A 61,994-nucleotide genomic window follows, 5' to 3' on the forward strand; every position below is an offset into this window, starting at 1 on the left:
AGCTGATGCAAGTAAGAGGAAGGCTGAGTCCACAGAATGCATTATTAACAGCGTATTGGTACACACACTGGCTGAGATGCATAGGTAGTTGTGCGCACAGTAAATAATTCTCTGGGTGTCAAAATAGTAGTGCGCAAGATAATTGAACACATTGCAGGCAAAATGGCATGACCCATTTTGTTTTCTTTTAAAAATATGATTCATTCATGAATCAGTGGATAGCTGTTCTTAGATTTTAACAATCTATTAAAGCAGTTGGGCAGAATCCTTCTGACTGGAGGATTACTCATGACCTCTGTTCCTGTTGTCCTCATCTAAGTCAGTGTATGTGTGTGTATATATACATACGAAGCCTTTACTCTATCCTTTTAGATTTCCTTTCAGAAATTTCAAAGTGTGGTTGCTTTGCCCCATCAACTTTGATTTTGTTCTCATGCTTCTCAACAAAAATAACTTCTTTTCTAGCCTATCTTTGACTCTGTAAGAACTTCCTATTGAGCAGCCAAATAGAAATCTGCTTCAAATTGAAATTCTTGAATTCAGGTATGATCATGTGAACAACCAGGGAGAATTTATTTAACCTTCAGCCAGCTGCTTAACCGAGTGGAAATTATTGATAGTCCATCAGCAATGATCAAGATAGAGACTAAACGAAGAAGTGCCTTTCCTTTTTCTTCTCCAGTCCTGCCCGCCCCCCTCCCTTTTTTTTTTTTTTTTTTTTAAATAAGAGAACCATTGAGCTGATAACAAGACTTGAAATGCCGTATCAGCTCAGCTAGCATGGTCAAGGAGCTCAGCTGTAGAAGGGAAATAAAACTGCTAAGTTATGGCTGCCCTCCAATCAGTCACGGGGGTAATGATGTTTGGCTTTAGTCAGGTTATATGTCAGTAAATATACATCTCTCAGACAGCCTTTAAGACAGCCTTAAGATCATGCTTATTGTTTTATATAGATAGGGGTCGGATGCTGATATATGGTGGTCATAGGCCACTGAAATAAATTTCACAACATTCAGCAGGTAAAGTTAATCTCAATAGAACAGAATGTGACTGTAGTTTTGATAGAATATGCATTCCGTCGACAGTGATGGGGCATTTTTTCTCTGTTAGGTTTTGTGCAAATCACTCAAATGCAGATGATTATTTTTTTCCCCCTGCCTTGATTCTAAATTTATCACTACCTGAAGTGATCAATTACATTCAGTTTTTAGTGTAGGGCCTGGGCAAGTTCACAATTCAGAATTCCAGCTTACAATAAACACCACTGTGAGCTATATTCTGTTCACCTGCCCTGTTCAAAAGAACATATGAATCAAATTTGAAGGCAAGAAGAGCTCAGAATTCCAAGTTCTGCCAAGTACCAGAAAATCCAAATGTCATTTCTTTCATGTGTGAGTGACAGTGTGAACTCTGTCTCAGGAGCAAAGGACTGAGATAAGACCACACCCAAACTGACATTCTAGGCTTACAGCAATATTAATTAAAATCTTACTGTAGAATTAGGCAAATATTTTTACTATATTTTTTCTGATAATAATATTTAAGTTTCTACTTAAGCTTACTACTAAAGAATTTGGTATCTATTTGCAAATACTGGATCTTGCCTTCCATTACTGTAGATTGACATTAGTCATTAAATTCTACTAAGTCTCTCAATAGCATTTGAGAGTTAAGATGCATCACTGAACCTTTTAATAACCTACGTGGAGTTGTTATAAAAAGCAGAAGGTCCCATTATGCCAGCCTCTGCCCTTACTAGTATCCAGTATTACCATTCTGTAGAGTAAGAAAATGTAGAAATACAGCCTACATGCATTCCATGTACCACCAATACAATCAGACTAGCATTTGATAAACCCATATGTGCTATTTATTCCATAAGTAAAACATGCTTTGGGTCTTAGTGTATAATGTAGTGTTCATTCTTAATTGAGCAGAAATGTGGCTGTAAGTCCAGGGTTAAACTAAAGCACCCAGCTGCCCTATGGCATAGCAACTTTTAATCAAGATCTAGAATAACAAAACTGTTTTAGTTTAATTTAGTAGGATTTATCAGAGCAATGGATTAATCCTGAAGTTATATTTTGTGGTTTAATTGTCAAATATCCATCAAATTCATGGAGAATTTGTCTGGATAAAGACCAAGAGTGGAAAAACATCAGGTAACGTCCAGGACTTCAGGCAGAAATTGTTTATAAGTTGATTGTATATTAGGCTTCTAATGTTAAGGTTTGTTGACGTTGTTTTGCTGGGGTTTTTTAGGGTTATGGTAGTCAATGAAGAGTCCTTCGACAATGAAAAAACCCAGACCCTTCTAGAGATCCAGGTAAGCCCGTGTTCATTACCAGTGATGGCACAAGCATTGTTTACATGTTTAAGACTGATGGAAATTTAGGAAGGGGGTGTGAATACAATTTGTATGTGATGCTGAATTTAGTCTTCGTAACATTTGTGAATGTCTAATTACAAGCATACATATACTGGTCACAATGTTTAATTAAGTAAGTGTTAAAATGTTTGGCTTTCTATGACTTACATTCTGGATTAATTCCCTGAGAGCCCCAGCTTGGGATCTATGGTCCAGCTGATTTCACTGAAAGATTTACTACCTAAAGGGTACATAATTTGCCTAGTGTTATTATCTTCCAAAAGAATGATTTTTTTATAAGATTGAGACAAAGCCATAGTTTTCACAGTGCTCTTTTTCTTATACGTTCTATCTCATGCATTTTAACACTGAAAGCTTTCTGCTTTAAGCCCCTAAGCAGATGGCGTAGAAGACGTTGCACTCTGAGTTCTATCATGTCCTTACACAAGCACTTCCAGTGGGGTCCACTGAAATGTGGCCTAAAACTCCATTAAGGAAGAAGTTCAGGTTCTGTGTGCCCAAAAGTATCTTGGATTATTTGCCTTCAAAGCAGAATGCAGAATTCTTTGAAACTGCATCAAACAGCTCTGCTAATAACCTATCCACATTTCCTACCACCAAGAACTCGGATCTTTCAGATGTCCTGCAACTGAAAAAGGATGACAAGATGATGACACCACCAGTGAAGAAGAGAGTGGTTCTGGCCTGATAGAAAGATGTACATGGCTAAGTGTGTCTTCAAGCATAACTATAACACCAGTGGAAACAGTAATGTAAAATGAAAGCAGGCTGCAGGATTTCATGAAGAGTAGTTAACTGGCTTTTCTTTGTTGTCTTCCTTTTATGTCATACAGGTTAAGTGTTTTATTCCAGTAGCTTCAGACTGCCTTAAATGGACTAACACAGCCAGCTCTGTGATAGATCAGGTGAAATGATATGAGGAACATCAAACTAAAGTTAAAACAGATGTTATTACCCACTCCCCAATGTTTGCTATTTTCTCATAATTTCCATTAAATTAAAATATCCTGGTCTTCGATTATAAAATATGCAGTAGCAGAAGTATTACTGTGTGTTGGGAAGACCTATGTTCACTTGATTTCCACTGAGAAAATACAGTGAATAAAAAATTTAAGGAAATTATAACTGTGGTTTTGTAACAGACACTAACCTATTCATGTATTTATGAACATCTGCAGCTTGTGATTTTTTGGTGTATTTGCTGCTCCTTAAACTACTTCTTACTACCTTTGAACATCTTTGAAAATAGCCATTAAAACAAAAGCTATCGTGGTTATCCAGTTGTATTTAAAATTTACATGGTCAAGTATGTTGGTTTTCTAAAGGCAGGTTTCCCTCCATGTCTAGTGTTAAGTTTCAAATACCAAATAATACAATTTATAAAAAATTCTGGATCATAGTAAAATTTTTTAATTAATTTTTGAAGGCAATACATATACATCTTACGCAAAAATTCAGCTTTCCAACTGTCCATGAAACATACTAGTATTTTATCACATGCAGCGCTGCTGAAAGATGAAGAAAGGTTGTTCATTGCCTCAATCTTTAAGAAGGAAGTTTCCCATTTTATATAGTCATGCTTGAAAGGTAATATTCTTTATTGGATGGATGAAGATAAATTTTTATTTGTGATCTAATTTGTAGATACAGTAAATGGATATTAAGCTATGATGCATGCTACGTCATGGTTCTCAACTGGTAAAGGAGAGATGCCATTTTTTCCAAAACATTCATATTAGTAGCACAAAGCAGTTTTGCAATTTTTCCCCCATTTGAAATCCTGACCTTTATGGAAGAGGGCCAGAAATTCATTCAGAAGAGTATGAAAAGACGTATTTCTTCCCTAATGAGTTTTTTATTACAAATGTATTTCAAGTTGGTGCATGATGTTTTGCTATTGTGTCCTCCATTTTATTTACAAATTGGGTTTTTTGATAACTGGCAATATGGCTGTAAAACAGGTATTCCTGTTGTGTTGTATTGGCATACAAATTGAACAGATTAAATAACTTGACTTCAGTCTGACTCCAGCTACATCCTGAAACATATACTATAGTTCCTGGATCTTGTATCCTATGTTTAAAAACAGTCACACTAAAAGTGGTCTTGATACCTGTGTCTCTCCACTCCTTCCTAACTTCAAATCTTACTAAGGACAAAATTTGGAAGTGCCTACATCCACTGCTCAGTTTTATTTCTGCTTCCTCATTCTAAATCTGCAGAATTTATCACCTAACCTTGGTCTGGGGGTGGAAGGGCAGTTATTAATAGATTACAGGAATCATTGGTTCCTTGGCACCGTTGCTGCCAGCGGGGGGGACACACTGTAGCCTGCTTTTTTCTCAGAAGGAGTCCAGTAGGGACAGTGGTTAGGAAAGAAAATGTTCTTTTGATTTTATATCCTATGATGGCTGGAGCTGAATTTGTTGGTTTTGAATGGTGAATCTGTTACCGGGCTGACTGCTGGTGGGAGAAAGAAGAAGCAGTGATCCGTGCTGCTGCTGCTGAGTTTCCATTCCTGGCACCACCCTGGGATTGTGGTGTGGTTTGGCTTCTTGTTTTGTGGGGGTTTTTTTAATCTGCTTTCATCATCCCTTATCTTAACCAGACAAAACAGGGAGTAGAGGAGATGCCACTTGCCACTTACAGGCTGCTCTCTCTTTCAGCACAGCCCCTTAAAATAGCAAGATTGTACCTTGGAGTGTGGAAGACTTCAATTCCTGTAGAAATGTCTTCAGGAATCCTGGATTTCTTCAGGAACTGAGTACAATTAATATTTTCATATTTGCTGAAAGGCACTCACACAATAATTTCCTACAGGAGACTCACACTACACAATCAATGAATCTGGCTTTTGCTACAGCACCAGAATTTCTTGCAGGAAGGTTTACTCAGAGTTACCTAATAAACCTAACGATACCTAGAGCACTTGATATGACCCTCTGGGTCTATGCAGACAGTCTTAACCTAAATCATACTAAAACCATAGCCTCCAGCACCAGATGCAGAACATCAAACACCTACCTTCCTCAGTAGCTTGGATTCTTGCAAACATCCCAATCCGAATGGAAGCTTCATGCCAGTCTTGACCTGTGGGTCAGAAGAGAGACTATTACGTGGCTGCAGATGATATTACTGATCCACTGCTCCTGGCTGGTGTCCTTCTTTTAAACCTCCATTGAGAACAAACTGAACGGTTGGACAGTATATTTAAATGTGCTTCATACTTTCAAATTTTGTGGACTCACTGCTCATGAACAGTCATCTGGTACCCTTGCTCCCTGGTCGCACCTCAGCATCTGCGTCTGGACCACTGGCATTTGAAATAGCCTGTTGGAGGATCTGGGGTTTGCAGTTGCGCTCTGAGAGCCCGAGCTGGCCTGCATGTGACGCTGTGGTTTCACTAAGCTGACGTCTCGTAACAGTATAATGCCCCTTCTAAAAACTTTTCAAACTCCATACTAGTGCCCAGCCTGGCACCTTTCTCTCCCTTGAGCCAGTTATAGACTTCAATAGGAGAGAAGTCAGGCCACCACTGAACAGTTTTGGAAACCCCAAACTAATTGTATAATTATGGGCTCTGATATTTTTATTAAAGGAAATTTCTTTATTTGCTTGGGGGTTTATTTACCAGTGATTAAAATAATTTCTGTAACAGTGGGTTTGATTCTATAAATGGATGACCAGCTTTTTCCCCAGAAATTTCTTGATGGATTTTATTTACGGTGTTATTGTACTCTGTAGTGTTACCAGATCAGCATGGGGAACAAATGTTTTCTCATAGATACCAGGATATCAAAAGAAAACTCTCACTGGTCTGATAAATTTGACTTTAGGTAGCATTTCTACAAGTAGGTGTTTAACAAGCATGCCTTATTCACAAGTTTATTAATCGGACAGTTTTAAAAAGTTTTTAGAAATATTCTATGCTCATCTATCTATCTGCTGTTTTTTCTCTCCCTGCCCCATAATGTTATTAAGAGGCTATTCAAAGATAGGCAACTGTAGTCTGCAGATGATACCAATTTGTAAAACCAAGACTGCTGGATTTGCTTCATGTTTCAGGGCACAGGAAACGTGACAAAACCAACTCACCTGGTCCACAGCCAATTTTTTTTTTTTATAAAATATGCTACAGATCATTTAATCTAGATTCTTATAGCATTTTCATTTTTCAGGTTTAGAGTTAAACTCAGAGACTGTAATATTCATAGTACAGCTGTTATATTTGCTAAATGCTGATCCACGTCCTAAGAGAAAATTATTGTATCATCAATATAAGCGCAACAGATTCTACCTTTTATATCTGCCAGGAGAATTTTTATGAGACTCTGAAATGTTGAAGAAGGTTTTTTGTTTTGGTTTTTTTTTTAGATGGTACTAAATAGTCTATATTCTCTAGAAAAGAATTTTAATTTTTTTTTCTCAATAGCTAATTTTCATTCCAAGAAGATGCTCTAATATTCTGGGCTCGTATAGCACTTTTTAAACAGGTTTTCTAAGACGTCACAGAAAGTGAATGATGTCTCATAAGCTTTTTGATGGAGACTTCATCAGCTGAAAAATTCCAACTATTACCAGGAACCCCACAGTTACATGAAATCCTTTACATGTGAAAACTGAGTAAGAAATGAGAGTTCATGTTTGTCTGGACTATAAATAGGCATGAAATTATTCGGATACTTCCCATATGATCATGATATGTTAACTTTCACCTAGTAAGGCCTGTTTCAGGGAAGTGCTTAGACAGGTATTTTAAGCTATCGACTTCTGTAAGCATATGATTAAGAGCTTTCCTGAAGAGCGACCCTAATTATCATTCTTATGACTTAAATAAGGTTGGCTATGTCTGCACACCTACTTAACTTGGGGAACAAAGATTCAGCTTTTTGAATTAACATACTAAAGGTTCCTATTTTCCTCATTTAATATATTAAGTTCCTTCATTCAAAGAAGGAGAAACATTTTTAACTATTTTTTAACAGTTTGTGAGGGACTGCTCTTTTTTAACTCTTCTTCCCCTCCTGGTCAGGTTGAAAAAAGCATTAAGTTATAGGTCTCTGAATTTTCTATTACAGATTTTACTGACAGCCAATACTGACTGTTCTTCTGTTTAATATTTGATCAGTGTCTGGAAAGGCTTTCGTCTGAAGGGAACATATGATCAGTAATGACTTTGATATTTTTTGTCTTGCTGAAACTTGCCTACCTTTTAGCAATGCTTTTAAGGCTGTGAATTTGCTTCTGTGTTTTGCAGTGGGGTACCTTGTATTGAGTTTCAAAAGCTTTAAGTCCATACATGGCATCCCTAATGTCAATGTTTCCTTATCTTTTCGTTTTTACCTTTTCCTAACTACACGTATGCTAGCATCCAGCATTATAAGCAGTTCTAAAAGCTCACTTTTGAGACTTAATTTGTTTTTTCCTATTTTTTTCTTCTGATTTGAAGAACATGCTCTAAAAAAATTCTGATGTAAAAAGCAGGTCTTATTTAGGGCATGTCTCTAGCTTAAAAAAAAAATAAAACAGCTCCTGCTGCTTTATAATCATTTAACGAAAAGTAAAAAAAGTTCCTTTAGTGTGGACAGGGATCAGTAGGAAATCTTTCACACCAATATAGCTAATTCCATGAAAAAAACACAAGTCTTTTAAAGTCTTTAAAAGCACCTTCTAAAGCTGTGTACCTTTGTGCATGCCAAAATTTTTGCTGGCATGACGACACCAGAAAAAGCCCAAGTCACACCCTTTTCTGTAACTATGCTGGTGTGACTGTTCAGTATTGACTATTACTTTCATGCTGTTACATATTCTTCATTGCAACATGATGATCTGTGGAACACCATGGAAATAAATATTTGCTTTGTTTCTTATATATTATTTTTAAGAAAAAAAAAAAAACTTTTCTAGCTGTTTTTCTTAAAGTATAACCTGTTCTAATGCAAAGATGTATTCAAGAGCTACTAATATAGCTAATTGTTCAACATTTCATAATAGGCTACCCAAGAACTACATTGATGTCCAGCAAATAGAAGGCAAATAGTTAAGTAGTGAATTTCTAAGTTTACATAACTTATCTGGTAGCATAGGTTCAAATCTATGCAAAAATTATTAATTCAGGATTTTACTGGGGCTGATAAATGAGACCTTAGCAATATCTGTGTATGGGGTTTTGGATTAAGATTTTTCTACTTATAATTTCACTGAACAGATTTTCAACCCTTGTAGCTAAAGTATGTTCTTGTCATTTTTCTTGCCAGTGCTTAACAACCTACAACTTATTCTTACACCAGGAAAAAATATGAAAATATAAGGAAAAAAAATTGGGGAAAGTACTTCATTAATGCATATCCAGAATTCAGACACAGTGTAAAATGTTGATGTGGTTTTTTGTGTTTGTGCAACAAAGGCAGGTTTTGTGCCAAGTTGGGAAGGTACTCTGCGAGAAACGGAACTTAATAACTCTTCATGGTATGTACTTCTAAATACTTAGCAGAAAGCAATTTATTAGCTACTTAACATAGAAGAAATCACAGCTAGTTAGAGCCAAGACAGATACACCATTTTTTTGCCTACCTGTTCATTTCAAATGCAGCTAAGTGATGTACAAATTTATCTGGTAACTATGAAGATGGTAAGCTTCAGCATTAAAAGGAGATATTTTCATGGGTTACTGTACAAGTTCAATGTGAGTGGTTTTAATGTAAAGTATTCACTGCAGTGAATACTTCTGCCCAGTTTCTGCTGAAGAATATACTATGAGGATTTGTTGATGATTCTTCTCAGTCAGCACTTCCTAGGCTATCTTTGCAAGAAGAGTAAAGTGTGCTACAAAACGCAATTTCTGATTTGTCTAGTGGTCCTGTGGTGATTGGCAGAGATCTGGCTTTGAAAAAACACCGTTTAAAAATTTCAAATTAAAAAGATCTCATGGAGCATTGAAAAACACGCCTAATGATAAACTGCAGTCTTTAATCACATGCGCATCACAGTGCACACAAGCGATCTTTCGGAATTTAGTGGAATACTCTCATGAATAAAGGTTTCCTGAACTGACCTCTATTTTTCTTGCACTTAGTTGCTGAAACACAGAGGTATTTTTGTTAATTAAGATGAATTATTCTGATATTTTCCATAAGCAAAGTTTCTGAAGGCAACTATAACATTACTTTCAGAGATATTTGTCTTGCCTTACAGAAGGTGTTTCATCACTGTCAGAAAAGCTCCCTGTGTAGTTCCTAGTAAAGGCTCACAAACATTTAAATCCCCTACTGGAGGGGAAGTTGATTTAATTGGGAGTCAATATACTTTTTAAACCTCACTGAAAAAAAGAAATCCACATTTTTTTTTTCTTTTAAATCAACTCTGGACCTAAGTATGATTAACAGGAAAATCCCTCTACAGCACTACAAGGAATAATTAAGCTGTAAATTTTGTCTATGTTTGCCAAATAGGAAACAGTATTTTTTACTCAGGCCCCCCCCCCCCCCAACTTTATCCATCTAGATAAACATAATTAAGCAATGGATGACGGTTTGTTAGCATTTTATTACACGTGTTTGCAAGGGCATTAAGAATAATCATAAAATGCACAACAAATATTATAGGTATTGAGGTTTTCAGCAGTGGAAAACGTGACTTTTTAAAATCTGGGCTGGAAACATGTATTCCTACAAATTAACTATTCCTCTATGCAGAACAGCAATTGAGATGCTGCTGTCTCAGTTGATTTACATATACTAATTGCTAGTTCCTATTAGCACTGAGTGGTTACCTGCTCAATAATAGTCATAAATTAATATTTTCAGATAGCAGTTATTCACAAATAGTAGGAAACCCTAAATTCACTTTAGATTTTAGCAATGAAATGGGATTATCCTTTTGTTCAGGAACCTGTTTGCTGCTTTGCTATTCAAACAAAATGATCTAGGAAAGCTGTCAAAATTTGCTATATTTTGTATGTGTATATTATGTAAACGTATGTGTATGTATATATTTATATAACAGTAACAGTTTCAGGCAGACAGGGATGGAAATGTTTAATTTTTTTCTGCACTTTGACTAAGTCACATGATCAAAACATCACTAAAGTAACACATTTATCTGTCTGGGAACTGATTATGTTCACGTTTTGCTGCCGAACCTTTAAAACAGATCAAATTCTCCATATACAGGACCTACAGGAATAATCCATATTTATGGCTAATGCAGTTCCAAGGAAAATCGGAGCTGGCATTTGTAAAATTACTCACAGCTGAACCTCCCCAAAACTGCATTTAAGAGCTTAGTTCACTAGCACAGGGCTCATCTGTATCTTAATCAGTGCACAGCTGACAAATCAGAAGACACTATAGGTGCAATATGCCTTGCCAGCATACTGCCCTGTGTCCCATAGACTTCATGGGAAAGGAAGACTGGCCCTGCTCAGCCACAGCGCCACTGGTGTGTAACTTGCACGCGCTCCACAGCATCGCCTGTACGTTCCTGCCCTGCGCTGGCTCTGATCCAGCAAGGTACTTGCAGCCAGGGAGGGTAAAGCACAGCAACAGCCCTTTTTCTGACTGGGTTGCTCAAACGTTACACTGAGTTGGGGCCTTTATACAGAACTACTTTGGGTCCTGTTTACCAAACAGATGGCTAAAATTCTTAGTAGGCAACAGTGGTTAATAAACCCCAATTTTACAACATGCTAACTGATGGACATTCTGACTCACCTGGCTCTTCTACTTTCTCCTAGGTTTGGTAAAAACACTTCAAGTCCGGGACAGACAGCCCTGGAGGTTTGAGTACAACTTTGGTACATGCTGGAAAAACATACCGGAATTCCATATTCTGCTTCGGTGACAGTGTGGAGGGATTATTTTAGCAACACCTTCCTCAGTTTTAGGGACTCAGTGCTGTATCTGACTTCTGAAGACCTTTTTTTGGTCATTATAGTGATATTTGTCATTTAAGAATTATCTGATTTTTCACAACAAAAAAACCCCAACCCCCACAATGCCTTTTCTTTCTTTTAAGGAATTATTGATTCTGAACGTATGAAGTTTTATTTTCTAGAAAATGAAAAAACCTAACAAGAGAAATAGATGTTTTTACCTCTGTTCAGTTCTCTGTGTTTTGAGGAGTATGTTCACGGATAAGAGGGTCTCTACACTCTTGCTGAAGGTATGAACATGTAAAATACAACAGAAAGGAGCCACACAAGGGTGACAAATGGAGACCTTAGCAAACGCTTTAAAGATAAGCACAATTTCTGTTATGCCAAGACACTTGCTCAATGGAAGAGGCACAAAAGCACACTACTGGAATTTCAAGTGAAACCTCAATTTACTCCTAGAAGTTAGTGATTTCCAGAGTCTCATCTGTGGCCAAATGGCCTGAACTCTGCTCCTGCTGTGGTTCTACTGACTACACTGAGAACGGACTGGAGTCCAAGAAGCCATAATTAAGGAAGTGTAAATGACCCTACAGGACACCTCTGAATTTAGGATGTTATTGTGGAGTATTTCTGCACAGTTTTGATGTTAAACATGGTCCTGCGTGAAGCCAAACAGTAATAACTCAATCTGATGGATATTATTAGTTCTATTTTTACCTGGGGTGTGTGTATGTGTGTTTGTAACAAACACTGTTACTTGTTTATTTCTGTGATATTTCTAATGCTAATTATTATTATTAGCTTGAACAGTACTTCATCCCAAAAAGGTGTGTAAAAGTGTGCACCAATCTTAAGCCTTAAAGCATTGATGCAAAGATTCTTAGTTTCCTCCTTCTTTCATAGAAAGATAAAATTTCAAAGATTTTAAATGACTTTAATAGGATAAAGACAGCAATTCATGACATCGCTCAGTTCTGGGCTGTCCTTTCGTAATTCAACATCACTTAGCGCTTTTTTTTTAAATATATTTTATCTCCTTAAATTGATATTACCTTTACTGTTGCATGAAATGTTTACAACAATGCAAATCTTACAGAGAACCTCCAAATTAAAGCCATTGAAGCCAAGTTCATGGTTCTTGCTAAAAAGAGGTTTGATTCTGGTAAGGTTTCATTTTGCATTTTTTTAAACCCAGCTCTCCAAGCAAAAATTATAGTGGCGCAATTTATAAAGGGCAAAACCTAGAAGAAATATTTCTTAGGATTAGTTGTATTTATTTTAAATATGTCTTTATATGTCTTCATAATGATAGTGTCTAAACTCCCAACAATTACAGCAGTTGATTTTCAAGATCTTTAATGAGAGATAGTTATGGCTGCTGTGTTTTGAGCCCTCAGTTCTGAAAATACTTTGAGGTGGATATCTGGGGCTACTGAAGATAAGCACTAGCTTTCAGTGTAGTTTACATAACATTATACATATATATATATATATAAATAATTTAGGCTTTTATCTAATTTGTGGACTGATAAAATCAGAAGCCCCTCTAAAAAAAAGCCACAAAACCCATAACTGTACATGTGTCACCAAAGGTACAAATGGGTTAGCATCAGAAACTAACAATAAGAATCAAAGTGCTTGTCTTTGATTTCCATAGACATTCCAATGATGAATTCAATTTTTGTCCTTTTGAAATGCTCATGTGGTAGTATAAGGACTATAACTTATTATGATGAGAAAAAATATAATTTCTACCGTTAGAAGGCAAGTTAACAGTATTACAACTTTGCTGATATTTGAATGCATTCCACATTCAATTTTTTTTAATAAGAACTGTAAATAGCAGGCCATTTTGGAGTATAATAAGTGATCCCTTCCAAAGTTTAATGATAGCTTACTTTAGTTATAGCCATTCTTTTATAGTGACAGACAGCTTTAAAAAATCATTCTTGCAGCATACACATAATTTTAAAGAGCTGGAATAAAGTTTTGGAGCAAGTCCATTCATTTAATTTATACAAGTATGACAAGTACTAGGAATATCTTTTGATTATCTAAATCTCATCTTACACAGGAAGCTGCCTTATCTTTTAGGGTTTCAGTTTGCACATAGTATTCTGTTCATAGATATTTCATAGAGATTTCCTTTCTACCCAGAGTATTGCTTATCCTCATTGATCAAACCTCATCAATCAGATGCTAAAGATTTATAAAGTAGGTTTAAAAAGAATATGATTTTTTTAAATGAATGAAGTCTATATTAAAATTTTTTCTATGAATTTGAAGTCTCTGAAGAATCATATTTTCCACCTTTTTATTGGAACCCTAAAGACTAATTTTTTTATTATTATTATTATTAAGTAAATCGCCAGCTTCTACTTAATCACACAGCTTTGAAAGTTGCAAATTTTAAAATACAGCAAGATTTACAATATATCTGAGAAGTCAAAATATATGCAGCCGTATTATTAGCACTAATTGCTGCGTTACAGTGTTCTTTACCTATATTCTAAGCAAGCAAACTAAGCTTCAACTGTTCTGAAAAAAAACTGAGAAGAAGAAAAATCAAGTCCCTTTCAGAGAATTACATGCATCTTTCTGCCTCTAGTAAGGCTGTCATTTTGTGTTCAGACCAAGACATAGAAAGTAGAAGGATAAAAAAATACCACACAAATTAATGCTGTTCATCATGAAAAGAAACGGTAAGATGAACTTCAGGTTGAAATGACAAATATCTGGCTTGGAAGAAGAAAACAAATGCGCTTTTGTAATGTTTTGCCTGCTTGTTGGTCCTGCTTTTACTGTAGTTATAATAGTGTCCAATCACTACAATACGTGAGCATGTTATATAGAGACTACAGCCACACAAAAATTCTCCAGCTAAGAGTCATGTCCAAGAAAAAAAAAAATTACTCTAAGTGGGCATCTTTTCCCTTCAGATTTAACTACGTGGTCAGATGTATCCTTGAAGACAAAGGTATTATATTCTTGCTTTCCAGTTTCGTGTTACAGGTTAACTGTCAACTGGCAAAGCCTATATTGTCCTTTTTGCACCACTATATTTTTTTATAAAGTTTACCTTTTCATGATAGTTGAAAAGATGAAAAGCTATTTATGGATTAAACAGCCACAAAAGCTAGCCAACTCTGCATAGCATAATGGGATTTTAATGTATTCTTCTTGTCGGCATAGTGTATTTCTGTGATAATTTTATGTGACAGCGTAATTAAACTGGAAAACAATTCCCATTTCCTATGTATTTTATCTATTTATCATAATTTATTTCTTTACTTTCTTGCTATGCTATAAATATTACTGTAAGGAGAGTTAAATAAGTTAAACCAATGCAATTACTTTTACAGATTGAAATTAACTTCATATATCAATTTATACTGGTTTGTATACAGCACCTACTATTTGCCCTGTACAAATAAATGCATTTGTTGTGGTATATTTATAGTGTCACTATGGTTTCCATGTTTGCACTCCTTTTGACTAATGTTCTATATGTTAAAACTTGACATTTTAACAGTATTTTCAAACAATTTCATTCATTATCAAATAACCATTTATTACATTGTGGCAATTTTAAACCATTTACTAGACCCTCTAGACATTGCTAAACAATGATTTATCAAGGAGTGTGTAAATTTTAGTGCTTATCACAGCAAATACGAAAAGTAACATTAAATAGTGACTTGCCAACAGCTCTGACTGAATTATTTTTCTTTTTTAATCTTGATGAGTCATATTTAGTAATAGCAGTTTGTAAATATGCTGGAAATTAAGGGTAATATTCTAGATTGCTCCACTGCAGAAGGCTCTTTCTGGTTTGCTCAATTCTTTTGCATGTTTGGGGGATACACTGAAGACTGGGACACAACAGACATCTCTTACTGCCTTTTTATTATCTCATGGTGCCTACGGTGCTGCAACATTGACATGTGTGACAGTGCTTTTCACATTTTATTTGGCTGTGAATCGAACAAAATTTAGCCAAATCTGTACTGATTTTTGCTTACCTAGAGTGAATAGCAGTGATGCAAAGGATTTTCAGTTCTGTTTTCAGGAAAAATCTCCTCCTTCCCAACGTTATAGCCAACAAATAGGACTGGTTTAATTTCATATGTGACCACTTGGCTGCAAAATGCTGTGCTTGTATCTCCATTCCTTATCTTCCCTATTTCTACAGAACTTGAGATCCACTGTATGTCTGCAAGAGAGCAGACTGATACCCACAAATGGTAAATTAGGTCTCTGGAAGAATTTAGGTGCAAACTTTATAAGGCAACGGTATTTGAGGGAGAGTTCCCTTTCTCAGAGATCTCATTAATCATTGCAGAGCTCACACATTCAGCTCAGCATTAAGTAAATTGAAAGGCTTAAATATTACAGAGGATATTCATAGAAGGATTTTCAATGACTTCAGAGTATTTCTCATTTGTGAGGTTCATACATGGACTATAGCTGAACAAATATCATTAACACTGAATTTAAATGATCCCTAAATCAATAGTTTGGTATTGTTGATTTCTGCTACAGCAACATTAAGTAGCTCCAGACAAAGCCAAAGCCACACTGTGCAAAACTAACAGCTTAACATCCTTCTTGCTCAGAAGAATTTATAGTCTACACAGTTTGTTTATGAATTGGGGTACTAAACACCCACACCTTAGATTGTGACTGTCCTTAGCTAAGGTCATAATAAAAGCAGAACTGAAAATTACACACAGACTTTCTGTATGTCCGTCTTCATTCCAAAGGCATCCGAAAGGATTCCATTCATTATCTCCAATTCAGGAGGGGTTATCAGGACGCCTTGTTCTGTTACTGCTTCCATGGTAGAGCCAGCAAAGACAGCTTTTACTTGTTAACCTAGTAACGTAATAATTTAGTTAAAATTACCACAGCTTTTGACCTGTGCTGGTAAAACAGGCTGTAAACTGTAGCAGAAAGGAAACAGACAATTTTTTTTCTTCTGCAGACTGTGACAGTACGACATCCTCTGCCGGAAAGGTGCAGCCAGGCTTTTTAAGTTGAGCTGCCAGTGCAGCAGCAGCCAAGATGCATCATCATTTGGGGCCCTTATACATGCAGAAAGGTAAAATATTGTTTTCTTGCTGAAAGTCTCACTACCTCTGGTTTAAGGACTTAAGTTATTTAATTTTACCCAGGCATGTTCTCTGTGTTTAATCCTAGGATCTCAAAGTATATGCCTTTACTTGTGATGAAAGTGGCTAATGTTTGGGAGGTTTTTTGGTTTTTGGTATCTTGGGGTTTTTTGGTTGGTTTTGTTTACTAGCTCTACTAGTAGCCTGTGAGAATTTTGCCAGACTAGTAGGATATGAACAAGCCCAAAGGATGTTCACAGAGTTTGTAAGGAAAGCTCATCCAAACCCAGTAAAAAATAACAATCTTACCCCAGCAGAACTGCCTACTTGTCTTCTTAAACGTCGGAGATAATTTTTTAGAAACTCATCATCTGTTCTTGAATCACAGTAATCCTTAACATACTACTACTTTAAAAAAAACTGTCACTGAAGTCAGGTAGGCCAGATCAGGCACAAAATGAAGTTTTGGCTTAAACTGATCACTTAATTTTAAGTGATGCCATATGATGACAGAATAAATGAACCATTACATGCATATCCCTGCTTACTTAAAAAAAAAAAAAGAAATACATTGTCTTAGAAAATGAAACTATCTGAGGACCCTGAACAGACAAAAGTAAGCATTTAATCATCAGAGAAAATCAAGCTGAGCTTAATCGCAGGTCTGAGCTGAAGGTCTGCTCAGAATCTGGTACCTCAAATTAAAGCACTTCAGGCACAGATTTGTCTATAGCCAAACATTCAAATGAGCCGAATACAAGTACCGGTGTGTTTGCTTCCTTACATCAGGCTAAATGACAGAGTCCTAAGATTCTGAGGTACGTTCAGACACAACTCTTGCTGCTGATCCAGGAACTGATCCTGAGATGACTGGTCTTGCTATCCCATTTCCAGCCTCCTCTCCACTAGCGTGCCTGCTGGAGATTCCTTGATTTCCACTGGTTAAACTGATAATTTGGCTTCTTTTTCGCCTACCTCTATGAAAACAAGTTTAAAAAATTATTATTTTTTGTGGTAGACTTCATATGTTACACTCCATGGAGGTTCAGCAACCATCAGCTATCAAGTGCCAGAGATAAGGCCAAAAAATGCCAAAAAATGTTTTTTAATACCATCAGGCTAACAACATTCCCTCTCAGAACTCAAGAAATGTAAAAAGAGAGTTAGTTTTCCCCATAACCAAAGATATTATTTCTATGTGGCCAGCAGCCTAGGTGTAAGGGAAGGAAGTCGTCAAGGCGAGCTGTTTGCTCACTTAAGGAGATATTATACAAAACATTAAACTCAATGAGGGTATCCGTCAAAATCTGAGAGACTCCATCTCTGCTGTTATCTACCTTCCATTATGGATTAATTTGACACTAATTGCAAAAATGATTTAATTTAGCTAATCTTCAAAAAATACTGTTGGAAAATTAAAATTAATGGCTAGGATAAAATCTTAAGTATTCTGACTGAATAAAAGCTCAGAGATGAAGGGCCAGGGACTGACAGAGAAAGCTTAGATGGGAATTACCTCAAAAAACTGCATTTAATACATAAAGCAACAGAGAACCGAAAATTAATTTAAAGAGAACATGACAGGTACCAGTGGAGGAAATGTCAAAGAAATGGTGTACTGATGGACAGGTATGGAAAAAACCCTAATTTACAGCATTTTAGCTTCTTCAGAAAGGACTTTGGGACTATATTTTTAGACCTAAAAATCCACAAGAAATTACACACTTTTATCCAGCTAGCAGAACCTAGAAAATCAAGTATTTATCAACTGTGCATTGGACAACTGGAGAATGGGATTTTTGGAAGCGGTCAGCCTCTCCATGTGAGGTTTGCAGTTCAAAAGTTAAATTTGCACCAGCAAACTAATCCTAGCTTTGCCATGTTCTTCTAAGTCCCTATTTCTGATAATGACACTGTGTAACATGATCAGACTCTCGTCTGTACCAGATGGTACAAGTCCCTGATGAATCACACACCAGCTGTGCACAGCCAGAATACAAGACACTTCCCCTTCCCTCTCCCTGTGCCCCCAGCAGTGCGGCAAGGCTGTATTGACACTTGGGCTCCTGAGCATTCCCAGCAGCAGAACATGAGCGCTGGAGACCCTCAGTATAGCGGGTGTATGAAAGATGACAGTTTCCAGAGCGACACACTTGGGCTCTTCCTACTAGTTTCTGCCTCTGCCAAACTTAATAGGAGAAAGGAATGCAAAGACAGCCTTTGTCTGCAGTGCCTGTTTTGTCTGGGGGGTTGGAAGGGTTTGCATTAAATTAAAGGGTGCTGTTTCAGCACCACCCCAGTGACACCAGATTTGCCTTGCTACACAGTACAGTGGGAAACCTAACTGCCCCACCACGGCACTAATGGCTGCTTCCCTTGTGCTCCTGTGTGCTTACCTATTGCAATTAGCAACGTATACAGCTTGTGAGGGAGAATAAGGTTGATTCTAACACATGGTTAATTGAGATATTACAGTTAGCTATTTGCTAGGCTGACCCAGGGGAGTAGTAATAGGATATGGAGTCTTTCACCTTAAGTTCAGCCATTCTTACCCCCAAATTCCCAGGTAGTGATCAGTTATTTTTAATTAACCCTGGCACAAGATGAATCTGACTCCACTCAGGCATGTGGATGAGTTCTGAGCACATGTCTGTCAATGAGTGTCAGTGCCTCTGATAATTAAATTTCAAAGTGAAGAACCCCACTGCTGTGAGCGAACAGCTGAAGTTGGTGCCTCCCTGTGGCATTGTTTTCACTCTTGTTTTGTTGTTTTGTGGTTGTTGTCTCCAGACTCAACAAGCTATCACAGTATCAGCACATACAGATTTAGGTTTTGAAGACTACAAATTGACTGTTCTCCTTAGGTTCCCCTGCAAGACAAACAACTAATAGTAATACAACCATAAAAGCTGGAAAAACAAGTTTAAAAAATACCCAACCCAACACCTAAACTATAATGAATCTGCAAGAGGTCCCTAATTTCATGATCCTACCTGTACTGCCAAGAACATAAAGAATCATTGATTTCTGACACCATTCTCTTGCCGAAGGGCAATTACCTCTTCTGTATGCATTGCCTTAATCATGTCAAGTTGTGTCCCATAAATTTGCATGTCTCCCAAGGAAGCACAGTGCATTGCCAGCAGCCTGATAGGCCAGATCAAAACAATTTCCTAATGTATGTTTACATCAGCTTTGGCTCCTCAGCTGCTTTTGCTCTAGTTGTTTCCCCCTACCCCCCCCCCCCCAAATAAAAAAAAAGTTTTTCCATCTCTCTAAACTGTGTGTTGCACTGGGGATAGAAGGCGGAATAAGCAGAATACATATGGATATGTTGTCCTTACCAGAACTGGGCAATGCTTTCTAGATTAATGAACTGCAAATCAGCTACACAAATGAAACCACATGCTAGGTACAAACACAGTCCGCTGAGATGGGCTTGTTGTCACAGCCAGGGAGGGAGGGAGAGGGGTGGGGGGGAGAGGGAGAGAGTGCACATGCATATGTGTGATGGGGGTGTAATGAATGCCAGCTCCCCTCCTGACTCTCTGGGATACGTGAGGATGACAAACTCTCTGAGGAACAATTCCTTTGACTGGTTCGTTGAGGAAAGGAAACTTGTCACGCTGCCAAGCATAAAACTGCTTCTGGGCTTAGTTTTGAATTTTATAAAGTGAATAAGTGAAAAACGTATACACATTCACTTCAGACCCAAGTCATGAATAATTAAAAGAATATATAATTGTACCCAGTTTTCCCCTCAAGCTCAACCAGCAAAGATATCTTCTGTCCATGTAACAGGGTACTTCATGTTTTTTTCAGAAACTGTAAGAAGTGAGCTGAACCAAGTACACTGAATTCATACTGCATGCAAGTATGAGTAACAGCCTGACCATCAGAACACGCAGAAACGCAAACTGAGAACTCAACAGCTTCATATGAAGGAAGTTGCAGATTTTTTGATTATGCATAAACATTTTCCCAGTGAGATTCATCCACACTTGATATTAGATTCAGACCACAATATGATAAAAATGATATTATTAACACAGTCCTATGGTAGACATTAAGCTGACACTGCAAATGGCAAAGATCAGATGTTTTTTATGAGGCATAGTAAGGTAAGAATGTTTAGTCTCAAAAACACCTATGCAGAACATAACCTCATAATCTGTACCTATGTGTAACTATCTCCTTTTTCTAAGATAGGCAAATTTCTAGTACAAACTAAGGAATGTCAATCAACAGTACACAACCACGTGTTATTCTACTGGTGCACTGGAATGGTCTAATGCTGTTTATCTGGAAGAGGCAGATGCAAGAGATCTCTTACTGCTTTTATTTTTCCACATTATTCCCACAGTTAACGGGTCCCTCAGTTTTCAACCAAAGCAAAATTTAGGTTTAATATCTATTTTTCTTGAGGGTATAGCAGTTAGCAAATATGGTACTAACAGCAATACATTTAGTACCTTTTACTTGTAGATACAGAAATCTTATTTAAATACTAATGAAGAACATCAATAACTTCTGTAAACAATCATTATGTCTCCCCCGCCCACCCCACCCCCACCCCCCTCCGCCAACACAGGCATGAAGATTCTTATGGCTAGCAAGTTGGGTCTTGCTTTCTTTCATACTGTTATGGTTGTTTGTAACCAACAAACTATGATGCTCTCTGACAGGAAAAATACATTAAAAAACCCTGAAAATAATGCACACAGAGGATGAATATATTCTCTTTTTTAGGTAGGCAATAGCTATGTCCTTGAAACTTGAAATGGCAAAGGTCCAGTTTGGTTTGACTGTTACGAAAGATGTGCATCCTTTGTATTTTTGTACTTCTCTAGCTGAATTCCAAACACAAGATCTTCACTTATATCTGACTTGGACCTTGAATTCTTTTCAACGGTGAGGTATTTGTTCACAGTTATTAAAAGACAAAATGTCAGGGAGGAGGGTTAGGAGACAGGAAGTACAAATCCACTTAAGAAGAACTAGTTCACTATGGCATCGTGGATTGTATCTAGTAGCTCAGGGAGGTTTGGGAGAAAGTACACAGGGTCATAGAAGGACTCAACAGAAAGTGTTGAGGGTCACCTTCTGATCCATAATTTACCCCATGATATGCAAAGAGGATGCAGCTACGCAACTCAGCTAGCTACAGCAGCATGACAACAGAGCACAACGGAATGGCTTTAAAGAGGTGATGATGCACCCAACAGGAATATCAGAAGTGAGGCAAAATATCAGGCACTACCTACTTCCCTACTTCTTGTCCACATACCTGAAAGCTACTACTCTGTAATGTGGTGTTCTTGTCATTTGTATCACAGGTGTCTAAGACAGGAGCCAAACTATGTGCAGGGACTACAAAAGCAGAGGTAAACTACAGCCCAAAGCCCTTACAATCAAAACCAGGCAAAATAAAGTTGGAAAAAAAACAGTATTCATACTTTCTGTACAGAGAAAACAGCAAGAAGGAATTGTATACAAATGCAATCTCTACATCTAACCCCACAGAGAAAGTCTTTCAAATGAATGTTTTAAAATTCCAACATTTCTCAGCTGTTTCTATAAAGGGGAGCATTTTTAATCTAGTTGTTGGTTTCCCTTTTTTAAAAAAAATACTAGAAAATATTTTTCTAATATGTAAAATGGGAAAAGACCGTGAAAAAGGTGTATGTTTTGTATTCTGTTGCTTTTGGTGATTACTTTCTATTTAAAGGTTAATTGTGAATTACGTCAACCTGAAATTGTGTAACAGTTGATTTTTCCCATGCACAGGACAAAATTCACGCAACAGAATGAACATTCCTTCAAGCCTGTTCTCCTTGGTAAACCTTTCATGTGACAAACTGCTTATATTTGCAATTGTCTGATGTTTAAAAATAGAATTATTCAACATTCCCTAGTAGTTGGCTCTGACCTCTTGTTTGCTTGTTTTCTGGGTTACATTTGAACACTTAATAGATTTCCAGCTATACTGTGCCACCCCGTGTACGAGATTGGAAATTGCACAGCTTTGCTGACCATCATGACACGAGTTTGGCACTGGTGTCCTGCAGCTGAGACATTCGTGCATTTTGAAGACAGTTTTGAGTTTATCGACAACTGAAGCACATTAAGAAAAGCACTATAAGTATTTAATATGAGACTTATTTTTTCTTAAAACATTAATTTGCTGGAAAACTTCCAACCTTTTGACTTAATAAGTAAGTCACAGTGGCCCTTTATTTATTACTGCTCTATTGAAAGACAGGGAAGATTATCTATTGGGTAATAAAATTATTCTGTACAGCATAATTTAATCCCATTTTCTACTTTATCTAAACCAGAATAGAACAGTACTGGTTCAAAATCTGTACTCTGACACTTTGTAAACTTGCATTTGCTGGTAAAATAACAGGTATTCAGGCATCAAACTAATACATAAGTTTTGATCCATGATAACTGAGCAGCCCATGAAAGGGAACTTTTCTTTCCTGCAACGTGCCCCTCTAGGAATCATGGACGCCCTTTATCTTTAGACCTTAGTGAGACTGAGCTCACCCTGGAATAACTCCAGCTGTTCACAGCTACTCCAGATCGGCAGGCTGAGCTCTCTTGCCATTCAGTCTTCAATACCTAGGCAAGCACCTTACAAACTGATCACAAAAGTCACATAATGAGATCTTCACTATTAAAAGCTGGGGTGCTACAGGCACAGGAAGCTCCCAAGTACACTGGCAACAGTAAGAAGTTTGGTGCAGCTGGGAGCAGATAGAAAAAGATAATGTCCTTAAGCATGGAGTAGTGATGTTAACAAAGATGGTTGGATACAATATTTTTTTGCCTTTTGCTACTTCCCCTTGCTATTTTACTGTATTTCTCCCACCAGTAGTTACAAACCCCTTCTTTATACTTAAGCTAGCTGTCACTTTACATTAGTAACTATTATCTGATAAACTTATGCCACAATAATGCCTACAGGCCACAGGCCACCTACTGTGCATGACATTAACTCCTGTTATGGTTTAACTGCAGCCAGCAACTAAGTACCACACAGCCGCTCACTCACTCCCTGCCTCCCTGGTGAGTTCCAGGGGAACCAGAAAAAGGTAAAACACATAGGCTGAGATAAGAACAGTTTAATAATTGAAATAAAAGTAAAATCTAATAATGAAAAGAGGGATAAGAGAAAGGGAAAACTCCAAAAAAAAAAAAAACCCGCATGACGCACAGTGCAGTTGCTCACCCTGCGCTGACCGATGCCCAGCCGGTCCCCAGCAGCGATCGGCAGCCCCCGGCCAGCCCCCCCAGTTTATATACTGAGGTGATGTTCTATGGTATGGAACAGCCCTTTGGCCAGTTCGGGTCAGCTGCCCTGGCTGTGCCCCCTCCCAGTGTCTTGTGCCCCTCCAGCCCCCTCGCTGGCAGGGCCGAAGAAACTGAAATGTCCCTGACTTACAACTACAACCATCCGTGTGTTCCAACATTGTTCTCATACTAAATCCAAAATACAGTATTGCACCAGCTACTAGGAAGAAAATTAACTCTGTCCCAGCCAAAACAAGGACAGTTATTTATATTTTAAATGCTCCAATTAATTTACCTTTATAACTACTTTTTCCCATTATTTGCAGATTGTGCCTTTGTGGGTTGGGGTGCCTGTGCTTCCTGTTTCTCTTTTGTGGTACTTTTCTTTCTCTTGGTTTCCTCCATTCATTTTGTGCCCCCTTACGTTATTTTTTAACTCTTTCCACACTTCTTCTCCACATCTGTCACATTTATTCCACATTCCTTGAGTACCATAAAACAAACTTTGTTGCTATTGTTGCATTGTTCACCTTTGGGCAACAGATGTGCTATGTAAGTGCCACCAAGTTGGTGGCTGTCTGTGTAACAGCATCACTGGCAAATTTACATCTTAGCCAAAACCTTCCACCCTGAACTCCTAGCAGTGCTGCCTGCCGCTGCCACTCTCAGTACACAACGATGAGAATGAGATTTATCTGGCTTCCCTGCGCGCAGGTAATGCCACCACGGCTGCCCCCAGGAAGGCCTGTATGTTGGATGCCACATTTACACAGCTGAAGGCCTGTATGTTGGATGCCGTATTTACGCAGCTGAAGGCCTGCATGTTGGATGCCGTATTTACGCAGCTGAAGGCCTGCATGTTGGATGCCGTATTTACGCAGCTGAAGGCCTGCATGTTGGATGCCGTATTTATGCAGCTGTAGTTCCAAACGACGTGCCGGTTCACGGTTTTGCCCACCACCGCTCTGCCGCTGCCCGCCGGGGTGCAGCACTGCTGTCACCTGTCCCCTTCACCTCACGGCGCCGCTCCCGGCTCAGACACCTCCCCTCCAGCGCCCCGCGGGTACGCGGCGCAGCGCACCACCCCGGCACTCGGAGCTCCCCGTCTCCCACCCTGTGCCTGTTCACCGCGCCGCAGGCCTCCCCCCGCCCCGGTAAACGCTGCCGTGAGACGCGGGAGCGGCGCGACAGCCGAGCCCGGGCAGCGCCTCAGCGGCGCGGAGGAGGCAGCGCGCTCCCGGCCCCGCCCGCGCGCTCCCGACCCCGCCCCGCCCGCGCCGCGCCTGGGGAAGGCGCGCGCGCACGCACGCGCGGGGGGTGGGGGGGGCGCAGCGCGTTACGTTGCGCGTGTGCGTGAGGCGCCAACCGCCACGGAGGGCGGCTGTCACGTGGGCCGGCGGCCTATGCGCTTCCGGGTGAGCGGGGCCGCGCAGCCGAGCGGGGCTTTTCCGCCGCGGCGCGGGCGAGGCCGCAGCCCGTCCCGTTCCCCCCGCCCCGCCAGGTCCCCCACCAGGTACGGCCGCGGGAGGGGGCTACAGCGGCGACCCCCAGGCCTTGGGCCGTTGCTCGGCGGGGCTGGGCGGGCGCAGGGCGGGGCCGCGGGGCGCAGTGGGTGGCGGGGGCCTTGCGGCGGGGGCCTTGCGGCGGGGCTCGGTCCGGGGTCCGGGGGCCTTGCCGCGGCGGGGCTCGGTTAGGAGTCCCGGGCTGCTAGAGCCGCCGGCGGGTGGCCCAGCGGGCGCCGCCCGGACGGCGAGCTGGGCCCGGCCCCGCAGCGGGGAGGCCGGTCGGACAGCCGAGCCGTGCCGTGCCGGTGCCCCCCCCGGGCGCCGTGCGGTCTTTGCTGGGCGGCGGCAGGAGCGGCACCGAGTGTTACACCTGGACCGTCCCGTCCCGGGCAGCGCGAGCTTCAGCCTCAGTCTCGCTGTGGGGCTGTGGGGTCTCTGCCGTTACCGAGACTTACCACCCCCACCCCCCTTTTGTGGGCTGGAGCGGGGGGAGGGTGTGACCCCGGTGTGGCTCTGCCAGACCCACAGTGCGCAGCGATGGCACAGGCGGTGCCACTGCTTCCCAGTGCCTTCCAGTTCCGTTCCTCCTCGTTTCCATCTGCTACCGTAATACACTAAGTCGTAATTGGTTATTGTTGGTGAACTTGTGCGTGTATTGCGATCTGACGAAGCTATATTGATTGCATTTCGGCAGGGTACATACTGGTTTTGTCTGTTGTCTGATGAGTTTGTATTTACCTTCAGATGCATCGCAGTGACCCCCAAGTGCGGATCCTTCTGTTGCTCTGAACACAGAGTCTGAAGTAGCATCCGCGATAGACGACAGCAAGAGTGTTTTCAAGTTTTTTAGCTGGGTGATTGCTCCATGCTTTGACGCAGAGAAGGGATTAAAAGGAGACAAGGGAATTAAAAAAACCCCACGTGTTATCTGTGAAAGTCCTTGCATCGCCTCTTTATGCGAACATGCAAGTGATAAAATGTGGGTGTCCATCTTCACATGTGGGAAACGTTTCCTGGGATCATGGCTACTGTGGCCACAGTCAAAAAGCCAATGGGGTTATAAAACCACTTAAAAATTATACCAACAAATTATATTGAGCTGCACCATGTGGATGGGTGTAGCAGAAAATATCTGTTCCTTACTTTTGGCTTGCTGTAAAACCAAACGTGAAAAATACCCGTAGAGGCACCTCTTTAATGCCTGTAACCTGGAATTCACTCCACTGACGCTCAGTTAATGTTTGTGTTGAAATGGTGAGGGAGGAGTGTAGAAAAAAGTAGGCTCCCTTTTTTCAAAGTTGATCTCGGCTTTCTGAGATGGAAACAGCATGCTGTTCGTTGCCAATCAGGTACATAGTTCAACAGTGTGCTTGTTGTTGCAATTGTCTTGCAAAATAAACTTCATATTTATTCTACTTCAAATGCTGAGGTGCTGAGTGAGGACTGACTATAGGCCTTTGTATTGGATAGGCAGGTATGACCACGTCAATGCGTAATTCCTGTTTATTTCTGTATTCCTCTGAGAACTCAAGGGTGAAAGCCTGAAAAACTTTTGTGAGGGGTCTTTGACTTCATGAGTAAAAGTGATCTCATGCATTCTGTTGTCTCTTTTTTAAGTATCTGGGACATATTCTAGTTTCTGTTTAGCTGTAAACTAAATTGAATAAAATGGCAGTTCGTAATAGGCTTCTTAACACTGTTGTGTTTGCTATTCCAGCACCTACTAACTAAGCCAGCTCGGTATTAACGAGAGAACTCTGAAAATTATCTCCTCTTCCAGGAAAAAGGGTGAGAACACTGATACTTGACTCCTGGTGCAAGCAGTAATACTCTTCAGATGCAAACTGAAGTAGGTTTAACCTGGTGTTGTGGAAATGGAAATCTGTTTGTTAGCTGTAGTGGAAGAATAATGCATTTTTAATGATGTGTTCCCTTGTGATAGATTTTTCCTTCTTGTAGTATGGTAACTTGCCTGCTGAAACACTTAAAAATATAAAAGGCATTGTTGAGCACCAAAGTCCAGTGGCTCTGGTAAGAGAACAGAACCACATGGCAATCCTGTATCCAGATGTTCTTTGATGTGTTGAAGTTTCTGACCTTCAGATAGCTTCCAGTCTTTCAATTCCATTTCTTCAAGTAAAATGGAAAGTAATGAGCAACAGAGTAAAAATGACCAGGCTTGCTGTTCTCGGAAACCATGACTTTTTGAGTTGGCCATGAAGAGTGCTAGGATCAGGAGGAAATTAATTGCTTTCCTCTACCTGGCTAATAAATACTTGCATTATTACAATATATTGCAATTTTCAAGTTGAGCTTTTAGATCTTTGATTTACAGCAGAATTAAAAATAGACTTTGGCATAACAAAACCAGAAGATGTCAGCACCACCAGAGCGGCTATAGGAAGGCTATTCTAAACTGTGCTTTAGTTTGTATAAGCAGAAATAGTAGATTTCTCCCTTGCCCCACACTGTAAGCATTTGTATTAGTGATGTAAAATCATTCTGTAGTCAGCACTTCTTAAATGTTCTTGAGATTACCCTTCCTCCTTCCTTCTCATTCTTCCAGTTGACAAATGATAGTGCTTTTATTTATGAGGCTTAAGTTGAAACATCCAAAACAGCTGCTTAGTCTGCAAGTTGAGTAGGATACTGAAAAATTTGAAATTAAGCTTATTTGATGTTGAACTTGGAACTTGCCTTGTAAGAAGTTTGGACTTGTATTATGTGGTATTCAGCAAATGACCATTTTCAAATCTACCTTAATGAGAAGTTGCTGATGAGAATTCTCTAAGTAACATGAGAAATATTTTCTAAGAGTATATTAAACTTTGACTACAGCATGAATAACTTTTAAATGCTGTGCCTGTCTTAGTGTATAAAGTTTGTCTCAATATAATTGAATACATACAGGTAGGAATTGCTTCTGCACTGATATGCTGTACATCTGAAATTAATAGATGTTACTTGGCATTTGGTATTCTTCAGAAGCGTGGTAAGAAAACTGTTTGGAGCAAAACCGTACTTCAAACTGTCTGGCGGCAACTGTATTGTGAATGCAGTGCAGGCGAGTTCGAGTGGCATCACCACCTGCACAGTGATAGGAGTGGTTTGTGGTGGTGGCGGCGGCATTTTTTTACTGTTAGTTTTCTTCATTTCTTCATCTGTCCCTTAAGAGGAAAGTCATCAGTTTAGATTTTTCTTTTTGGTTTATTGTCTGTTTACAGGCAGCTGCATATTTGCATCGGATGGTCCATTCCATGCTGATTGTAACCACTGTGTTATCTTGACTGCGTAGGGTACCTTGTGAAACTCCTCATGCTTCATCTCAGTGTCCTGAAGCAAATGCATAAAGAGCTATGTGCGTGTTCACTGTTACTACTTAGCAAAATATGATCATATCTCCAAGCAAATATTTAAAATTCATTGTTGCAAACGCTCAGCAAGTTAGTATCCAGGAGAAACTGTATGCTGAGAGCATCATCAGTCTTGATGGGAGAGAGGACATGTTTCAGGAGGAAAGTCCTATGATTCAACCAGCAAGAAACTGCTCCAAACAGCATGTTAGTCAAAAAGGACAAATAGCAAGGGGGGAGAGCTGGGAGAACGATTGCTGGGGGCAGCTTCTTGGAGATTGTGTGCGCAGGTACATACTGCCAGCAGCTGAGCAGTGCAGGGGGTAAATGATTTGAAGAAGGAGAGTGACCCTCAACGGAGCTAGGTTGCTACCTTATAGAGATTTCACTTCCATTTTCTGAGTGAGAGAAGCAGGGAAACATCAGTAAAATAAGCTTAAATGTGGTCATTAGTGTTTGACTTGTCTCTGGTACTGGCAATTTTACAAAAAAAATAGTCTTAAATATTTTTTTATTGATCAACTTGTGTAGCTTTAAGCGTTGCAGGGTGTGTTAAAATCAGTCTGGTTGTAGTCAGGTCAGGAGAAGAGGAGATTTGTTGTGAAAGGTGATCCTGTAAAACAGTAAGTGTAACTTGGTTCTTTTTAACCACATGGAAAAAATTGTCTCTGGCTTAATTAGCAGTGTGATTACATTAAAACTTTGTATTTACTAGTGGTGTGTGTTGATTGCTTCTTTGCATTTAAAAATGTCATTGCCTGTTTTGATTAGTATTGATAAGTTTACCTGTTTCTGCCAATCTTTAGAGCCAACACAGCAAAGAGCTTCAACTGGCTTGGACTTGTATGTCAGCAGAATGGTTTATTATGTTCAACTGTTGGGGATTTCTTGTTGCTGGTGATGGGTGAACCTGAAAAAACACAGCTTGACTTGCACATCACATGGTGAGTTCTCTGAAAACGCTTTTTGCAATAGTTGTCTTTAAAGTGTGTGTTTGGTTTTAAGAACTGGGTTGTATTTTAGATCTTACCGTCTGGGTTTTTTTTCTCTAAACATATACTTACTCAGAATCTCCTATGGAATCTAAAGTGCTGTCAGGTTTCGACAGTTTGGAGTGAACTAGTGTGATCAGGTTGCTCAGGGTGTTCATTTTAACTGAGAGGTTGATCCCACTTGAGTAGGGTATTGGACTACATGAGATCCCTTCCAACCTGAATTATTGTATGAAAAACCATAAAATTCCATAAGCAGTCTCGTATGGGGGGGGGGGGGGGGGGGGGGAGGAAACAAACTATAAGCTTCTCCCTGTTATGTTTTTTCCTTTGCATAATATCTCAACTTGGTGATAAGTGAAAGGATGTATTGCAAGTGTAGGAATAACAACAGTATTGAACTGGCGTCTTCTGTTGTGTTCCTGCAGCTCCTCTGTGGCCCAGTGTCCTGAAGACAAGAGGTTCTGGCTGATCAGGAGTCTCTGTTAGCAGTTCAGGTTGGCTGGAGAATGGAAGGTGTTGAGTTTAAGGAAGAATGGCAAGATGAAGATTTTCCAAGGTTTTTAATTTTAATTCAAATCAAATGCATAACATCCAGAATAAGCTACCTCTTTATCTGAGTTAACACTCAGTAATAATCTTGAAGTGATTTCCATTAACATAGTAATCTGGAAAAGGTTTGGTGGCATCTTTCTGTATGGTCAGGAAAGGGATCACCTCCTGTACATGTCTGAGCTGACTAACACAGGAATGCCACTGTTGAAGTTCCCAGTGTTACTAAAGTGAAAATTTCAAAGTTTGGCATTGTTTTTCTGTGGTAATATTTTGCAACTGCATTGTTTGCATATTATTACTGGTGTCTGAAGGCCCAAGTCATGTCATTAAGCAACTTTTTGAAGTTAAGACTGCTAGTGATGCTTGGGCCTGCAAAGAAACTAAACCAGCTGACTGGAGCTGTTTTGTAATAACATGACTAAACTACTTCTGTAATGTATTTAATGTCAAGCTTTCTCAAGCAAGAATATGACACGTTATCTTAAGGATGACACACACTGGCAGCAGCCAGTGTTTTGGCATTTGTCACATCAACAGATGATTGCTTGAATGCTGTAAAGGAATTCTCTGCTACTTTGGTGCTTTGTTTACTGAAAGCTTGAACTTAGGCTATACGTAAATTCAGTACTGTCCAACGGTGGTGTTTTTAGCAGTGTGTAAGTCTATATATTTGGCGTTTAGCTGGTTATTTAAAAAAGAAAAAACTTCTGTAATAAGCTTCTACTTTGTGTACCAGGCCCCTGCCAGAGGACGATCCTGTTGAGTCAGATATATTGGCTGCAGCTGGAACAGAAAGTGAAGCTGGTAAGAACATTCCAGTCCAGTCAAGCTGACTATTCCCTACTTAGGTGGCTGTTTTAAAGCTCTGTTTTCTTTTAGGGGTTTGGTTTGGGGATTTTTTTTGAGTCAGACTTGAGCAAACGACATTCTAAATAAGATTTTTATATGTGAGAGGTATTATAAATGTGTTGTCTAGAAATAAAAGGGGTTTGGAATAAGATATGAGACTCTTCATCCTCCCTATGAACAGGGCTATCCAGGTAATACTGTACAAAAATTAATTACTGCACTCATTTCCTGACCTGTCTTATAATCTTGATTGATTACTTGGCTTCTGTGCATCAGTTAGGGCCTGCCTTATTCTGGTTCCAAATGTCAGACCTTTGTGGCCTTTGAAGGACGTTGCCTGTCTGAATGGTCAGAGGGGAAATAACACAGACAGGGTTTTTCACATTTGTAAATTTTCTGGGTGTTGTCAGTCTGCTTTAGTTGTGGCATTTCCAGTGCCAGACCAGTCATTTTTATTTATTCCCTGCTTTCAATTGCTGTCTAAATCACACAAGTATTTATCTTGTGTCTCAAAGCATGTGTATTCATCTCATAGTTTCTTCAATTTTCTGTCCTCACTGTTGTCTGTCAACCTTCTCCCCCACCCCCCCGCAGCTTGTATAATAATTTTTATTTCATCAAAGATGCTTATGATGTTACAGATACCTAACAAAACAAAGGCCTAGGGGCATGAATCTATTGCATTGTTTTCAAGAGTGAGTTAGTTATCTGATATAGTTAATAGGGGCAGTAGTTGCTTAGGTGGTGACAGCACTTCAGGTTTTTCTTCTGTAGGGAGTGTGGTGGTCTCCCACTGTGATCATAGTGTGTATGCAGTTGGGTAAACTTACGGTCTTGAGAACTTGAGAGCTTTCACCTCTTAAGTGCTGTTCTACTCCAAAGAGAAACTGTATAAATTCAGGGCATTGACTTACAATGCATTCTGAGAAAGCACTGTGCTCTTCTGTCTTGTTAATAGGCTTATCTAAACTTGCTTCAGCTTTGAAAATAAATAATTTACTTTTTTAAATATAGAGGTTAATGGAACCAAAGTGAGGAAGAAATTAATGGCTCCAGATATTAGCTTAACTTTGGATCACAGTGAGGAATCTGTTTTGTCTGATGACTTGGATGAGAGTGGAGAGATTGATTTGGACGATTTGGATACTCCTTCAGAAAACAGCAATGAGTTTGAATGGGAAGGTAAGTATTTTGTTTTATCCGGTGCCCTAACACATTTCTATTTTCTTATATGCAGGTCAACAGTTTTTCAGGTGAGAAGTGACTATGACTCGATAGGACAAGAGGAAAAATATATAGGGAGTGGTTAGATTAGAAACTGGAAATAGGAGCAGTGAATTTTAAAAAGGGCAAATGAAACCTTGACTGATTAGTAAACAGGCAATGTAATAGCTGTAACTCCAAGTAAGCTTAGGTGAATGTCATTAAACACCTGTAAGACTCAAAGATATGGAAAATCCTCTCTGTTGCAGTATTTTTTTAAGAACCAACCTGGGAAAAAAAAATCAAAGGTGTTTTACTTGTATTAGAAACCAGTTTTAAATGGAGGTGAACCATAGGAAGGGATATAGATGATGGATCAGCTCATCAGAAATTTATGAATTTCAAGCCTTTGTATTTAAAGATGTATCTGATATTTTTAAAAATAGTAACACCTGATCTCATATCTTACTGTGGTGAGAATGGCAAAAGCTCATAGCCTTAGAGTTTGCACATGTTCTGGAGTGACTTGAAGTGGTAGAAAAGCCTCTATTTTGTGTTAAGTTCTGAAATGACTTGGTAGGAAGTTAACAGCTATAGCCACACTAGCAGTGTTCTTAAAATTAAGAAATGTGTAGATAATTCATGATAGCCTTATAGGCAAAACCTGGAGAATCCAGCAAATTCTATTTGAGGTAAAAAAAGATCTGTTTAGGAGTTAAAGCACAAGTTTTAAACTTGCAGTTTAATTATGTTTTAAGGCCCTTTTTTGTAAGCCAAAACCTGTTTGTTGTGTTCATCAAACAGTTGAAGTTTTTAATTTCTTCTTAATAAACTTCATGACTTATTGTCTCTTAAGTAAACGTGTAAGCTCTGTTATTTCTTTATTTTTCTGAAAATAAAGTAATTTTAATTCCTGAGTAAACAGGAAGCCCTCTTTTCACCGTTACGTATGAAACGCTACCTATTCTTCATTCCAAGGTAGCTTATAAATGGAGAAGCAAACACTCTTTAGAATAAAGTGGGCTTTTTAAATAGCTAAAAACATATTGCAGGTAAAGTTTTCATAACGAACTCTGGGTTTACCTGCGTAAAAGGATTGTCATCGTTTTAGCGAAGAGGAACTGGTATTTAGAGTTAGTTATGCAGTGATACGAAGGAAATGTTCCAGATGTTTGTGTCTTGTTTTTAAAAGTGGCTGAAAAGGGTTTCTGTCTTTTCTTCCTTTAATGCTGCTGCCTTCATTTTCCTGGAAGGATAGTTTCAATTAACAGCTTTGTCTTGGGAACAGACAACTAACTTGCAGTAGGTTTTCTCGCTTTGGGTAAGGTCTATGCAACAAAGTCAAGAATCATAATTTAATTGGAGCAAATTCTTACAGATTGCTCTCAGCATAAATTTCATATATATTGATTGCACATATGTGAATTAGATTTAATTTCTAATAGATTTGCCTGCATGTCTGCTTGCAAGGTACTGTCAATGTTTTCAATCATGCTTTTACATAAATCTGTGATCGAGCAACCTGCGTAATTGTCATTGGAGTTAACCACTTTGTCTGTTTTGGTGAGATTTATTAAGGTCTGTATTCTGAAAGCCTACAATTAAATAGGCTTCCTACAGGGGTAGACATTTGTTGTTTACTTAACATAGAATGTTACGGTCAAAGGGTAACCGCCAACATAGAATATTTTGATAAAATGTGACACCCATGAGACCTATTTTGTAATAACTGAAAGAACCAAGTCAGCTGGTATGTCTGACTGGCTAAAGAATATTAAAATAGATTAGATAGCAAAGTGGTTAACCCATGTTGTAATTCATTGTCACTACACATAGTGTTCATAATGGATCTTGAACATGTTTTAACTTTGGCAGATGATCTTCCGAAACCAAAAACTACTGATGTAATTAGGAAAGGATCACTTACTGAATACACTGTGGTAGAGGAGAAGGATGATGGTCGACGCTGGCGAATGTTTAGGATTGGAGAACAGGACCATAGGGTGGACATGAAGGCTATTGAACCATACAAAAAAGTTATCAGTCATGGTGGTAAGGATTAGTGATATCCTGAGGGGAACTGCTACTTTAAGCTGAGTTGGGGTGGCACAGGAAGAGCTTTGGGCATAAAGACTCATGTGACGATTCATTTGCTGCAATATTGAAGTGTACGGTTGATTTAATATTTTTTCCCTATAAAACTCAAGTTCCAAAACGTACATATGTTCAGATGAAGCTACTAACATGCACATATGTAATAAGATGTACTTATCTGGGGGTAAGTCTCTTTTCCCAGATAACAAACGACAGGAGAAGAAGAAATGGCCTGAACTTACACCGGGGGAGGTTTAGGTTGAATGTTAGGAAAAATTTTGTCACTGAAAGGGTGGTGAAGCACTGGCACAGGCTGCTCAGGGAGGTGGTGGGGCCACCATCCCTGGAGGTGTTCAAAAAACACATAGCTGTGGTGCTCAGGGACATGCTTTAGTGGTGGGCTGGGCAGTGCTGGGTTAACGGTCGGACCTGATGATCTCTAAGGTCTTTTCCAGCCTAAATGATTCTGTGATCTCTTCTATGGTGTCAGTGCTACCAGTGTAGTTTTTTGGTTTTAAGAGTGTTGAAAGCATTAACTGTAGATCTACTAAGTCATAAATCAATTTAATGACTCAGGAGTTCCCAGCAGTCTGTGGAGTTCTGGTTGGAAGAAAAGTTGACTATATAAAATGTCATTAAATATGCTGAGATTCTATACTGAGACGTTGATTGTAGGCACAGCATTTGATTGAAAGAAACTTCAGCTGTTTCTTTAGCAGACAAACTTGAAAAAGAAATCTTGAGGTTTTCTGTAAAAGTATGAATTTGTCCATATAGAATACTCTTTAAGGTAAATAATGAAAAAGCTTACTGAATGTACTTGACTTTGTGTAACTGTAGTCAGTGTATAGTCACCTTTGTCACTACTACTGCTTTTTTCTTTGTTTTTAGGTTATTATGGTGACGGGTTAAATGCCATTGTTGTGTTTGCCGTTTGTTTTATGCCTGAAAGCAGTCAGCCTAACTACAGATACCTAATGGACAATCTATTTAAGTAAGTCATCATCTGCTTCTGAATACTGTCTTAATTTCACATTGTGAAAGTTACCATTTTGATGTAAGGGTAATTAATTCCCTTTTTTTTTTAATGAAGCTTTTTATATTTCAAATGAGGGAAAGATAACAAATAGAAAAGCAACTACATCTGCGTCCAGAGGAAGGAAAAAAATTATTAGGTGTTGCTCAGCACTGTTGCCAACTGTATATTTTAAATATATTTGAGCACTACTAGGAATTACTGTAATATCCACAGATCTTCACTTGAAAGTTCTTTGTTTGTCTCTGCAGGTATGTAATTGGCACTTTAGAGCTGTTAGTAGCAGAGAACTATATGATAGTTTACCTGAATGGTGCAACAACGCGGAGAAAAATGCCAAGTTTAGGCTGGCTTAGGAAATGTTACCAGCAAATTGACAGAAGGTAAGAAGCACAGCTGTGTTTTCTTAGAATATTCACATGCCCAGTGATAAATGTATTTAGGAAAAACTGCTGGTTTATGTGGTGCCTGGTGCCTACTGGTTAAGGTTTAATTAAGCAAACTGCTTTGTATATTGAAAACCTCTTCCTAAACGCAGCAATGTGGGATACTACAGGCATGGCTGGTTTTTTGTTGTGTGGTGTCTTTTTGGTGGTGGTTTGTTTGTTTGTTTTAGTGAAAACAGTAACCACGTAGAATATCCTTAAACCTTCATGTATTAATGTGATAAGTTTAGTAAGGGGGGATCCTCTCTGAATCACTTCATTAGTTGTGTAAAAAGATTCAAAGAAACCTTTCTTTGGAATGTTATTTCCTTCTCGTTGTCAAACTGGTATTGTATCTTAAATTTTGACTATACACTTGTGTGGTAGGTTTTTTTTTGTCTTGCAGATAATTTCTAATAATGGAATGTCAGAATACTAGATTAATGTGACAGTTGTGCTTGAAAAAAACATACTTTTTACTATTTAAGAAGGTCTTGTTGTCATGCTGTCTTTTTGTTCTAGTAATTATGCCCATTGTTTGAATTCTTTAGGTTAAGGAAAAACCTGAAGTCATTAATCATAGTTCATCCTTCTTGGTTCATCAGAACGCTTTTGGCCATCACAAAACCTTTTATTAGGTAATGCTCTGGAAGAAATTTCTTTTTTAAAAAAAAAAAATAAAGAAATAATCCTAACTACTGTTTACTTGAAACTTCAAAAAGTCTTTTAATATTGACCAACTGAAAAACTTTTAAGTTCTAACTGTACTCTGCATTTGTTCTTTCACAGCTCAAAATTCAGCCAAAAAATTAGGTATGTCTTTAGCCTGGCAGAACTAGCTGAACTCATCCCCATGGAATACGTTGGCATCCCAGAATGCATAAAACAGTACGTTTTATTATTCAAACATGTTCTACACTGATCATGTTTTAGAACGGGTATATATTGTATTCAGCAATTGGTTTGGATGTAGTACTTAGCATTTAATAAAACTTAACTGAGATCTTTGCTATCTCTAGGAGGAGTATCCATGTTTGAACGTATTGCTAACTACAGTTTGGTATGTAGTGGCATGGATAGCCAAAATGTTAATGTATAGGGATTTTTGCATATAGTGCCTTGTGTAACTACTAAGTTCTGGTGTGTGAATTAAGTCTCCTAGAGGCAAGTTCTTGTTCCAGTTCTCCCTCTTAGTATACTAAATTGGCTTGCGAGTGAGAAATTCTGGGCATGTTGATACTGAAGTTATAGTATCTTCCCTGTTCAAGCTAAAATGTGGAATAAGTTAAGTGGTGAAATACCACTTGGATTGGGATTTCATTTAGAAGAGCAGCTGTGGTAGAAAAATGGTGAATCTCTACCTAAAGTAGATTCTAAAACTGCCTCAGTGAAGAGCTGAAGGCAGCAACATCAATGTCCTTGGTCTGCTCTTCTTTCCCTCCAGATTATGAACACCCATTTCAACATCGGCACAACTGTGCTCTCAAATATGATGGTGATACTTTTGTCAATAGCATTTGTGGGTGCAGTAACGGAGTAGAAACCATAAACTTGGGTCTTAAAAAAGCCAGATGAAAATACTAACAGTTCTGATGATAAATTGATCAGCCTCTTGGAGGGCATAACATACAAAACCTATAGACTGTGCATCACAGTATGTACCCACAGACTGGGAGCTCTGTAAGGAAGGATGGCACATAGTCTCACTGTCTGGACAGAAGGGCACATCCATGCCAGGCAAACCAACAAACCTCCCCCAGCCCCCACAGATGGCTGGTTATTGCTGTAGGCATTCAGCTGGTATCAGTTTACAATTTAACTTTTTATAAAGTAGAGAAAACACAGTTTTCTTGGGGCAGGGAGGAAAGACATGGCAAGGCTGAAACAGCCTTGTGCTATCTTGAGAATACTTTTTTACTGGAGCTTTTGAAGGATGTCTTATGAATATTCAGACTGTCATTCCATGTCTTTAAAGACTCCTTTCTGTACTGGTGAACCTTTAACTGTCCTGCAAAGGCTGAACTTGGTTGATTTACGGAGTTAATTGTCAGACTTCCTTGGAGGATTATGTCTGTCTTCAGACTGTTACGAATACAGACTTTAAATTTCACTGATGGATGTTAATACTGTACAAGAAGTTGTATTGAATTCATATGTTATGTCATAGTAATTAAATCTTAATGCTTCTTGTTTAATGCTTATAACTGTTGGAAGTACAATACTTTTTTTTGTTAATTACATGGGTTTCAAAACTTGGTATGTTTGTACAAACTGTTTTGACACTAATACCAGTTTGCAGCTTGTTGAATTTGGCCTTCATATGTTACACTTACTGAAATCAAACTTTTCCTCACCAAGGTATGAAGAAGAAAAGTTTAGAAAGAAACAGAAAAGGTATATTCATATTTTGATTAGGGTTGCATCTAGATAAGACTATTTGCACTGCAACTAACTCCCAGTTGATTGGCTTGCACAAAGGAATAAGCATTTGTAAATACCAACATGCACTAGTGACAAAGTTTTTATGCATGAAAGTGACTACTTCCTGCATATGATCTAAAAGAGCTCACGCTGGATGGCCAAACAGATTATTTGTGAATAGTGTCTATTCTATTAAATGAGAGGCTCACTTTTAAGGGGAATAAGTGGATTGTCAACTGAATCCTCAAGAGGCAAAAGTAGTGCTTCTGTATGAATTTATTAAATCAAGTTTTACTCTTTCTAACAAGAAGTGATGTCTGAAGGAAGAGCTTTTTTTAGGTGCTAAGCTGTAGCTATGCATCGGCAGAGATGCGACTCTAGAAGTAGTTCTAATATTGAACCTTGTATTTTGTATTTTTGGTATTCACTACCTTTTTAGTTATGTACTTGCACAGATGCAATCTAAGTCAGTATTTTTAGTGCTGTTTGTATTTGCAGTGGCTGTGTTCCTTGCTAATAAACATTGAAAATTAACAAAATGAAAATCCAGTCTTCTGCTAACTATTGAAGCTATTCCAGCAGCTGATGAAATGTTTTGAATGTTTTTTTCACTCTAACAAATGTTCTGAAGGGTTTTGCCACTAACTTTTGCTTTTTTTAATTACTCTTCCTGTGTGTGCATAACTACTGAGGGATGCTTATTGTCTAAATTGGGGAATGGACATAGAGAGGAGCACTGAGAGAGTAAAGTAAAAGGAATTTAAATCCTTTCTGAAAGCTAGCAGGTAAGCTAGTGACAAGTGTTGAACATCCTCTAGGAATTACTCCAATTAAGTGATAATTTTGTAGCATGTAACCTGAAGTACTAAGCCTGTCAAATTTAAGAAACTCTCAGTATGTATTGAACAATAGTTTTGCACAATTTTTCTCCCCCCTCCCCACCCCCTGTGCATAATTTGATTCAGTTCTGTTGCAAGATCCATTGTAATCAGGGTGCAAACCTGAGACATTGAAACAGTAACGTGAAAACTTTAAAATCTCCAGTACAGCAAGCACTTTTTAGCGTCCCTTTCTATTGTCACTTATACTACCATCACTTTTGTGAAAAATAGCATGTTCCAAATTGAAACTTATGTATAGAGGAGAGCTCCCAGGCACTGTTTGATACTGAGACTTCAATCAGGTTGAAAGCAGCTGTAGGCGTTATCACAGGGGGAAAGGAGATGTGTTGAAGTTTAGTAACCTGGTTGAAGATGGCAGTAGGATATCTTTGGCCCTGTCTCTGAGTCACTTTGGAAGCTAGAATATGATATACTTCGATGGATTTATGTTGTCATCTGTATGTTTACGCATAGGTTGTGTGTGCACCACATTTTCTTACACTTTCTGTGATTAGTCTTAAAAGTTGTGTCAAAACATGCTTTTCTAAGATACTGCAGTGAGGACTGGGATGAGTTGCAGCTACATACTGTGCAGGTGAACAGCTGCTCAGCTAGGACTGCTGCTTCTGGGCAGCACTGCTCCAAACCTATGGGGTCCTTACATACTTGCTGCTATTCTTACAGTTGCAAAAAACCTCCAAAAATCTTGCCTCCCCTTTTTGTGGGGTCATGACCTGGAAGAGCTGTCATTGTTTTTATCATTCTGAAAAACTAGTTGGTTATAGTTTGAGAGACTGGACAGGTAGGTTAGTTGTTAGAAGACTAACTCGGCCGTAGCCTCTCTCCCTTTGGAAGTGCTGTTGGTTTTAACAATAATTTACCTCCATGCACAACTTATTTCCCAGAAGGTATAATTAAGACTGTAGCTTGCTTTTACTGTAGAGAGGAAAAGTAGACCTTGTGCAGGACTGTCAACCATCCACTGGGTTCTGCAAAGCAACGTTTTGTTTGCTAGTCCCAAGGCAGATAGAAAAAAAACCAAACCAAATTGACAAGTGACAAAAGAGATTTAGCAGCATGATGGTGAGTTTTTCCTGGGTAATACAGGAGTCCTAGTAGAGGAAGTACTGCAGTTAAGGAGCCACTTAACTTGTTGAGTCACCTAGTGCTGTTACCTTCTTGGCTTAAATACTGTAACGTTAAAGGTAATTCTGTGCTTATCCTGCAGTGTATGAACTCATGCAAGTAGCAGTGCTTGATGGTATTGTCATGTTACCTGTGAACTTGTATTCCTGCTTGCATTCATTAATAAAAAGCACAGAACCTGCTTTTTTTCTCTTCTGTAGTAAAACTTCACTTGCACTTCTCAAATGCTTCCTTTCAAATGCTCTAGTTTTTAAATGCTTTCTTAACAATTTTAATTTCTAGGGGGAGGTAAGAAAATAATTAAAACCCAATGTATTGTTGTGACCGCAATCAATAAAAATGTTAATATTTATTTAGTAAAGCTTTTTCCATGTAAAAGCTTTGTTTGTTCCTGTTAAGATTAGTAGTTCATACTTAACATATGAGCTGTCAAACTAAACTACTGCTTAACATCATTTTAATTTTACTGCTTTCTTTGCTAAGCAGAGTTGACCAAGAGCTGAATGGAAAACAAGAGCAGAAAAGTGAACAGTAAGTTTGGAGTCCAAATAAGACTGAAGAATATGCAGATGGAATGATGCTATTTTTGCTCCATTTACAATGCATTCTCTGCGTGTTTGTATATATTATATAACCTGTTGCAAAAGGTGCTTAATTTCTTTGAACTGGCACACAATGGACTGCTTACTGCTGTATTGGTTTGTCCTGACTTTAATAGCTATGTTCATGTAATCATTTTATATTGCTAAATGTCAAAGAACCCCATGTTTTCAGAGGATGTTCTTGCAATTGTTTATCTAAATGATGCATGTTCTTCAGTAAAATATTTATATACCTAAATGTTAAAGGAAAGAGATAATATATATTTTTATGACTGAGCAATATATTGTGTGTACCTGCTGAAGGAATTCATTTGCAGGTAGACAAGGCAATGAGTTACTTGTATAAATCTGTTTTGCTGTAAATGGTCAAGTGCATTTCTTTTGTTGTCACAGAATCCTTACTTTGTTTGGATATTAACAGTCACGTAATGTAGTCTTTCACAAGTGTGGAGACCCTTATTTTTGCTCACATACCTAATAGAATCAGTACTCATTTCCTCACTAGCGTGAGCTTTGGTGTCCTTTAGTCCGTTGTTTAGAAGGTGGAACTGCAGTTCTATGAACTTCAGTCTGTTGGCCAAGGCTTGAAGCCTAAACCACAAGAGAAGCGGAACGGTTTGAATGACTAGTCAGATATCGGACCTTTCCCAATGTAAGCTGAAAATTCAGATCCTGTTGCAGTAAATCAAGGCTATCTCAGCTACCAGTAGGAAATGAGTTCATTGTGGCTCTTCCTGAATGAGTATTTGTTGTCACCAATAGGAACTCTGGTCATGCTTAGTAGAGCTTGGGAATTACACAGATAATTCTGGCCAAAATATCAATTGTTTGCAGGTGTATGGGGAGTCTTACGCTACCTGTGTCATCCTGGCAGATGGAACATGCAATTCTAAAGTTCTTAGTTTGATATGTGATACCAGCACTAATTTCACTTAAATTATTTTAAGGTTGTGGTCTTTTTTCTCCCCACAATGGTAGTAAATGTGTATCTATGAGAGGTGTTCTTGGACATGTAACTAGTGTTTATAGGTTTATCAGGGCAACAATAATGCACTGGTTGATATGCTGTAAAAGTTTGTAACATCTTTTGATAATCACTGCTATTACCCTGTAAGGACAGGTGCATGCAAATAAACCCATTCAGGAGCTGAGCAACATAATATTGTAGCAAATATATTAAACCTTCACTTCTGGTTTTTACTGCAGTCACAATTTTGTCTTCACGCCAAAAATATCAATACTTAATTATATTACAAGTTAGTTTTATAGTTCTCTTATTTAAAAAAAAAAAAAAGTTGTGTTCAACTAGATTACTACCTGCCACTGATAAATAGCAGTCAAGAGATAGTTCCATGGTCAAGACCTATTACCAATTAACAATAAATCTACAGTCTCTAATGATACATGCATAGACCCTGATAGCGTATTCGTGTCAGATGAGGGCAAGTTGCCGGTGTCTCTGGGAATTACAAGTCTGCAATTCGGAGATTTTCATCTCCAGATCTAGGTCCTTCTGTTACAGCAGCTTCTGTATCGCAGTTCCAAAGAGATTTTGTGTGCAGGGTGTTTTTGAACAGGTGGTGCTAATGTCAAGCTGCCTTCCATCATGTCATCAGGTTTGGATCTTGCTCTGAAAGCAGAACACGGATGCGAACAGTAAATAAACTGTTGGGGCTGTCTTTTCTCTCCTGCTTCAGTTTTGATGTTGACCCTAGATTCATGTAAAGTTCTGGTCTGTAAATTGGACACTCGCAGCCCGCTCGCTTCTAATCCTTCCAGTGTGGTGTATAAGTGTGCAAACCTGCACACCTTCCCGAGTTCTCCTGATTCCGTGTGGGCCCTAAGCTAGATACTAAGCATTCTAATCATCTCACTTCCAATTTTTCCTGATTAACAAAAGTACTCTTCTCAGTTAAATCATATTCTTAGTGAAAGGATTGTAGTTCTACACGTTTTACTTCCTATGTGTATAGTGCAGTATAGAGTAGCCAGTCCTTTGTATAGGCCGTATTATCAAGTAATGGGATTGTTATTGTCTTCCCTGGTGGCTGAGTGGTTCTACAATTCCATGCCGCAGTAGCACTATTTCTTTTTGAAATGCGTATGTGCTTACCGAATGGTTTATTTCTCTAGTATAAGCTTTTGTGAATGAATATGCAGCATGACAGTTCTTCTGTCCCTAAAGGCGTGTGGCTGAAGAAACAGGTGTACTAAAGAATTATTCCCCTTTGACCTTTTGCAGTTCATCATTTAATGGTGAGGTGCATGTTTACTAAAAGGGAAGAGGTCCCAAAGTTATGGGTAACTTTTTGTCAAACCTACCTTTTTTAAAATTCTATAAAATTAATATATTTTAATATTTAAAAACATGAGAAGCTGTATTAAAGTTATTTTAAAACTCGACTCACTTTGGAGTAAGATACAGTATCATAGGAAATTCATCTTTCAATAGCTCTTCCTTCCAAAAGTACAGTTTCCGTTGCTAGAATACAGTTTGAGCCCTGTCAAGAAGAGATAATTTCACAAGTCACTAATTTACCTTTGATTTAGAGGGCCCATTAGCCTATTTATATGTGCGTGTGTGGTAATAAGTTGCTAGTTATCTTTTTGCTATTACTGTGTGCAACTGAAATTGAGGCGTTTGGGCCAGCGGCCCCTCTGTGTATGTGGCCTTTAGTAAATTGATTTCTACAATAGGGGAAGTGTTTGGAAGTGGCAAAGATATTTTGGAGAAAGTGTCATGAAAAACTGATGTAAGTAGGCTCAGGATTGCTTGAATGTTCTTGATGTTCTGTGTGGTATGGCAAAGCCACGTGCCGTTGGAAAGTAACGGAGTGTCTGAGGATTTAGTGCTGAAGCAGATCGAAGTCTTTGAGGTCCTTGTTTGTTAAAATGGAGAAGTTTTGGTTCCAAAAAGCGTAGAACTAGTTAGCATAGTACATAGCCTTGTTCATAACAATGCTGTTTAGCATATTTCTTCCCCTTTATTTTCAGCAAACACGCAAAGAATAGTACTTCTTGCTGTGAGGAGCTTTGTACTGAAAAACAGTAGTTGTGTTCTGAATGGCACACCGTTAGTATGTACCCTGTTTGTTGGCATGTTTCAGCACGTTTGTGAATTCATACACTTAAATGCTCTAATGACAGTTTAAAGCCTTTCAACGGTTAATTTGTGTCAGACTTCAAGATTAGATTGCATGTCAATAATGGAATCCTTTCTGAAATGACCTCAAAGTGTGTCACAGGGAGAGGGTGCCAGTGGTGCCTAGTCGTGGGTCAGCTTCACGGATGTCATCTGCTGAAATGACTGTAGTTAACTGAAAAGAATGGAACTACGTTGTGAATGGGCGCTTTCTAAACTAAATCTGTCACAAAAGTAACTTTCTTGGTGAAAAGTAAATTTTTGTCTGTGTATCCTATGGATTTATACAGTATTTATTACATAGAAAGATGGCTTAAATGCATCTCTTACCAAAAGCTGTTGTCTTTGGAGATGGCTTTAATTCTCCAGTTATTCCAGTCTCCCTGAGAAAAGTCTCCTATGAGGAACGATGGGGAGGGACAGCAGCTTGCATACTTTTTGTAACCACAGGTCTTGTATAGCTTTCAGTGAAAATTGTTATTCAATCCTTGTGGATGCAGGTCATTCTCTAGAGGATTTGTTTCACTGACTAGCTGGCAGAGGCATTTGAAATAAGTGCTTTAATTGTACTTTCTAAGGATACCTGGGTTTAGTCAGTGGCACTCTGAAATGTAAGGAATTTTTAAATAGTCATATTGTGAAAGATCTTGCAGCTTTCCTAGCTTCAGAATTGTAAGCTGAACTATGTGGTTTCCTTTATTGCATCTTGTTCCCTATGTTGAGCTAACGGAGGGGAAAGGCATTTGTGAAGGGAAGAGGTATAAGTTGTGTTAGTTTCTCATCATTCCCTTCAAGCATGACTGAGATCAGTGAAATCAAAGCCATTCTTTTCTCAACTAGTCTTTTTTCAGTTTTGCAATTTGGACTACCCAGATTACTTTGATTTAAACATACTGGTGGGTGGTGGTTGTTTTTTTTTAGTATTGAAAACTATCTGAGGAGAAGCTACTGGAGTGTTTTCAAAAAGTCAAGTCCTTATCTTACCATGCTGCTTACTCAGCTGCCATTTAATATTTATGACACGCAATTCCAGGTTAATAATTACAAAACATGTTGATGGCAGACAGATGCTTGCTTTCCCAGTGGCTCTGCAGTTCTGCAGCGTTTCTTACTCAGTCATCTGATCAAAGCCCTTTTATTAAAAAGCAAAGCCTGAGTAGTGGGGTGCGCTACCAGGCGGGTGGTAGATCGAAGGGTGAAGACAATGTCTATTAGTACCAGTAAACTTTAATACGTGTGATGTGGGAAATGTGCAGTGTTTCACAAAAGGAAGCTGCAGTAATCATGCAAAACCACAGTTTGTGAGTAGTAGGTGATATAACTGGCCTAAATTGACTATTGATGTTCTTCACAGATGTGACTATTTTCCTTTGCCCCTTTAATATAATGTACAAGACTCTTCACCTACCTCTTAAAATGTTACGATCCTTTCTTTTTAAATGAGCTGCTGTTTTCTGTTCGTGTTGCGAAGCGTCACGGAGTAACGCAATGAATGCATTTCTGAATGTGCTAGCTGTTAATACGGGAAACTTTGGAAACTTTTTTAATTAGGAGAAAAATAAATGCTGTATGCAATAAATCCCTTTGGCAAAGGTCTGAACGTTTTATTTTAGTGCTTAGTAATAACAGATTGAAACACGAGTCTTTTGTTAGGGTGTGCAGCACCACCTGTGAAGCTCGCGGGGGGGGTTCCAAGGCGGTGAGGGGGTTGGAGCCGGGGCTTGCCGGGGCTCTGGCCGCTCTGCAGCCTGCGCTCGGGGCTGAAGGCGGGGGTGGGTTTCGGTCACCGGCGTAGGGGAAGCGAACCGAAACCAGCGGGAGGCGCTGGAACTCCTGGGTGGTGCGTGAGCGTTGCCCCCGGGGCCGGGCCGCCCTCCGCCGTGGCTGCGCGCCGGGAGCTGCCGCCGGCCCCGCCTCCAGCGCCGGCGGCCGGGCCGAGGCGGGCGCAGGCACCGCCCTCGCCGTTCCGCTTCCGGGCCAGGGGGCGGCCGCGGGGGCCCTGCCTGGTGCGGCCGCTGGGAGCGGGTGAGGCGCGGGGCCGGGCGCGCTGGGGCTGCCCGGGCGGGCTCCGGCGCCTGCCCGCGGGTTGGCGGGGGACGATGGGCCCGGGGGGCGGCGGGCCGCTCGGCCCCCTGCTCTTGCCTGTAATCCCCGTAAGGGCTTGGCGGGCGGCCGGGCCGGGCCGGGCGGGGGGCCTGAGCGGGCGGGCGGTGAGTGAAGGCGGGCGGCCCCGTGGCGGCGCGGCGCGGCCGTCGGGTGCGGGGGCATCTCGGTGCGGGCCGGCCGGGCCTGCAGCCTCCCCGGGCCGGGCCGCCGCTGCTCAGCGCTCCCAGCGGGGGTTCCTCTTGCCTCTGCTGTGCGTTGTACATTCGGGGCTGTGTTGCGGTGGGTTGATGTTTTTAAATGATTTTTTTATTTATTTTTTTTTAACCCGAGAGCGAGCCGTGGCTGCCCGGGTGTGCGGCCCGCCCCGCTGAGCCATGGCCTACCAGCTGTACCGGAACACCACGCTGGGGAACAGCCTGCAGGAGAGCCTGGATGAGCTCATCCAGGTGCGTGGGGTGCGGTGCTGGGTGCTAACGGGGCAGGGCGGTCGCTGTATGGGGCGCTTGTGGCTGGCGGTTGGACAGCACGCTGGCTGGCATCAAAAGCTGTCGGTACTCGTTCATGTGGGAAGCCTTTTTCTTCACATTCAGAACAAAAAAAAGTTTTACGTAAGTGGCGTAATGCCCTGTTGCATGGCCCAGCAAATGAACACCCAGATTGACCTGGAACACTGTAATCCATTTCCTGCTCTTCTGGTTGTTTCCAATGAATATTTCGTAGAAGAAATCCATGTAGCGCCAAAAAGTCACATTAGCACACTGTTTCTTCACTCAGAGTTAAAACAAGAAAAAGAAAATAAGCACAGGAACATACTAGTTCTGTAAGTTGTTCTAGAGATCTGCCTCCCATGAACTTTGTTTTGATATTTTCAATTTTTACTGCATTTGTGAGTTTTCTTTGAAACAACTCAAATTTTTTTTTTTTTTTAAACTACTTTAGTCACAGCAGATCACTCCTCAGCTGGCCCTTCAGGTGCTACTTCAGTTTGATAAAGCTATAAATTCGGCATTGGCACAACGAGTCAGGAACAGAGTCAATTTCAGGGTAAGATAACAGCACATAAAAGTTCTTCATGAGGTACAGTAACTAAGTGTCGATGCAGAACGTCTTTAAAAGCTGTGTGCTCTAAGCAAAAACTTAGGAACTTCCATTTTGACTCTGAAATAGTGACTGTTTACATGTATATTCTGTATGCAGTTGTAAGGCTTGTTACCTTCTTATTCTGCCAGGGATCTTTTGAAGGAATGCAAAAATCAGAAAGAGATTGGGTGGGTGAGTGAAAGCAGGGGAAGGGGAAGAGGGGAATGCTTTGAGGGTAGCACTGCCATCCTCAGCGTCTTGCAGATGGGGAGGGAGACGTTTGCTTCTCTTAGTTGTACCTAGCAGAAGTAAGATGAGGCCGCATCTATAATGCGAAGAGAGACTAGAGAGTTGTAGAGCTACCTTTATGCAAGTCACTGGGTCATTTTGTTGCTATTTTCTGTAGATATCATAGAAAAATAAGTTTTTCTTTTGTTTTTGTGGGTTTTTTTCACAGCCAGCCACCTCAATTAGTATCAGATTGCTAAATGTGAACCTGATTGTTGTTTTCAGAAAAAAACCCAAGTTGTTCTGTCAACTTACGTCCTAACACTTCTACAGTCTGTGCAGAATGCATTAATGAAGTGAGAACTTAAGATTTTAGATTTTTAAACCATATAAATATGTTAAAAAGGGCATAACTTCTTTTGTCTAACACATGTAACTTGTTTGTCTGTAACGTAGTATAGAAAACTGTTCAGAATGTGTTTAGTGGATAAATTAAAAAAGTGTTACTTGGAGCTCAAGTTCAAGGGTATCAGCGTAAAATACGTGAAGGTGAAGGCCAAAAGCTTTACATATCAATGCCCTCCGTAATACATCAAACATGAGCGATACTGCTTTATGTCACATAGGTCAGTTTTGTCTTGATTTTTAATGAAAAGTATTACTTTATTTGAACAGTGGCAGAATTCATAGCTTATGATCACTGCTGTAACTGATTTTTCTTATGGCCTATGCTTTAAGAAATATTTTCTGATAATGGTTCTTTGTACACATCAGAAAAGTTACAAAACTTCTTGGCGTACCCGTGAAGCTTCCCCTTGGACAGGCTTGAAAATTTCAGCCACTGGAGGGCATTTAAACTACAGTTTTCCTCAGAATTGCTTGCTTGCCAAGTTTGTACGCACTCAGGTTCACAGTTGGCTTTATGGCAAAGCTAGTTCTAGAAGGTATGTAGGTAGTAAACGTAATATTTTCTGTTACTTTTGGGATGTATGCTATAGAAAATGTCTCTTGTCTTTTTAAAGGGGTCTCTGAATACATACAGGTTCTGTGACAACGTATGGACATTTGTACTGAACGATGTTGAATTTAGGGAGGTCACTGAACTTGTGAAAGTGGATAAAGTGAAAATTGTAGCATGTGATGGAAAAAGTAAGTATGGAACATGATATAAATGAGCTGAGACACAAGACTTGATCATTTATAGAAAGCTTTGACCGAATGTATGATTAAAGTTAGATTGATTGTATTCAGATAAAAGTAGGGCTCAGCACTCCCTCTTGCATATGAGACATGAAACAAAAGCCAGCTAGATGCTTCCCTAACGCTTAAGCACTGAAATAGGAACGTGGTAGAGACTATTGTAGATCTGTTCTTGAGAACTACTTGGGTACTACTGAAGCAGTTAGAAAGTTGGAAGTAATCTTAATTGAATTTCTGTATGGTGATTTTTCTAGTGTTAACCTGTTAGTTAGAACAGCGCCATGTTTTACTGAATTCAAGGAGTGCTTCATCAGTCTGAGCAAGCAATTGTCTGAGAAAACTGTCTAAGCAATTGTTTGCTGGATTTGATAGTAGGGGACCTAAGCACATCAAAATCTAGTGCTAGCATTGACAATTTGTGTTACAAGATTTATATGTTGCTCAGCGGGCCCACTGTATGTACACTGCTTATGGGAGTTTATGTGTTTGACTGGATTACTTTTGTCAGTGTTCCTTGAAATTCTTTGCTGGAAAAAGTAATTCGGTGACTTCTGTGGCAAGCTGGTTTATAATTTTCAAAACCATCGATGTGGCAGAATATCAATAAAGACGTGTAAAATGGTGCCACTTGTTTCATCCTGGGGGCGTTACACTAAAAGGAATAACTGAGAATGAAAAGGCTTTATTTGAATACACCCTAGACCTCTGGAACAGGTTCTTCATGGCTGCTTGATCCTGGATGATTACAATAGTCACTTCAAATTGTAGTTCTAAAGATTTGACAGAGTTTGTTTACTCAACTTCTGGTATTAGCCAAGCCTATAATCTTGCTCTGTTTATTTTTTGTGTGTTTATTATAGCTAGTAGAGGAAACCTTACTTTCCAAGTATTAGTCATTTTCACTCTAGATAAAAGTATGCAGGGAAGACTTAAAGAAGTGGGAGACTTGAAGTTGCTATTAGTGTTACAGCTTTTTTTTTCCCCACAAAAAGGTGACTTGCTGAAGGAATGCAGTAAACACTGACTTGTTTTTTTCCGTATCCAAGTTACGTATTTTTTCCGTAGTGCTAAGAACAAGAAAGCAATAGTGGTTGTAATACTGGAAGTTGCCCTGGTGTTTATTGGTGCTTCTGCCAAAAGTTCAGAACAGAGACTTGCTTTTGGTTTATGAGGATCATGCTCATTCTTGCATCTGTTTCATAACACATAATAAACTATATCCCACGCTCTGTAGGAGGTGATGCTACTGGATGTACAAAACCCTTTCTTTTTAGTAGATCTTGTGGTTTAGCTCGATGTGCTTGTGGCTGACTGCAGTGAGGTGTTGGTGTATCACTGCAAGTTAGAGCAAAGCTTCCTGTATGTTTAATGCCTTAATAGCAGATGATGTGTGCGTGCACAACCTGGATGTTTTGTGCTGGCTCTTTTCAATGTTGCTAACAAGTGAAACGGCACAAGCAGTTCATGCATCACATTGGTAGTGATGCCAAAACGGCACAGAGTAACTGCTCAGAGACTAATTTTGTCTTTAAGCAGCAAAGGTATTTATTTTGTGCAGTGCTGGGCAGCTAGCCGGTTCACACCAGGCAAACTAGCTCCAAAGTTTTCAGTGAAAAGTCAGGTAATTTATACGGTTTTTGTGAGAGGTTGCAACATCTTTACGTACATATTCATTTAATTTGGACATCTAATCATCATGTTCATAATAGGTGGGATTTAGGCAGAGCTTGAGGTGGAGCCTTCTAGAATCATCTTTTGGGGGGATTTTTGGGTGGTTGTTCCTTTCTTCAGCCTCACTCCTGGGGGTCGCTCAGTCTTCTTCCTGGCTTGAACTCGTCAACTTTCTTGTGTTCAACGGTCTCCTGAGTCATGGTCTTCTCATCTCCTTCAGATGCCCGCCTTATCTTTGTTTATGACTACCTAATTGTTCAGAGTACATTCCTTTAACTTTTCAGCAGGAAAAAAAAAAAAAAAGTATTTGTCTTACCTCAACACAAACAGAGCATCACCCATAGCACTGTACCAAACTCATCCTGACTAATCTTCTTAAGACCTTGCTCTGTTTCATTCCCCCTTTTTCTTAAGACTTATGAATTCTTTTGTCAAGCTCCAAAGACAAAGGGTTTTGGTAGACATGCATCATTGCCCATATTATTTGTGTTCTTTTAATTATGGCATTTAGTTTATACCACAGACAGACATTCAAGAGGGAGAACAGGATCATTACTCCCAACATGATGAGTATGGGATGTATTAAATAGTGGAATACTTATGTTGCCTTAGGGGAATGTCCTGCGAAGATGCCCCACCAGTAATGTTCTCCTACTTGTTCTGCATCGACTAAGATAGATTTTATATCTTCAGAGTCATGCTTTACCTGCCAAAGCATGCGTTGGAATGTTCTGTTTACTTCTTGGACCAGTTTTTCTATGTCGGGGTGTCTGAGCATTGCTTTAAAGAGACTAATGTTCATGCCTATTTGTAATGTAGGTACATCATGATACAGGGTATAATCAGCTTCAGTTAACTGTCTAGTAGTTACAAGAACAACATAATCAAAATCGCAGCCTACAATTGTAGTAGAATTATATACAGAAAAATTAGTACCATTTGCCATTTTGTGACAATTATCGATAGTAACATTAACACAAGAAGTTCCAACACATGCACATCCATTTCCTACATAAAATACTTGTGGCTGGGCTTTAGTATGTGGAAACATTTCGAAAGTACACGTAGCCTTTTTGATATCTAAACACAGATCTTCAGTCTCTACTACTGCATTTTCACAGATGTATCCCAGCGGTTCCGTGGGGGTGCATGCTCGATGCTAACCGACTGCCGCTTGCCTTTGGTCCGATCATAACTTGCCCAGACATTATGGCCTCGGGGTCTGACAATGACTTTCTGGTGTATGGCTGCCAGTGTCAAAACAGGAAAGATTTTTTGTTCTTTTGCTGCACTAATTGTGAGCACCTATGCTTCAATTTGTTGTGGGTTGTAGGTGAAGTTTACTAGTTCCCACCAAGCCTGGTGATCTTTTTCAAATCGAGTGGTGAAGCTGGTTTTGGCTATTATTTCCCTTATTTCTTGAGATAGTATTCCTGATGTTCCTTCCCTTAGTATTCCTGCGGCTACAGATTGTACCCACTGCTGAGTTTGGATATGTTGTATAGCAAGTGCAACCTTTTTGCTAATGCCCCCAGTATAGTCGGTAATTTTGGTGAAATCCTCGGCTGTGTGTTTAGCTACTAATGTTAACTATTAACTGCCAATGGCTGGGTTTCTGCTAATGTGAGCACAGATGATCTCAAGGGAACTTAGCTTTCCCAGGTCAGAAGGGACAGCACTGAGCCTGTTGACTAGTACTTCTTGGTCTATGGTATCTAATACACCCAATCCTGGCCAATCCATCCTGCTGTATCTCTTTGAGTTCTAGTGTGGTGAGACCTAGTTGCTAGCCAGGCCTTCCATCCTTTAAGACCTTGTTGTATGTAAGGCTGGCAACCTTTTTGTATGCGAGATATATTTGCCTGGAAATTTATCTGAACTCTCTTTAGCGAATATGTGGGATCTAATAGTAGCTTTTGCTCATTTGAGTGCCTAATTACATAAGGTCCAATGAAGGTAAAGTTATGGACACTTTCACAGCTCATAAAAGGAGTTGTAGGTGTGTCAGTTGTCCCAATAAATGGTTTGACAGTTGTTTTAATAGGTGGCTTAGTAGTAGGACTTTCTTCAAGCTTAATGATAAACGTTTCAGAAGCACCTCTGTCTTTGCTAGCCCATAAGCACATAACTGAAACTGATTGATCTAACAATAGCTTAAGCTCGCACTGGTCTTGGTTTCTTTGATCCTCTTTAACGCTATCCCACAGGCAGGAAACTGGTCCTTCCTTTTTTTAGCCAAACATTATTGTCAATGTTTCCCATATGACCAAATGTAAGTGACCGGTTCTTCATAGGTGTTACTGTTAGCTTGACTTGATTTGTCTCTTGCCGTAACACGTTAACACCTTTACACCCTGTCTGGATCTCATCTTCCATTTTTCCTATTATGGTATTTACTGAACCCTGGATCTTATTCCAGTCTCGTTGCGTATACGACTTGTTGTGTAAAACATAAATGGCTAAACCTGGGTTAGGCCCTGGGCTAGTTGAGAGCAGCGCACCAACCCATGGAAGTGATTTGACAATTTGCGCATCAGACCATGGCCATTCTAGAGTGGGGCCTTGAGATAAGGTTATACTTGTCAAAAGTCCAAAAATTAGCATTGGGAGGGCTTGAGAGCAGGTACTTCTTTTTTGGAGGTCCATGGTTTCTCGGGAGCTTTCTTGACTCGGGAATAGTAAATCCAAGTCACTCTCTCTTTTATCCATACTGCTCTGAATGTAGTCAGCAACACCTGGAAGGGTCCATCCCACTTTTCTTGCAGAGGGTTTCCTGAAAAATTCTTAACATATACCAAATCACCAGGACTAAACGGATGTCGTTTATAGACAGCTTCCTTAGGTTGGTATTCTAACACCGCTGTAGTATTTTTATTTATTTGTTTTCCTACAGTTATAACATAATCGTACACATACTGGTTGCCTATTTGATCTAAAGCTTTGCTATTTACAACCTGCATCATATAGTGTCTGCCATACAAAATTTCAAATGGACTCAGCTTTTCTTTTGATCTTGGTTTGACCCTCAGTCTGATTAAAGCAATAGGTAAAGCTTGGTACCAATATAAGTTTGTTTCTTGGCATATTTTGGCAATTTGTTGTTTAGTGAGATGGTTCATCTTTTGTACTTGCCCACTTGCTTAGGGTCTGTAGGGTATATGCAATTGTCAGTTGATTTTTAATGCTTTACTTACTGCTTGCATGACTTGTGCACAAAAGTGTGAGCCCATATCTGAAGAGATGCTCTTAGGCACCCCAAATCGTGGTATGATTTCGTTCAACAGAACTTTAACCACTTCTCTCGACTTATTTGTTCTGCATGGAAAAGCTTCAGACCATCCAGAAAATGTATCAGTTAAAACCAAGAGATAGTGGTACCCCCCTTTTCTTGGGAGTTCGGAGAAATCAATTTGCCAAATTTCACCTGGGAATTGCCCTTTGTTTATTGCCCCTTGTTGTATTTTGGTTCCAGTATTTGGGTTATTTTTCAGACAAACCTCACATTGAGATGTGACCTGTTTATTGTGGTAAATAGGTTCGGTCCTGCTACTCTGACTCTTAAATGCTGATAAAGTGGGTCTAAGCCCCAGTAAGCCTTGTCGTGTTCTGCTTTTGCACATTGCCATACTAGTTCTTCTGGCAATACTAACTGTCCCATTTTCAGTTGACCCCACCCATTGTCCAATTGCTTTATCTTCATTTTCATGTATCCACTTATAGTCTGTCTCTTGATATTCTGGCTGAAAATCTGTGTCTAGTTTTTCTGGCACTAGAGCTGCTACTGATAATTCTTTGCTTCTTGCAGCAGCTAATTTAGCTTCTACATCAGCTTTTCTGTTACCTATTTCTAGAACGCTGTTACCCTTCAGGGGTCCCCTACAATGCATTATAGCCACCCGTGCTGGGAGTTGGACGGCTTGAACAATTGTAGGATCTCCTCTGCATGCTTTATGGCTTTTCCTTGGGCAGTCAGTAGCCCTTGTTCTTCCCAGATCGCTCCATGGGCATGGATGATAGCAAAGGCATGTTTAGAATCAGTCCATAGATTTATTCGCGTTCCGCTTGCCAGTTCAAGAGCTCGGGTGAGAGCTATCAGTTCTGCTTTCTGGGCTGAAGTCCCAGCAGGCAAAGGATTTGATTCGATTACCTGTTCCATGGTGGTGACTGCAGAGCCATCTGTCCTTACACCTTGCTTTACAAAGCTGCTGCCATCCGAGAACCAGTTGTCTGCATCCTGGAACGGCTCTTCTTTGAGGTCTGGGCGGCTGGAGTACACTGCCTCGATGGTCTCCAAGCAGTCATGGACGACAGGTTTAACTGAAATTCTTCCTTCTAGGAATGGAGCTGGATTGGCAGTGTTAGTTACCTGAATGGTTACATCATCTGATTCAGCTAGGATCGCCTGGTATTTCAGGAACCAGAAAGGTGACAACTAACAGTTACCATTTTGTTCCAGTACTGCTGATACAGTGTGGGACACCAACACAGTCATTTTCTGTCCCATTGTAAGTTTCCTGGCTTCTTCTGTATCCACTACCACTGCAGGCACTGCTCTCAGGCAGGCAGGCCATCCTTCTCTTACTTCATCCAACTGCTTGGAGAAGTATGCCACAGCTCTTCTGTATGGCCCTAATTGCTGAGCCAGGACCCCTAAAGCCACTCCTTGACGTTCATGCGAGAATAACCAAAAGGGCTTCGTCACGTCAGGTAAACCCAGCGCTGGAGCTATCATGAGTTCTCGTTTCAGTCGTTTGAAGGCTTAGTCTGTCTCGGGGGTCCAAATTATGCGATTTTTGGTTATTTTCAGTAGATCATATAAAGGCTTTGCAAGTAGTCCATACTGATACATCTGTAAACAACACCAACCTGTCATTCCTAGGAAGGCTTGTAGATCTCTCACCATTTCAGGTCTGGGTGTCTGGCACATAGCTTCCTTCCTTGCCGTTCCCAGGGAACGTTGTCCGCCGGAGACTTCATATCCCAGGTATACCGCTTTTTCTTGCACCAACCGTGCTTTCTGTTGGGAGACTCTATAACCGTTTAAACCCAAAAAGTTTAAAAGAGAGATTGTCCACTGCACACTCAGTCGCTATTAATAAGTTATCTACATATTGGAGAAGAATGCCATCTCCCGGCGGCTGCTGCTGTTGTTCCAGCTCCTTGACTAGTTGGTTACCAAACAAAGTGGGACTATTTTTGAATCCCCGTGGTAAAACCGTCCAGAAAGTTGCATCTTTCTCCCTCTATTGACAGTTTCCCATTCAACAAAAATCTTCTGACTTTCCTAAGCTAGGGGTAGACAGAAGAAGGCATCTTTTAAATCTAACACTGTGAACCAAATCAAATTATCTCTTAATTTTGTTGAAAGTGTATAGGGGTTTGCTACCACGGGGTGTAAGGTTTTAATTATCTCGTTTATTGCCCTTAAATCTTGAACTAGTTTATAAGTTCCGTTTGGTTTCTTGACTGGGAGAATTGGGGTGTTAAAAGCCCCAATTTCAAAAAGTTTTCTATTATTGGTTCAATTCCTTTTCTGTCTTCTAACCTCAATGGATATTGTTTCCTGACTACTGGCTTTGCTCCTGATAATAATTCTATCTGAGTAGGTGTTGCCTGTTTTGACTTACTGTGTACGTCGGTAGCCCATACTAAGGGATACACTTGATTTAAAATTTGACTGATATTTTGATTGTCTTGCTCTGGCTTTACGGAGCTCATGACTAAACTCAGGGCTACTATTAATTTTTCTTCATTTACCTGAAATTCAAGTTTACCTTTTTCAAATTTTATCACAGCTCCCAGGTTTTCCAACAAATCTCTACCCAACAGAGGTGTTGGGGAATTCGGCAGGTATAAAAATTTATGAATTCCCATTTGTTTCCCAACTTTGTATTTGAGGGATTTCAGAAAGAAAGCCTTTTCTGCTTGGCCTGTTGCTCCCATGACTTGAACAAATTCATCACTTTTAGGCAGTAGTTCTTGATATAAAACCAAAAATGTGGCTCCAGTGTTGATCAGAAAGTCTAATTCTTTTTCACCTTCTCCTAGCTCAATTTTAACTAGTGGGTCTGCTAGGGAATGACTCACTGGTCCCCCTCATTCACTATTCTGATGAGCGATGATAGTTCAATGATAGCGATGATTTGCCAGTTTAGGACAGTCTTGCTTCCAGTGACCTGTTTGTAGGCAATAGGAACACTGGTTTTGTCCTATTCTTGCGTGCTGGGAGGGAAAGCTTCCTTTCCCTCATGTGGTCTGGCCTCGTGTTGCCTGACCTTGACTTCTTGGTCGTGGAAAGTTCAAATTTTGAGTTATAGCAGCTACCACAACCCTCGCCAATTTCCTATCTTCCTTTTTGTCTCTGTTGTTGTACACTCTCCAAGCTTCTGCCATTAATGTCTTTAAATCCCTATTATCGAGTTCTTTGATTTTCTGCAATCTTTTTCTAATATCAGGGTTGCTTTGTCCTATTAACAAACCCACTGACTGCTGCTTACCTGCATCTGAGGGTGGATCCAGGGTGGTGTATTTTCTCATGGCTGCTCTAAGCCTGTCTAAGAATGCAGTTGGGGTCTCATCTCACCCTTGCTTCCCATTGTACAGGGCAGCCCAGTTTACTGCCTTGGGTATGGCACTTTCCAATCCCAATTGCACTAACAATCTGTACCTAACCAGTAATCTATACTGGTCTGGATTATTTGGATCCCAGTTGGGATTCACTAATGGGAAATGTTCATCAATGGTATGTTGTAAGGTACCAGTTGCAATTTGTCCCTGCACATGACTCCTTGCAGTTTTTATTACAAGTTCTTTTTCTGTCTCTGTTGGCTCTGATAACATTAGGTCCACATCTTGCCAGTCGATATCCTGGTTTTTCACAATTAGTTTAAATCTCTTAGCTACTTTACTTGGATCTTCCTTAAAGTTTTTAGCTTCTTCCCTCCAGCTGTCCAGATCACTTATGAAAAAGGTGGTTTTACCTTTGCTGGGTTACCTGTGGGTGCTACCACTTCTCATGAGGGAGCAACCACATGTCTGGCATTGGTTTTAGCTTTAGCTTTAACCCCAGTTTTGCTTTTAGCTTTCTGTCCCACAGTTCGACTACGAGTGTAGTGGGTACTACTTACCCCTTCATCTGGGTTCTCTAAGCACTCTGCTGTACTCTCAGAATCTTTTTCTCTGGGCTTCTGGCATCTAGTCCAGATCCCTGCGGGCTATCCTGCCTAGCTGGGTCAGGTCTCCTCTCATAATAAGCTGACTGAAGCTCTTGAGAATCAGTGATGCTTTCCTCATCACTTTCTCTTTTTCCTAGCTTAAGACACTGCTGTCCGATACTAAAGCATCACAGCAGCACTTTTTTGGTTCATGATTTTTCTGACTTTTTTCTAGTGCCAAAACAAAGGGTCTTGTGGTGGGATATTTATTCCACAATTCTACTGCCAATCGAGTTTATTTCTTACGGTGAAAATGTATCTGCGTACATTACCTCATCCCCCTTCTGTTCTTTATGGAGAAACAGTGTAAGCTGTAAAATTATGTTGTAATTAAGACTTCCTTTGGGCAGCCATTTTTCACCATCACCTAATGTATACAGAGGCCACCAATTCTGACAGTATTTTATAAATGTCTTTTTGTTCAGATTTCCTCTGGGAGTTCCACCTAATTCTTTCCAATGCTTCAAAATACATCCCAGGGGTGTTCTGGTATTTATTTCTTTGCTGGGTCTGCTCCACATCACCCTAATGAGTCTGGTATATCTATCTACAATGTATGTTACTACTGGCGGCACCGTACTTACCTCAGAGCATACACCACAACTCAACACCTCTATTTAGCCTTATTTCTTGGTCTTTTTTGGGGGGAGATAATGTATCTTAGACACTTGCCACCTTTTGCTCGAGTATACAGACAGCACCTACGACACCAAGTGCAGAGGCTAGTTCATGCTTTTTCCCAAACGATGTTAATTCTAATATTTTGTCTATAGTCTCCCCCCTCTTGTTCCTCAGATTAAATCAAATTATCAAATACTCCGAGCATCGGTAACATACCATCCCTATATAAGGATCATGAGCCCACATAGGTTCCCAGTTACTAAAGTTCTCAATTACTAGTGGTTCATATCCCTTCCATCTTAAATGTTTTAAAATTTATGCAATATACCCTCTTAATTCTACAAGCAATTCTCGCTATTGTATCTCCTGCTCTAATTCTAATTGTGCTAGGCTCCAGGCAGTATCCTCCAGCTGAGTGGGTTTCTTATAAAACTCTGGTTCTTGTCTCAAAATATTTCTCAATCTATTCCACCACTTCATATATTGAATTATCAATCGCTTCATCCGTGTCTGGCTGGCCCCCTCGCGGGGAACACGGACACACAGATTGGGACTCCTCACCCGCTTTGCAGTTGAGCTGCGTCTCTCGCACCCATCGCACTCTGGGCTCATCCTCAGTCACACAGGGTGTTAGCATGTACGAGGGACCGTGCACTTACAACATACAGCTCCAGGGATTATAAAATTTACAAGACCAGTTTGCGTTACCACACAGTCACAAGATGTCGCTGTGGACCGCAAAGTTCACATTCCATAGCCATCTGAGTGAATTCTTAGAACACATACCTATGGGTGGAGCGACAATAAAATCTCCCCACTGGGTCTCTTCTAAGCTTTGACTGGCCCCACATCTGATACAATACAAATTCACTGTTCAATTCAGTCCTGTCTCCTGTGTTCCTCTTGGTCCTAATACATATTTACTACAATTGTTGCACAGAGCTCATATATAATGAACAGTTGCAAAAAGGGCAAATTCTAATTTTGGGTCCTAAACGGCGTGGTAAGTTCTCAGCCACTCGCTCAGAATTACTTCCCATAAAAGAACCTTAACTCCAATCTTGAACATAAAACAAGACAGCACATAGAACAAACAAAACACAGAGCGCTACTTCAGTTGTTACATTCCAGGAATTCCTAACAAGACAAGAAGAAAACTGAAAGGAAACTTAATGTTTTACCTTCCCAAATCTTATGGCAACCAAAAGGAAGTTTTACTTTCCCAAAAATACATAACACACCAGATAGGGGCTGCTACCCCTTTCAGAAGGCGTCCCTTTTCATAACCCTGCGAGGACAGCATCCTGTCTTCATCTTAAGGGCTAAATTCAACCAAGGTTAAACCAAAGAACAAATATAAATACCTTTTATGTTGAGCAGAAGTCCTTGTCCACCTGTGTGAGAAGCCGAGGGGTAGGGGAGTCTTGGTGACTGAAGATCCAGTCGGGGGCCCCTGAGGGTCCCCAGGACCCTGGATTCCAGCACTGGTGGAGAATCTCCTGCCTGGCTCACAAAAATGATGCCAAAACGGCACAGAGTAACTGCTCAGAGACTAATTTTGTCTTTAAGCAGCAAAGGTATTTATTTTGTGCAGTGTTGGGCAGCTAGCCGGTTCACACCAGGCAAACTAGCTCCAAAGTTTTCAGTGAAAAGTCAGGTAATTTATACGGTTTTTGTGAGAGGTTGCAACATCTTTACATACATATTCATTTAATTTGGACATCTAATCATCATGTTCATAATAGGTGGGATTTAGGCAGAGCTTGAGGTGGAGCCTTCTAGAATCATCTTTTGGGGGGATTTTTGGGTGGTTGTTCCTTTCTTCAGCCTCACTCCTGGGGGTTGCTCAGTCTTCTTCCTGGCTTGAACTCATCAACTTTCTTGTGTTCAACGGTCTCCTGAGTCATGGTCTTCTCATCTCCTTCAGATGCCCGCCTTATCTTTGTTTATGACTACCTAATTGTTCAGAGTTCATTCCTTTAACATCATCAGCAGAACAGAGCATCACCCAGGGCATTGTACCAAACTCATCCTGACTAATCTTTTTAAGACTTTGCTCTGTTTCAGTAGCAGTAGAGGGAACTGGGTAGATAGAGAACATGTTTTAAAATGCGTGAGGAGTGCTTTTGAGCTTGGGGGAGGTATTGGAGAATGGTATTGGTTCTCTTTAATTTATACTCAGCTGTAGTGGGAGTATGTATTCCTCACACTTTTCTTTTTTTTTTCTTTTTTTTCCCTAGACACTGGTTCCAATACTGCAGAATGAATAGAACCGTGGTTTGTCTGCAATATTTTCTGTTAATATGCGGCACTTTCTGGACGGAAGCATGGGAAAGGACTGTGTTCATACTTAATTCTTGTGATGCAAGTGTGAGTTAGTCCATACTAGAAAGCATCACAGAATGACAGCGGAAGAAATACCTGTAGCATTTCTTCAGTTCACCTTATAGGGCATGAATACAATGTTAATTTTTTTTTTATTATTTTTTTTTAATTACAACAGATGCTGTTGCCTTTTTTGTTCAAAATAATTTCTGTAATAAACTTTTATTTAAAAACTTGTGAATGAGTGATCATTGGAAAACTTTGTTTAAAAACAATAATTAATATATATTCTCCCAGTGTTGTCTAAGCATGTTTAATGTTGCAAATGCAACGGGTTTTCAGTCACAGGGTTCTGAGTATGTTTGCACTGATTAGTATTGCAAGCAATGGCTGTTTCAGAATGATGGGGAAGGACATCAACAGAAGCTTAGCAGCTCATGCTGGCCACTGTACTTCTCTTGTTTGTTACTGCATCTTTCTATCTATGTATAATTTGTCCACTTGGTACCCTTTGTTACTGCATCACTCTCTGTGTTTGTCCATTTGGTACACTCTGCTCTTAATAGATTAACTCAAGTATTAAAGTTACTGCACAGCGAATCAAATTGAAATTGGGTGCAGGAGGGAACATTGCCACAAAGGATGAGGAAAAGGCTGAGATACTTAATGCCTTCTTTGCCTCAGTCTTTAATAGTAAGACCAGTTATTCTCAGGGTACTCAGCCTCCTGAGCTCGGGAAGACTGGGACAAGGAGGTGCAGAATGAAGTCTCCACATTCCAGGAGGAAACAGTTGCTGACCTGCTGCTCCACTTAGATGCACACAAGTCTGTCGAGCTGGATGGGATCCATCTGAGGCTACCGAGGGAGCTGGCGGAGGAGCTTGCCAAGCCACTTTTCCTCAGCATCCCTGGCCAGCTGGGGAGGTCCCAGAAGACTGGCAGTTAGCCAGTGTGATGCCCACCTACAAGAAAGGCTGGAAGGAGGATCCAGGGAGCCACAGGCCTGTCAGCCTGGCCTCAGTGCTGGGGAAGGCCATGGAGCAGCTCATCCTGAGTGCCATCACGCGGCATGTGCAGGACGGGGGATCAGGCCCAGCCAGGCAGGGTTATGAAAGGCAGGTCCTGCTTGAAAAATGGATCTACGACGAGATGACCTTGCCTAGTGGATGAGGGAAAGGCTGTGGATGGTGTCTGCCAGGACCCTTAGTAAAGCCTTTGATACCATCTCCCACAGCATTCTGGAGAAACTGGCTGCTCATGGTTTGGATGGGTGTACTTTACCCTGGCTAAAAAGCTGGCTGGATGTCCGAGCCCAAAGAGTGATAGTCAATGGAGTTACATCCTGCTGGCAACGGGGCCCAACATGTTCTGCAGGGCTCAGTACTGGGGCCAATCCTGTTTAATATCTTATTGACGATCTGGACAGGGGGATCAAGTGCACCCTCAGTAAGTTTACAAATTACAGAAAGGTGGGGGGAGTGTTGATCTGCTGGGGGGCAGGAGGCTCTGCAGAGGGGCCTGGGCAGGCCGGGCCTATGGGCCGAGGCCAGTTGTGTGAGGTTCCGCCACTGCCGGGCCCTGCCCGTGGAGCACAGCGACCCCAGGCAGCTGCGGGCTGGGGCAGGGGGCTGGGAAACTGGAAAGGTCCTGGGGGGCTGACGGCTGAACATG

The 61,994-nt window shown here is 40.1% G+C and overlaps 2 protein-coding genes across 6 annotated transcripts; both read left to right on the forward strand.

Moving 5' to 3' along the window:
- Positions 1 to 25,103: 25,103 nt before the first annotated feature.
- On the forward strand, positions 25,104 to 45,474 carry BNIP2 (BCL2 interacting protein 2). 4 transcript variants are annotated; one of them, XM_055807393.1, is made up of 13 exons: positions 25,170 to 25,187; positions 26,897 to 26,967; positions 29,339 to 29,476; positions 29,953 to 30,083; positions 30,816 to 30,883; positions 31,943 to 32,110; positions 34,007 to 34,183; positions 35,117 to 35,219; positions 35,513 to 35,644; positions 36,238 to 36,324; positions 36,476 to 36,574; positions 38,045 to 38,080; positions 40,621 to 45,474. In XM_055807393.1, exons 4-13 carry the CDS (start codon positions 30,034 to 30,036, stop codon positions 40,667 to 40,669), a joined length of 969 nt encoding a protein of 322 aa, XP_055663368.1. In that variant the 5' UTR covers positions 25,170 to 25,187; positions 26,897 to 26,967; positions 29,339 to 29,476; positions 29,953 to 30,033; the 3' UTR covers positions 40,670 to 45,474. The 4 variants fall into 4 exon arrangements, with proteins under 4 accessions (XP_055663375.1, XP_055663368.1, XP_027647208.1 ...); XM_055807400.1 differs by lacking the exon at positions 26,897 to 26,967 and having other exon boundaries at positions 25,104 to 25,187; XM_027791407.2 differs by lacking the exon at positions 25,170 to 25,187 and having other exon boundaries at positions 26,885 to 27,028.
- A 294-nt stretch (positions 45,475 to 45,768) lies between these two features.
- GTF2A2 (general transcription factor IIA subunit 2) lies at positions 45,769 to 60,560 on the forward strand. 2 transcript variants are annotated; one of them, XM_055807418.1, is made up of 5 exons: positions 45,769 to 45,903; positions 46,315 to 46,430; positions 46,924 to 47,028; positions 48,315 to 48,441; positions 60,239 to 60,560. In XM_055807418.1, the coding sequence occupies exons 2-5, from the start codon at positions 46,359 to 46,361 to the stop codon at positions 60,262 to 60,264; spliced, it is 330 nt and encodes a 109-aa protein (XP_055663393.1). In that variant the 5' UTR covers positions 45,769 to 45,903; positions 46,315 to 46,358; the 3' UTR covers positions 60,265 to 60,560. The 2 variants fall into 2 exon arrangements, with proteins under 2 accessions (XP_055663393.1, XP_055663400.1); XM_055807425.1 differs by lacking the exon at positions 45,769 to 45,903 and adding an exon at positions 46,013 to 46,031.
- The last annotated feature ends 1,434 nt before the right edge of the window (positions 60,561 to 61,994 follow it).

The sequence above is a fragment of the Falco peregrinus genome, chromosome 1 (assembly GCF_023634155.1).
Source record: "Falco peregrinus isolate bFalPer1 chromosome 1, bFalPer1.pri, whole genome shotgun sequence".
NCBI classification, from domain to species: Eukaryota; Metazoa; Chordata; class Aves; order Falconiformes; family Falconidae; genus Falco; species Falco peregrinus.

Coding starts and splice junctions, on each gene's coding strand:
- BNIP2 (XM_055807400.1), top strand. CDS start 30,034: ATGGAAGGTGTTGAGTTTAAGGAAGAATGGCAAGATGAAGATTTTCCA. Junction 30,884..31,942: donor TGGAACAGAAAGTGAAGCTG/GTAAGAACATTC, acceptor TTTTAAATATAG/AGGTTAATGGAACCAAAGTG. Junction 36,575..38,044: donor ATCCCAGAATGCATAAAACA/GTACGTTTTATT, acceptor TTCCTCACCAAG/GTATGAAGAAGAAAAGTTTA.
- GTF2A2 (XM_055807418.1), top strand. CDS start 46,359: ATGGCCTACCAGCTGTACCGGAACACCACGCTGGGGAACAGCCTGCAG. Junction 47,029..48,314: donor GGAACAGAGTCAATTTCAGG/GTAAGATAACAG, acceptor GTCTTTTTAAAG/GGGTCTCTGAATACATACAG. Junction 48,442..60,238: donor TGTAGCATGTGATGGAAAAA/GTAAGTATGGAA, acceptor TTTTTTCCCTAG/ACACTGGTTCCAATACTGCA.